The sequence below is a fragment of the Cyprinus carpio genome, chromosome A12 (assembly GCF_018340385.1).
Source record: "Cyprinus carpio isolate SPL01 chromosome A12, ASM1834038v1, whole genome shotgun sequence".
Classification (NCBI taxonomy): Eukaryota; Metazoa; Chordata; class Actinopteri; order Cypriniformes; family Cyprinidae; genus Cyprinus; species Cyprinus carpio.
The window spans coordinates 14,402,749-14,463,696 of record NC_056583.1 but is presented as its reverse complement, the minus strand read 5'-3'; the positions used below and the strand labels follow the sequence as shown (position 1 = coordinate 14,463,696).

Below are 60,948 nucleotides of genomic sequence, written 5' to 3'. Positions count from 1 at the left end.
GCATTAGTCTTTTGGTGCGTATATCAGATTACACCTCTAAAATAAATAATCTGGTATGTGGATCGTTGAAGCCAATAACATTTTTTATTATATAAAAAAAGAACTAAACTCTTCATATCTGAATATTTTTAAGCTTACGTCCTATAGCACAAAACATTTCAATTAAAAATATTTCAGAATGAATTTTAAACTAATTCTTAAATAAGACTGAAATGCTACAAAACTATTCATGAGTGTTCAGAGATGAGATGAAATGACAAATGATTTCTGCAACCAGTTTGCTTTTGCGTGCGATTAAAAATAAATAAAATCACGCACACCTAATATTTTCATTTGATTTTTATTATTTGTTTTTACATTTTTGATAGATTACAACTAACTTTGTAATAATTTTTACAAAAACTAGTCGATGGAGGGTGTGATGTTAAAACCAAACCACCTTTGACCCTTACCCATAATTCTGTATGCCCTCTTAATGTGTTAGTATATTTATGATGATATAAATTCAACATGACTGTCAAAATTTATGCTCTTGCTCTGTACTTATGGGATATTTACCGTCATCTTCTACTGCAATATGTGACCATTTCCATTCATTTAGAGAAAATCCATTAATTTAGAGAAAAATACTATATTTTAGTTTTTAATTAAAAAATAAATACATTGTTTTAATACTATACAAACGTTTTTACCAAATCCCCCTACCTTTGATAATGTTTTTGGGAAACATGTAGTGGAGATTAAGTACAATTTGCCTGCTGATAAACCTCCACTTTAGCTAAATGTCCTTTTTCTTCATTTTCGTATTCATTAACAAAAAGCTATCAAATCAGCACAGAATTAAACCTAAAGGAATAGTTTACTCAAAAGTGTCAGGATTAGATTAGTTCTCCCTTGAAGTGTTAGGATTTGCATGCTAGAAATAATCAACAAAATACTATAAAATGTTCTATTGAAATGTTTATTTATATTGGCTTGCTTTGACATGAATTCATAAAAAAATATCTTACAATGGCTGTGCTCAATAAAAGCGCATTCACATTAATTAATATCAAAATCATTCACTTATGGCTTCTTTTAAACTAAAGGGTTACAACAGGCGTCTGCCCACTGCATTGCCAAAAGTAATTTCCTGACTAAATGTAACCAAGTTGACAATACGGAGAAATGGCTTTCTATTAAGAGTGAATTTTCACATTTTCAGTACGGAAGACAGTTGAATGCAGAGCTTCTCACCTTCTATTCCTGATTTATTTCTGACATCTGAACACCTTCCTTAGTTTGTATTCTCCACACTTATGTTATTGAATTACTTGTTTATGTTGAGCTTGAACACATCCTGGGTCAGTGGCTGTGCTCCTGCGGGGGGACTCTGCGAGGGGCCTTTCGAAGGCCATGGGAGAGGTGTGGCCTGGGAACAAGAGGAGCAGGGGTAGAAATGACGTAGAGAGATTTGGGGTCACGGAACATCGTGGCACCATGTGTTCGCTCTAGAATGCCGCTCTGCATTTAAAGCTGCCATCTCTTCCACCCCACAGTGTTTCAGACCTCCCGGTTGCAGCAGCTGGGAATGTATACACTGCAGGCAGGGCTTAGCTTTTGTAGAGACCTTCTGCTGCATCATAGTGCAGAAGTTCTTCTGCCTCCAAGAAATCTTTGCAATGGAGTCCAACTGGATAGAGAAAGTTTAGAATATTGTCCAGTAAGAAAGGAGAACTTGCTTACTTTTTTCCCCTGCAGAACACAAAATAAAATGTTTGAAAGAAAGTTTTAGCTGTTTTTATATAGAGAGTGAAACTCAATGGGGTCCAAGACAACACCGGACCAGTGTTGTTACTTTTAACTAAATCTAAAACCATTAAAAAATATATTTGATGATTGAAACAAAGCTGAAATAATAAGTATATTTATGAAAAACTTAAATGAAAATTAAACATTTTAATTAAAATGATGTTTAAGTAGTAAAATGGCCAATGAACTAAAACAAAACATAAAGCTGAATAGAAATATCTAAAAAAAAAAAATATATATATATATATATATATATATATATATATATATATATATATATATATATATATATATATATATATATATATATATATATATATATATATATATACAAAATATTAATAAATTATATAGTAGTACATAAATGCTAATAAAAATAACAAAGATGATTAGATATTAAAAAATAAAACATAATATAAAAAAAATAAAAACAAAAACAAAAAATAAAAAAATAATGTATATAAATAATAATAAAATAACACTGAACTGGACTCCATTGATGTTCATTTGATATAAAAAAAAAAAAATCCAAATATCTTCTGTTTAAAAAAAAAAAAGATACACTGAAGTGAAGTTCACTGACTCTCTCTGCCTCCTCTTCCTCTATTAGATCAAGAGCAACGGGTGTCTCTCCCCTCAAGGTGGTCTGCTCCAGCAAAGTTGGTAGCTAAAGAAACAGATCACACCACATGGAATTCATCAGTTATTCATGAGTTCAAATATAGACACCAGGGTCCCTCTAGTGGTAGGTCAAAGGAACTGAATGTTTAGTCAACCAAGGAAACTTGAAATACACAAGTTACATACCTACAGATTCACATATTTTGAATTAAATATTTTTTTTTTCTGCTGTTGTTTGAAATTAGCTTGATGTATTTCTGCAAAACCACCAAGCAGTATGTGCACACCTGGCACACTCCTCCCTGGCTTTGGAGGCTGCAGTCTCCTGAAGAGTGAGCTGTTGTGTTGAAAATACTTTTCGTATTTCTCCCGTCCTTCCCGAGGGAAGATCCGATGGAATCCACCCATGTGTTTTGCTTCATATTTCTCCATGTGCTCCACACTAGCAGCCTGTGACTGACGAAGCTCCTCGTTCCTTGTGAGGTCGAAACACATGTGGAAGTTTATGTAAGATGTAGGTTACTGCACACTGCACAGTCATAAAACAAGTATGGAGGCCCACTTCTGCCATGACAAAAAGGGTATTTGTGACTTTTTATCTCACAATATGTATTTTTCACAGTTCTGAGTTTGTACCTCACAATTTTGAGTTAACATCTCCAAATGTAGATGTTTTCTCATAATTGTGTTTATAGATATAATATACATTATATAAGCAATTTGGACAGTGTCTTGGAATTCTGAATTTATATATCACTATTCTGTACCAAAATATTTCTTGAGTAAATTCTGCATTTTGTGATAGAAAGATCCTTTGATACATGAAAGTAGGCACCTTTTTAAAGACATATAAACTATTGTGAGAAGATAACACAATATTCTAAAAATAATTTAAAAAATCAGAAGTATGAGATTTGAATTGATACAATCCATTCTCCAAATCCTCTATAAGGTTGGATTACGAGATGAAAACTGCATGATGAAAAAGTTACAAACTTGCTAGAAATAAATTCAGAATTGTGTTATAAACCAGTAATTCTGAGAATTTTTGTTCTGTGGTGGAAATTGGCTTCCATAAACCTTTCTATAAAAGTGCAGCTGTGTTTTTGTGGTACCTGGAGTCTTGGTTCTGCTGGAGTCTCTTCTTTACTCGGCGCTTCTCCTCCTCTGTGATCTTCCTGTGGTCACAGGCCCCCAGGTTAATCAGCACCAAAGTGTCATACAGCAGTCTGTCCTTCACCTCTCTGTCTAAACGGAAGTCTGTGGTGAAACTGGGTGAATGGTTGACCTAAACACAAAGTTTCAAAGGTTGCATACAGCTCGAATGAAAGCAATTCACGTAGCTTTTGTTGCATCAAAAAGTCACAAAAATGGTCAAAAATACTTTATACGGTGATCTGAGCCTCAACAGAAACCCATACCTCAAGTAGCCAAGGTTTATGTCGACTGTCCAGTAACACATCAAATCCCAAGATCTCAAAGCAGGCACTTCTGGATGCATGACTGGGGAAGCAGGAGTGGTAATTGTGTTTGAGAATGGGGTGGGCTGATATTACTGTCTTAATGATGACATCCTCTATGTCCGTTCACATCTTCTCAGTATCATAACTCATGGCTTCCATGTGCTTCTTGAAGCTGGAAAGATTTCTGCAGTTTTAAAGAAAAACACCAGAAAATCATAATCTGCAAGAACATACAGATTACCGTTTGCTGCCGGTATCTTCATCACGCACAAAGTTTTCACTATGCTTGTTGATGGCATAGTTAGTTAAGTGCATGCAAACATCCTCAAAGTTGCATAAAGAAATGTAAATTAACCACTGGTTTTAAGTCAATATTTCAATACAAGCAATTTTTGTAGATTTATTTTGTGTTTTAAGAAATATTAATTACTACTAAAATGCAACTTTTGAAAGTCTGTATATTTACTGTTTTTATAGCCTCTTACCAAATTGTTGCCAGTGAAACGGACTAGTTTGAACATGAAGATACGGAAGGGGTCACAGCTGGTCACTAATACACAAATGCGCAGGTCAAACTTGAACCCATCAATGATGAACGGCTGCAGAAACAAACAAACAAAAAATATTCTATTTAAAAAAAAAAAAAAAATCAATCTAATTGGATATTAGAATTATGACAGAAAATTGTGTTACCTTGGATATGTACACCTGGCAAATCATGTGTTCTCCCGGCCGAATATCTTTGTTGGACTTGGTAAGACAGATACCACGACCTTGGCAGCCTGAGTCTGGCTTGCAGATATATGTTTTGTGCTTTTTAGCTCTGGTGTAGGCTTGGAAGTCATTATAACTGAAGGACGTTGAGAGAGTGGGGGAAAAGGCAAAACGATTAAAACATTCTTTTTATGCTCATTAAAAGATTCAACTATATGACTGAACATGAATTGAGTCAGTCTGCAGGGAGGCACCATATGCGAGGGAAGATGTTGTACTCTTTTGGGAAGAGTTTCAGCATACGGTTCATATTGCGTGTGAGCAAGTCCTTCCTGCAGATTTCATTTCATTTCAACTTATGTTGTGACGTATTGTGACTTGTTACATAAATATTTTATGAACACTACTGTTCAAAAGTTTTTTTTTTTTTTTTTTAAAGAAATTAATACTTTTATTTACTAAGAATGCATGGAACAAAAGTGACAAATACATTTACAATTAATTATTAAAAGATTTCAGTTTCAAATAAATCAAATGCAGTTTTTAACTTTCTATTCATCAAAAAGTCCTGAAAAAATGTATCACAGTTTTTTTTTTTTTTTATTGTTTTATAATAATATAACATTTTTAAACGTTGATAATAATAAGAAATGCCGAAGCTTTCTCACGACTAATTCGTATGTATTTTACGAGGTGGCTAATTCGTACAAATTCGTATGACCTCACTCGTATGATTTTGTACAATTTGTCTAGACCCCAGTGACGGGTAGGTTTAGGGGCGGGGTTAGGTGTAGGTCATTCGTACAAATTCATACGAAGTGTGCAACTTGTAAAATACGTACGATTTAGCACAAATCGTATGAATTTGTACGAGTGGGATTGTACAAATTCATACGAATTAGCCACCTCGTAAAATATGTACGAATTGCCGTGAGATCAGGCTGGAAATGCTTCTTGAATACCAATCAGCATATTAGAATGATTTCTGAAGGATCATGTAACTGAAGTAATGGTTGCTGAAAATTCAGCTTTGTCCTTACAGGAACAAATTTTGAAATATACTGAAATATAAAACAATTATTTTAAACTTTAATAATATTCCACCCTATTACTGTTTCTTACTGTATTTTTGATCAAATAAATGCAACCTTGGTGAGCATAAGAGACTTATTTCATAAATGATGAGGATCGAGCGAAGCCTGAGAAACTTCTAGATTTAGTGAAACACCTGTTTAAGAAACTAAAAATGCTAATGCTTAGCATCATATTTCTGTCCCCATTTCTCTCCACAGATAAGTAACCCACCTGTCAATAACATGATTGAGGTTGTCACTTAATACTTCAACAAACTCATATTTTAAGCAATATGATCTCTTCAGAAGGAGGGCAGCAGTGCTGGCAGTCAGATCACAATCCTCTAAGATGGAAAATTCTCCTGTCCACACCACTTTATCTGTCCAGTGGAAGTGGATTTCATCCTCCCCACTGCGAGCTGTCGTCTGGGTTCTGACAAAAAGGAACAAATTTGCCTCTTCTGTGATGGGTGACCTAACTTGGATATACTTACAAGCTGACGTGCTGAAACCTCAAGATCAAGTGACCTATTAGAAACACAGGAGACCTAAACCTGATACATGAACATGAAAATGAACGCCAGGAGGTGAGCAAGAGTCAGAGAAAGACAACCGCTACTTGTCAAACGTGATGAGAAAAGTGGTTAATTCGTGGAACAAACAGGCATATATATATATATATATATATATATATATATATATATATATATATATATATATATATATATATATATATATATATATATATATATAAAGAAGTTGTTGGTTAGACTACACACTAAATTCTGATTTACATCATACATTAAGATGAAATAACATAAGTTAATACAATAAGGACATCCATTCAAACTGCATCATTATGAAAGTTTCAAATATCAAATTCGTTTTATATCAAATTAAAAACAAAACAGATAACATTAAAATGTAAATCATCAGATGAATAAGTAATGTTGTAACATTACAAGAAGCAGAAAGCAAATAAACACTTTTTTACCCAGGTCACCCTGAAATATCCTGTGACACTTAAGTAACACTCACACTGTAATTATAGTGTAACTAAGGCACTTTAAAACAATCTATAAGTATTTTGGAACGTTTTATTCTTCGAATAACTAATAATAATAATACATAAATAATCTTGAACTACCTTTTTGCAATGTTGCACACCAGGCTAAACCAAAATAATTGCCAGTCAGTGCATGACTTTCCCTGTACAATTGCCATGGCAACAGAACGCGTTTCAAAAGCAGGTTAGCCAGCAGGCCAATATTCTTAATTAAATAAACCCAGCGAATAAACTCAATGTGTCCAGTAGAACTAATGTACACACCGATTGCTATCCTTGTCAAAAAAGCCGCAGTTTCAGCGGTAGGCAGGATCGCGAATTTTCATTGCTGTTTAGGAGGAAATATCAGCAGACCTTTTTTTTTTATGTTTACAAATGTTGCCAAGTGCTCTGAAAACGAATTTGGATTTGCATTTTTTTTGGATCCAAAATCCTGTGCGAGTTTTGTTGACACAGGATGAACTGTTACCAGATAGATAGACAGACAGACAGACAGACAGACAGATAGATAGACACATGTTGATCAAGATATTCGTCCTTCAAGTAATTTACAATCTGAATAAGTACGATGACATAAAAAAAACAGAAGAGTGTATTTTTGGTTTTTATTCAACTTACATTTTTGTTTCAATCTTTCAAGTAAAACAATGTGGAATTACAAGGGAACATAAGGAATGTAACAAATTAGAATAGAGACAAATCAAAATGAAATAAGACCATCACCACAATCTACTAAATACCCCCCCCCCCCCTACAACTCACTTGACTGCCGATGTTCAGCAAAAAATGAGATATTTAGATATTTCTCTCAAGAAGTTCTTTCAGGTGTTTCCTACCCATCCAGCATCGGTCCATTCATAAAAAGGACCAATACTCCAGAAATAAAAATAGCTGACAGTAGCAAATTTCACTGGAGAACTGATTTCAGTTTTGGTTGCACATAAACAGAAATTGTGTTGTTACAAATAAGGGTGGAAGAGTTTATTACACTTGAAGCACTACAGATGACCATACTTCTATACGTTAACATGGATCCTTGTATGGATCAACAGGCACTCTCATTTTATCAAACTCATGTAGATTCTGTGTTTGAGAATACAATTTAATGTGTAAAGATGATCATAATGACTAACACTTTGGGAAAGAGATAAGAAAAATAGCAAGATGTTGTCTCCCATTTCTGTACTGTTATAAAGCAAAATGACAAGCAAATTTCAAGATTCATCACAAGCTCAAGAGATACACTTACTTTAGAGCTTACATAATGCAGTGAGGTTCCAGTAAAGATGTACTGACAAGTTGATGTTCTGAAGAAAAAAATCCTTAACAACAATGCAATCTTCCAATGTCTGGGACATTTAAGATGTGCAAATGGGAAAAAGCAGGCAGCAGCAGAATTTAAAAGTAATGGACTGAAACATTATACAGGACAGGTGATCTAAGCAAATAGTAACTCCAGCGTAGTGCAGAGAAAATACAAAAAAGGGGGGAAAAATAATCACTTTTTTATTTTTTAGATCTGCCCTCTTCTTCATACCCTGGAAGATAAAGAAGATATTTTCGTAATTTATCAACTGACTTGAAACAAACAAATGGTCAAAACAGCTGACAAATATTATCCAGAAAGCAACAGTCTAAAAACTTTACAATTGTACAATCCCCACTAAATAATTTCAATATAGCATTAATGAACAACTTTATCATCAATACTGTTTGCAGCACTCATAAACTCTGTAAAAAGTGTACAATCTATGCGAGCAATCTTTTAACACGTAGTACTTCCAGTCTTTATGATTACAGTAAAGTCTCCAAAGTCTTTGTGGCAGGGTAAAATATCATCCAGGTTTTAACTCAAATTATTAGGACATATTTTTAAATAGGTGACCAAATCTTCATCACTGTCCTGCATCTATAGACCCTTTCCACATTATAAATGGCTTGACTTAAGATAGCTGAGAGGGCAAAGGCGAGGTCAGATCTAATCACAATGTGCAACATATCTTTTTTCCCGTCTAGTCTCATACAGCTAAACCATGGCCTTTAAATGAAATTGATCCACTGTCCTCCAAAACTAAACTCTGCACTCGTGCCTCGCTGAAGTTCTTGTCTAACTCTTTGTTTAAACCTAAAGCTAATTCTCTGCACCCATCACGTCTTGGAGTGCCGGTTTTGGGTGGATGAAGAACGTGTGTTGCTCGCTGGAGTACGTGCCTGAGCAGCTGCCAATGCAGCTACACTCCTGAGAACCCTGTCCGGGGTCCCTTCGCTGGATCCAGCACTCAGTTCAGGTTTGTCCTGTTTCTGGGACCTCCTCTCTTTCCTGCTCTCCCTGCCTCTGCCACCATCTCTCTTATGCCAAATACTTTTGCCTCTCTCTGTATCACTACCAGAGGATGCTGCCCTGGAACGAGAGCGGGTGGGCTCTGTACTCTGCGAGCTCAAACTGTGGGTGCGCTGGCTGCTGTTGCTGCTACTCCGACTTCTAATACTGCCTGCTCCTCTTTCACTGCTTATACTACTGCAGGCACTATGGCCTTCTGAAGACCTAGTCTCTCTATTTTCATCTTCACCTTCTTCCTTCTCAGATGTCTTTTTCTTTTCTTCTTTTTTAACCCTTTCTGTTTCCAAGGGGGGAACAAGGCTTCCCGGTCGCTGCCGAGTGGATCTAGCAGAAGAAGAGGACCGTGGTGATTCACTTGACTGATTTGGGGTTTGCCGGCCACTCGCTGCTTTACTGTTAGACATCTTGGGAGAGTCCTGTCCTGTTTTCCCCTTGGGTTTACTGCTTTTTTCAGAGGACGGTGGTTTGCTTTGTTGTGCAGCAGTCTTACTTCTGGGGCTGGGTGTGTCTGGCCCTCTTCCCCTCATTGCCAAGAGCTTGGCGGCAGCATTAAGTGCTGAGCAGCGTTTGCCCAGTACCTCAGGTTCAGGGGAGGCTAAAGTATTGGGCTGTGGGCCTGCAGATTTCCGGGTCACTCTTGAACACGTTTCACCACTAGACTCCCCTTCTGTGGTATTTGTGGTTTTACCCTTCTTGTCTGACCTCCCCTGTTGTCTTTTACTGCTCTCTTCGTTTTCAGCAATCATGCCATCTTTCTCCAACTTCTTTTGAACTGATCTTGTCAAACATTTTTTTATGCTATTAAAGCCCTCAGAGTCTGAAGATGAGGAGGAAGAGTTGGACTGGTGCTTTTTGTCAGACTCTTCTTCGTTTTTTTCTTTTTCAGACTTTATATCTTCCCGTTTCCTTTTAGCAGGCCTCCTACTCTCTCCCGCCTTTTTGGACTGTGATGATCTTGTTCCACAGGAGGATACAGAAGATGGGGAAGAGGAACGGACTGACTCCTGGCTGCTTTGCCTACTGATGCTTCGTTTTTTGGCAGAAGCTCTGGTCTCTTTATCCTCTCTTGACTCCTCTACTGATGGCTTATCAGGTCCATCAATCTTAAGGTCATCATGGGACTCGATATCTGAATTTGATGAGGCAACTCCTGCAGCACCGGGTGTCTGTTCCTTTGGCAAACTAACCAATTTCCTTCTTTTTGGCTGAGATAAGATGCCGTCTTTTTCTCCTGCATCGTCTTCAGCAACACTGTCTATTTCCACTTTCTCGGTCTCCTTAGTCACAACCTCTTCCTCATTTACAACCTCCTCCTTAGGTGAATGTTGGCCTTCATGATTATCAGCCATGGTCTCCACTGGCATGTTTTTGGACTGAGAAGAATCTGCATCTGTATAATTGGATGTGGACAAAGAATCAGTTTTTATCTGATTAGTGGTGGATGGAAATTGTGAAGACGTTGAAGACATTTTGTGAGATTCGACTGTTGAATCTGTTCCTTCTTCGATGTCTGTAGTTTGAGGTTGTGAGGGAGGAAAATAAGTTTGATCAGATTTAGGTGTGGATTGTTGGACTGTTGACACAGTCAGTGTAACAGTAGGTTCTGGTGCCTCCGATTTAAAAGAAGATGATTCTAGCTTATCCCCAGAAGTCAAAGAAGGTGAAGGAGAAGGCTGGGAGGATGACGACTGATGAGTGGGAGTAAGAGATGCAGCTGTATTGCACAAGTGTTCTACAGAGGTTTGTGGAGAGTCTTCAATTGTACTGGTTCTGTGTAAGGGCTGTGAAGGGACTTGATTCAATGTATTTGGGGACTGCAAATGATCTTTTTGCTGATTAACTGAATCTTCCTTGGTTTCTACAGCAGTTGAGACATTTGAAGGTTCTGAAGATGCTGTGATTTCACTGGTCTCAGTAAGTACAGGTGTATGGGCAAGTTCCTCTTCATGAATGGAGACAGTACAAGTGGGAGGCTCTCTGAGAGGACTTGGAGGATGTAGTGTAGGTGAAGAAGCTGTACATGTCTGAGAGATTGTTGCTGTTGAAGTGTTGTGTGGTGAAGTTTCAAATGTACTGGGGTCAGAGTCAATGCATGCAATTATGGGGTTCAGATTGGTGTGAGTTTCACTATGTGAGTCTACACCAAGTTTTGATGTAGATGATGACATATTTTGAGAGTCTCTATGCACAAAAGACAGTAAAACAGATGTAGTTTTTTGACTGGTTTCAGAATCTAGTTTAGGAGATGATACTTCAGCAGCATTTGAGGGTGAAGTGGGGTTGACTGGAGAGCTTATTGGTGAAGTATTACTGATAGCAGGCAAAGTCACAGGCATAACATTGGACCTTGACAAATTAGGCTCTTGGAAGGAAGGAGCACATGTAGAAGGAGAAGATGGGGATGAACTTGTAGTTGTGGTGGAATCTTTACGGGGACGACCCCTTTTCCGTTTTGGTGAGTGAGAGGGACTCTGCTCAGGACTTGTTTTCTGGGTTACCTGTGTCTTCTCTTCTGGCAGCTCTAGTGCCCTTGGGGGTGTTTTAGGTGGCCTGCCCCTCTTGCGCTTCGTTGCCATAGAGTCACTTGGAGCAGCACTATCCTTGTCTGAATTTGTTTCTGGTTTCTTTGGTGATAAAGTAGATCTCCGATCCACCCCTTTACCTCGTCCTACAAATTGCTCTCCTAACTGTGCAGCCATTCGAGACTCTGTCTCAAGCCTCTGGCGTACTGGTAAGTTCCGTAGGACAGGCATATCTGGTGAATGGTGTGTTGGGGAACAAGGGTGGTGCCCTCTTCCTGAAATAATCTGTAATGGAGATGAGACCTTATCCTGCTCTTGTGGTGGTGGTGGTGAAGAAGCTAAGGATGTGGGCACTGATTTGGGAGAAGAGTCTTTAAGAATTTGATTTCCTCCATCAGATGATTGAGAGGCTGGTTCTGGAACTGGCTCAGCCTGTTCAGTTTCCTCTGATGACCCCTCAGTATGTGCTCCTCCACTTCCACTCAAGCCCCTCCGTCTCCGCTTGGGCTCTTTCTCTTCCACCACTGTGACCAGACGACCTGGAAGCTTTCGAAGGACCTTGGCTGATGGAGAATCTTCTGGAAGTCCCTTGAGGATTTCCCTTTCAGCTGACTGCCGCTTTCGTGGTGAGCGAGAGTTAGGTGATGCCAGAGTAGGAGAAAGAGGGAGCTGACCATCCTGTTCAGAGTGATGTTCAGGAGAACAGATGGAGTCTGATGACGCAGAGGTTCTCCTGTCTCTCCTGCTACACTGTACACTTTCAGACAGTGGCTCTCCCCCTTGGTCTTCACTGTCCTCTCTGCATACATTAGAAGAGGAGGACTGATGGCCACTAGAGTTTTTGTCCATTGCAGGAGATGCAGCAGTTGAAGGCACAGAGCTTGATGGGGAGATGGGCTGCTGGTGGGGGGATGGCACATATCTAATTTTTGGGTCTGAACCCCACATAGTAGGGGATAAAGCTGTTGAATCTGAGAGCTGCTGGTTGGTTTGAACGGTCTGGCTTTCTGATGATTTAAGGGACATAGATTCTTTGGTTGTCCCTCCGCCTTTCTGATCACTGCTAAGCTTCTCAGGCACTTCTCTGTGTAGGGGCGGCTTTTGTGTTGACTCAAGGGATTGGCTTATACTGCCTTCAGAGGTCATCCATGCCCCCCGCCTGCCTCTCTCTGGGGATGGCTGGGTTAGGGATATATCGTCAGCAGGTGTCCCTCTGAGTCTGCCACTAACCCTTGTAGAAGGAGCACCTTTATCTTTGTGTTTGCGAGGGCGCCGGGATGGAGTAGGCTCCTCAGTACTAGGAGGTACAGAATCATCTTCATCACTGTCAGATGACTGATGCAGTTTCAAACCTTCCTCCTTTGCCTGATCCAACCCTTTCCTTGCAGCCTCAACCTGCTCCTGTAAAGTCATAAGAAACGTTGTGTGTATAAGTGCTAAAAGTTTATTCTACCAGAGAGTAATCCAAGGTTGGTTACTGGTTTAATGATAATGACCTCTGCCTGCTTCAGCTCCTCTTTGCAAATATCTTCAAGGGAAGCCTCAAGGAAATTCATAGCGTATCGCTCTATGGGAGTGAGCTGTTAAGAACAGGGACAATTGAAATGTAGTGAAAAATGGTACATTATGATTTAAAAAAAAACGTTAAAGTGGTGCATCAACTGAAAAATAACATTCTAATTAAACACTCTATAAAAAAAATGCATAACTATCATGACTACCTGTTCAACTAGGGCTGCGATTTCCTGCTCAGCCTTGGAGAGCTCCTCCTCTTCCTGGTCTCTGCTGTCACCATCATCCAGAGGGATGTTTTCATTAAACTCTGCAAGCTCAGCCACCTGCTCAGCCTTGGCTTGAGATGCAGCCACTATATCCTCTTCATCCTCAGCACGACACAGGGCCTAGTATAAAGAACACATTGAAATCAAATTTTCAGTGGTATGTAACAAATGGAACAAATTTCTTGCAAACAAATGGATATATGCAATACTCCGAATGGATATACACAAAATTACCTGTTCCAAAATAGTGGTTTGTTGTTTATTTATGGACTCATCATCATCTGACTGTGGCACACTCATTTCGGCCTCTTTCCTCTCTCCCTCTGACACATCAAACAACTCCCTGATAGTATGCTGTGGGAACGAGACAATGGGGGAAATCAATCCTTCCAAAATTAAATCCAGGCTAGGATTTCACAAAAAAAATAAATAAATAAATAAAATAAAAAGGCTTAAAATTAAGGTATACCTGCTTGAAAAAGGCAGTGGTAAAGTTTCCACCTTCAATTGCCATATCTCCCAACATCCTCTTTTGATTGGCTTTTTTCAAAATATTTTCTTCAACTGTGCGCTCACTGATTAGCCTAAAGAAATATTTTCAATATCAATGTGCTTCCATTATCTGTACACAATGTTAAGCATTTATAAAAAAAAAAAAAGTGTACTAAACGTAAAATTTTTTTCGTTTTTCCTTTACCTATAGATGTGAACATCTCTTGTCTGTCCAATTCTGTGGCAGCGGTCCTGAGCTTGGGCATCCATGGTTGGATTCCAATCACTGTCATAGAACACCACTGTATCTGCCCCAGTCAGATTAACACCTACACCTCCACTGCGGGTGGACAGGATGAAGCAGAATATGCGGCGGTCTGCATTAAAGCGCTCCATCAGAGCCTGAAAGGTAGACAATCATTTTAATAATGTCACATATTTTTATATGAAAACCACAAACACACTATTAGAGTACTGGGACTAGTATTTTACCTGTCTCTGTTCTACACGTGTACTTCCATCCAACCGCAGGTAAATGTGCCCATGGTAGTTGAGGAACTGCTCAAGTATATCCAGCATACGTGTCATCTGAGTGAAAATGAGGACTCTGTGCCCTCCTGCCTTCAATTTTCTAAGCAGGAGGTGGAGTGTCTGCAGCTTACCTGCACACAGATAAACAGCCAATTAAATGGTCTCTTCTATTTATGATTTTATATTTTTTGGTACTACACAAATGTTTATTATGTATACACATGGTAAATCTAATAAGACTGAAATCCTTAAATGCACAATAGACTGGGATCACTGTACTTACCGCAATCATACTGAATAAGCCTCAAGTCAGGGAAATGTGTCCTCATGTTACACTGGATGCGATGGAACGTTTGTGTAAGTGGGGAGAGATGGGAAGACAGAACAGAGGAGATATGGCCTTGCTGATGTCTGAGGGAGGGAGGTGGGTGGCAAGTGTGCATGGTGATAGGCTTTGCTTCCACTGGAGGAATGACAAAAGTGAACCTGTGGAATGAGGGCACGCATTTAAGTGTGACAATTATTTTCAGCTGCAATTCTTATATTCAATTCTAAATTAAAGTTTAGTGCAAGTTTGTGAGCTTTACCTCTCTATGATCTCAGAGAGAAGTTGAAGCCTCTCCTCTGAGTGGTGGATGGCTTCCTTCAGGACATGGCTCTTTTCCAGGAAGCTACTGGTATGGTGTGATTGAGCAGTGAGGCAGGAGCTATAACCCGAGTAACTCCAGTTGTTTATAACAGGACGTGGCGGAGATGGACAAGGGCCTGGGAGGAAGGTTAGAAAGTCCAGCACCTCATGGCCATACACAGGGTTAGCACTGCAGTGCAGATCGTTGATGCGCATGATTTGAGAGATCCGGTTGTCTCGCTGAGCCTTTCGGCTGTCTGCAAGCCATGACTGTCAAAATCAAAGTAACAAATATGTGAATGGGACAGATATAGACAAACAACTAATAGTTCACAAAATTTACCCTTATTAATACCAAAAATAAGGATTTAAATACTGTGCAGATATGCCTCTGATCTAAATGCACTATGATGTTGTTACTGATGCTTGCATTGAGAGGCATCTATATTTGCAGTGTTACACCCTCTGATGTGGGTTGTCAGAACACTAAACAGAGATTTAAAGTGGAAACAGTGTTATGCACCTTTTTAATTTTAAGAATTAATAATTCAATTTAAGATTTACTCTCCATTTATTACCATGTAGAAGGGGGAACGTGGTGGAGGTGGTGGTTGAACACGGGGACGCTGAGATGTTGACCCACTGCTCTGAGATGAGGATGCAGGCTTAGGAGTGCTCATGCGCAATGTAATCACATCATTACCACTGTCCTCACGTACTGATGATGAATTTGCCTTTGTTACTGAAAAATACAAAGTATTGAATGCATGATTATTCTACTTGTTTTGCTTAATATTTTGCTTGAACTTTTGTCACATAAACTCTCAAAACCACATCTGGGCTCAACTTACCTGGTGGTTCTGGGGCTGGTGGTAGTGGTCCCTGCACTACTCTCAATACAGGACGAGTAGGTGGAGTCTGGGAGGAAGCAAGACGAGGTGGAGCAGCATAAACTGGAGGTCGTTGTGGAGGCTGTGAAGCAGTGGGTGCTCTAAGAACAGGGCTTGCAGTGCCATGTGGGTGGAGGGTGACTGATTGAGGAGGCGCAGGACGAGGAGAAGGAGGCACAGCCAGAGTCGGGATTGACCCTCCTTCTTTACTTGGTGCCTGGCGTACAACAATCTTTACAATTCCGGGTCCACTTACCATAGATGTTGGGACTGGAATTATAAACAAGGAGAGTTTAGAAACTACACAAGTATTTCACCTGGAAAGAAAGTTCAGTTAGACTGGGCACCAGACTATGGATTACAGTAGCAGAGCTATCAATAAAATTTCCGGCATTATTAAATACACTACTGTCCAAATGTTGGGGTCGGTAAGATTTTTCTTATTTGTTATTCTTTTTTAAAACAAGTCTCTCAAAATGCTCAAAAAAGCTGTGTTTATTTAATGAAAAATATTACTAATCTTTAAAATAACTTCTCTATTTTAATATATATTGAAATGTAATTTCAAATGACAATTTTCAGCATTTTCAGCAGCCATTACTCCACTCTTGTCATTTTGCTTCAGAAATCATTCTAAAATACTCAATATGGTGCTCAAGAAAGATTTTTTATTATCAGTGTTTAAAACTGTTGTGCTACTTACATTTCAGCACATTACACTTTCTCAAAAAAACATAAATTCCCCAAAACATAAACAGTAATTAATATAAATCTCAAAAGAACAACATTTATTTGAAATGGAAATATTTGGTAAAATTATAAATGTATTTACAGTCACTTTACCATATTTGTGCATCCTTGCTGAATAATTTTTTTTATTTCTTTCAAAAGAAAAAAACTGACCCCAAACCTTTTAAACGGTAGTGCAATTATTTAGTCTTTTAACTCTGGTGAAATATGGACAATTACAACTTTACAAATGTTTTAACCTGCATACATTAGACTTTTAGGAACAGAATAAAACAGAAAATGAGAAAAGGAAAAATTCTGAAATGTGAACACTGCTTAATCCACTCACTTGTAAAATAAAGAACAAGTAAATAAAATAAAAAAGAAACCAAACCATCTCAAACCTCATATGCCTCCTACAACATATGACTTAAAATGTGCAGTGGTATTTGCATTTATCTATTTCATATACCTTCATTCAACAGAACCTATTAAGTTAGTAGCCAACAGACCATCCGAATAAGCGGTGACATGCAGTTAGAAAAAAAGAACCATTGCCAGAATACCCATGCACATACTCTGCTGAGTAACAGGTAGTGTGGTACCCAGGATACAGGCTGTACCCAAACAAGGATGAACTCAAGGACAGCACCAGTACCTTGAGTAGCGGTGAAAGGTACTGCTAGTCCAGAGCAGGTTGGGATTATGCTGGTTGGGTGGGGATTTGCTGAGCTGCTACCTGACTGACTAACTGTGTGAAGAACTGCAACCTGAGCTGGCTGACTAATAAGGTGGTGCTGCCCACTACTGGAAACCAGATGCATTATATTTCCTAAAAGGCACAACCACAGAAGAAAGTGTTAGGCCATAGACCACACCAAACACTCAAAGAAAGACTGAAAAGGCGTGCAGGAAAAAGCGAAACCTATCAATAGCAGGTAGTGGATTATTTACACATGCAGATTATTCATCTATTTATGTGGAAGGCAGTGGATACCTTGGATGGGTCGTGGCTGAGGAACAGGGACCTGGTGAAGAGGAGTCCCAGAGAGTGTGAGCTTGTTGCCCTGTAGCTGGAAGGTGACTGGTTTACTGCCCTGAGAGGACGACACTGGTCGGCCAGCCAGGGAGGCCAGCTGAGCGATACTCACAACTTCACCGGCTGTACATTGTGACAAATCAAGGAAAATAACTTAACTTGTTTATCGCTATGAAACAATGAAGTGTGATGAAATTAACTTACATGGCAAACGAGCCTGCATATCTGGGCTGAGAAGGACCCTCTGGGTCATAATGTTGCTTGGTGGTTGAGGGGGAGTGGACACAGTTGTGACGCTGGACAGTCCTGGGGAGCGTACAGTCACTGGCTGGGGGGCTGGCGGCCTGACTGCAGGTGCAGAAGGGATGCTGCTAGGGGCCACTGGAGCTTTTGGAGCAGCGACAGGAGTAACTGGACAAACTGGAATGAGATTAAAAAGTTTTTCTCTTTCTGCCATCACATGAGTGACACACTTGCTGATTAGGATATTAGACTCGGCCCCTTGAACTGACCTTGTGGTGCTGGCTGAGAGGGAGCTTGGGAAGGGGTGACCTCTGTAATTAGAGGCTTTGGTGTCTGAACCGTCGTGGTGCTAGAACATGCAGGGCGAGGGCTGTTTGCTGATGAACGTCCATCAGATTTAGGAAGAGGCTGAAGTATCCTGCAGAGAAACAAGCACATGCCAAAACTTTAAGACAAATTCTGAATATCTTCAACGCAAGCATATATATCATACGTCAAAAATGTGTGTTTGACTATTCTGAACAACATACCTGTTGACTTTCATGCGAACAGGCTTCGGTCTGGGAGGAGGATCAGGGGACTCCATGATCTCCTGAATAAGTTGATGTGTCACTTTCCTCTGAGGCAGGAAAACATCTGCCTGATATCTAGACACACGCTGCTCCAGGGCAATCAGGTCAAACAAGGACAAGTCACAGCGCTTTGGAAAAAAAAAAAAAAAAAAACAGGTATTTTTGTATTAACCTTCACTAAAAAAAAAAAAAAAAAAAAAAAAAAAAACGAATTAACAAACATTAGAAACTTCCTGAAAACAGAAATGTGTAAAAATTTGTCAACCAATAGATATTTGAGCATTTATATCACGTTACCATGTATGTCTCTGTAACATTAATGTGCTCAGTGGACAGGACCACTTTATTTACATGTGGGAATGATGAAAAACTAAAAAACTAAAACAAATACAGAGCACAAAGTGTCCAAAATAATGATGAAAAGGTTTATCTGTATAGTGCTTTTCGCCAAACTTACATTTTGGAAATATTGCCCACCCCTATCCCCAGACAGAAAAAAATGATATGTGAGAGTATTAATAAGGGGTGTCCTACTCCTGGATCACCACAACACACAACACAATACCACTGAATGACTGAATGAAAACGAGTAAGCAAATACTGACACTCACAGTGAATGAGTGCTCTCTAGCTGCAAGCTAGTTCATTGGTTATACACTTGTTTTTGGGATGCATTGTGGGATTGAATGAGTGCAATCGATAATGTCCACTATAGCACTATATAAGGGTATGGGGGAAATTTTGGATAGCCACTGTCTTCATGATTACTAGAAACTTTTCATGCAAGTGTGTTGGGGTAGGTTTTATCTAAACACAGTAGGACAGTGGCCCTACAGGACCAGGATTCAACACCCCGATATAGCTAAACAAGCACACAGGACAGTCAAGGTTTAGTAAATGCTGGTAGTCTTCAATCATTTACCTCAAAAGGTGAGGTCTCAAGAGCCCGCTGAACCAGTGAAGCAGTAGAATAGACGATGGCCTTTGTGATGAAGGGGGATTGTATGGGTCTTGGATCAAACAGGTTGGGGTGATTACACACTTTCCGCAGCTGCATCAGGATGTTGATCACAGACATGAAATGACCGCTGGCTAAAGTCTCTCGAGTCCTGGGAGTATATGGTACAGGGCAAAAAAAAGACAATAAGTAAAAATGTAACCTCAAGTATGAATAAATTAGTCAATCAATTATCATCCAAGGCCTGAGTTTGGAAGTTATTATCAACAAAGGAAAAATGCCTTTTCTGCTTTCTCAACCCCACCCATGTGTGTTTGCCCTGGTTACTTACGAGGCCTGGGCCATGAAGTCATCATAGAGAAAACGCTGTCTTTTGGAGAGTCGACAGCGCACAACATGCTCATACTTTTTTGGCATTTGTTTCTCCACATCTGCTTTGATTCTTCGAAGCAAAAATGGTCTTAGCACCTAGAGAGAGAGATGCAGGAATCTTATGTAAAGCCAAATGCCTAAATGTTTCCTCATAATATTACATATAAAGACAGGCAAAAAATCATAAGAGAAAAATGGGAACTATGTTTGTGTGCTTCCATAAATACAAAAAATTGCATAAAAAGACCTACATGATTCATAAACTGGTACTACCTTGTGAAGCCGTTTGACCAAGCCCTCGTTGTACTCCTGGCTCCCTTCAATCATCCCAGTGAGAGGGTTTGAGAACCACTCCTTGAACTCACGATGGGACTGAAAAACGTGCGGCATGAGAAAGTGCATAAGAGACCACAGCTCCATTAGACTGTTTTGGAGAGGGGTACCAGTGAGCAACAGTCGCCTCTGGCTGCATGGAAGACAGAGAATTGAATGAAATAATAAAATAAATTCATTACATCCTAATCATTAAATGGGTTTTTCCACATTAATCAAAGAAACAAGTCAGAAAGGGACCCATAAATGACCAAGACCTTCACAGAAATGAAAGTATTCAAGTACCTGTTGAAATTGAGCAGGCTCTGCCAGCGCTGGGACTTAAAGTTCTTGATGTTCTGGGCTTCATCCAAAATGAGGTACCTCCAAGACTTGCGTCTAAAAGCCTGATGATCTTGCAGTACTAGCTTATACGAGGTGATGCAGACATGGAAAGCATTGGGTTTGGTCCAGCCTTACAAAAAAAAAAAGGAGAGAAAAACAATTATAAAATCACGAGGATTCAAAGGCTAAAATACCCAATAATTGTTTAAAATGTTTTTTAAATGTGTATTTAAAATATCTTAATTTGTAATTAGAACTATTTTTGCATTCATTACTTGTCTCTTGAGTTTGCGCTCCTTCTGGCTACCATAGTAGGTGAGGATTTTGAATCCTGGGCACCAACGTTTCAACTCCATCTCCCAGTTGAGCATTACACTGGTGGGCACAATGATCAGATGTGGACCCCAGTTACCTATAAAAGGAAAAAACGAGAAAATGTTTGTTGATCTGCACTATATCCACTATATTTTCAACACACATCATAGGGAAAGGAATACTTATGTGGACTTATTACCCTTTACACATGCTAGATGAGCTAACAAAGCAATGGTCTGGATGGTTTTGCCAAGCCCCATTTCATCTGCAAGTATGCCATTGAGTTTCTTCTCATTCATGGTGACCAACCAGTCCAGTCCAATGTGCTGGTACTCACGCAATGTACCATGAAGCAGGAATGGAATTGGTGTTTTGACTTGTGTTAAAAAGAAACCACAATTAAGTGCAATTAAGAATAAACAGAAACTAAGTGTTCTTCAGACAGTTTTTCTGAAGGTTTGTGTAGCTACCTTTGTTGTTGCCAGTGTATATCCCTTAGGTTGAAGGCTCTCAGCAGTAGCAGCAATGTGGCTGATTTCTTTCTTAGGTCTGGGAGATGTTGGTACAGTAGGACTATGGTCTCCCTCTCTCAGCAGAACTTCCATTCCCTCTCCTCTATCATTGTCATCCTCCTCATTACTCTCCTGTACATCCTCATCCTCCTCTTTTTCGTCACTGTCTACAGCCACTTGAGAATCTAAATATCGAGTAACTCACAGTAAGAAAGGTTGATAATGTGTGGTATTTGGTCACTTCATACAACAACTCATATGTTCAGTGGCTCTATCATCATAAACTTCAGCTCACCTGAGGAGGAGCCACTATCATCAGCACTGTCCTCTCCCTCCGTCTCTTCCTCCGCCTCCTCCTCAGTTCCCTCTGATTCTTCTGAGGAGTCCGGTGAGGAGGAGGCTGATGGCTCCTCAAAATCAGAGGCATATGCTCCTCTGTACTTTTCTAAGAGTTCTTCCATGCTCATTTCCCCTGTGAAACAAAGAAACCTCAATTGACAATATGACCATAAGAAATGACTGCTTAAATTAAACACTCTTCATTATACAGTTCAAACGTTTGGGGTCTTGTTTTTTTTAAGAAATTAACAATTATATTCAATTGATAAAATGACAGTAAAGACATTTATAATGATTCAAAAGATTCTAAAATTTTTATTCATCAATAATAAATCTTATAGACCCCAAACATCTGAACAGTAATGGTTTATATATTTTTTAAAAACATTACTACGCCTGAAAATAATTTCAATATATCATTTACCCTCTCTAGCAAGGTCATCAAGTTCCTCTGCATGGTCTCCACCTCCTTCAATAACTTCCTGGGCCGCAATTGTGTCTTCTTCATCTTCCGCTGAAGAGAATAATGAAGTAACATACTGTAAGTTGTATATTTCCATTCAAGTCAATAGGATATCCAAGTTATGTGTCTATCTAAATAAAACTCTACTAACCATCTTCTTCATTGGCACTAAATTCTTTGTCTTCCTCTTCAACCGTAGAAGATGTAGTATCTGAGGCTTCTTCTTCTGATTCTACATTCTGTGCAATAAAAATTAAGTCATATTTAAATATGTTAGACTGCCAGACTGTAACAAGCTGATGTGAACAGTGATGGACCACATTAATGGGAGAGTCCAGACAGTAACATAATGGCTATGTAAAACCAGCTGTTTTGGAGTTGATCCTGTGGGAGACTGCTGTACCTGGGGGAGAGTTAAAGTACTGAGAAGCTGGTCCAGAGGCAGAATACCCTCCTCCCTTAGTAACTCTATCTCTCGTCTCTGTGTCTCTGCATCATTCCCCTCTTGTTGCTCCTCTACTTCTATGGTCTCTTCATCATCCTCCTCCTCACAAGGTGGCTCAAAGTCTCTATCTGCAGCAGAAAAGGGACAATTTAGATGTCTAAACTAAGTGAATACAAGGTGAAAACAGTAACTTCCTGAATCATGGGGTCAAAAATATATCAAAACCTATTACCACAGAAACACTCACGAGAGTAGATTTTCAATACACCAATTTTATTACAGCACAATCTACATGTATACAAAACGGCCCCATGGTATTTGGACACTTAAGTCATGCTTTAAAAAAAAAAAAACAACTATGAATACCATTTATTTAGATAACAACATAAAACCAAAAATAACACAAGTGTAATATAATAAGAAATAACATGTTTGCTAGGTTTTTTTAAAATTAGGAATGCATTTGGATTCCATCTGGTCCTTGTGGTGAACTAAATTCATATGCTAAACAAATTTAATCTAGCATAATTAATTAGCAGAACCTACTTGGTTTGATATTTTGTTACAATTATATACTTCCAAGATTCTTGATTTGAAATAGGGTTGCACGATTACTGCGATTTTTCTGGTTAAAATTGCAATTTGTTTTTTAAACGAATTAACAATAAAATAACAATATAATTAGATAAAATTAATGATAAGATAATATTATTAATGTTATTTTACTTCAAATTTCTTAAGAGAGAAGTATTATTTTTCCTATATATGGCCAAAATAGGACTGAGTGTGCATTACTGAGTGCTAAACTCATGTTATGTTTGTTTCATTCATACTGGACGGAGGAAACTCCAAATATGAATCACAGTAATAAAGTAATAGAACTCATGATGCTCCAGGAAATCCCTAATGTGGACAAATAAACCTACGACAATATATGGTTTATCGGTGTTCTTCACGTCATCTCGGGTATTTTCAGAATAATAAAGTTAATTTATAATGCAATGCTAATCGACATAGCCTTTTTTTGCAGTATAGAATACATTTTGTGCCTCATTTTATAAGAAGAACCCACATCAGATCAGAAAATGAAGTTATTTCAAAACACTCGACTGATGTTGTGGAGTAAAATCATGTCATAATGTTCTCAACAACAGGTTTATAAACACTCTTCATTAAGTTTAAGAGGATGTTTGGAGTGTGTTGCTTAATCAGATGCACATTATAAGCAACTCAAACTCAGCGCTTGCAGAGATGAGCAGCATTTACTTTTGACACTGTGCATATATTTATTTAATCAAAAATCACAGCCTTCAAAAAACAAATCAAGCCAAATCGCGATTTCAGTTAGATTTCGATTAATCGTTCAGCCCTAATTTGAAACAATAAAAAGTAAAGTCAGTCCTCACCATCTTCATCAACAACATTTAGCTGTGATTGTTTGGAGACAGCTGCAGTGTCTGAACTGTGTACAGGAGCAGCTTGCAGGGACTGACTTAACATGTCCGAGTAACGCTCTGTCTGACCCACGATGAAATCCAGCTGGAGATCTAGAGCCTTCTTCCGCTTCTCTTCCAGTCTGGACTGTTGTTTATACTGGACCACCTAAGTACAGCAATGGGCGGGAAAGAGTTTAAAATACAAATCACTGACAGTTTTTAGTACAATAAAGATTTCATTCAAAAAATAAATATATAAATAAAATTCACCTTCTCCACGCTGTTCCAGAAGGCACGGACCTCCTTGGCAATAGAAGAAGCAACTCTTCTCAGTTTGGCCTGCTCCTCTCGTTTGGCTCTCTCTTCCTTCTGTCTCAGCTCCTCATGGTGGCGCATCACCATCCGTACTACCTAAAAAATTAGTTCAGATTGGTGAGATGCTCTATTAACACAACATTAAAAAAAAAAGCAAATAGCATGTTTCAAAAAGGACAGACGGAACGTAACACTTCTTACCTTTCGGGCCACTCCCCTTTTCCATCGCCTCTCTTGTGCAAAATCTGCAGAGAGCCACTGCATTTCCTCACAGAGGTAATCCCAATGCACTTTAGGCCGTACTGGTTCGGTTATACGAGTCAGACGTTTTAGGGACCAGAAACCTTCACGTTTTAGTGCAAGGGTACGATGTTCTATTTCTGCTTCCTGTTAAAAGTAAAAAATAAATGAATTTAAAAAAACAAAATAAATAACATATAATAATAAATATCTACTTATAACCACAAAAACACTGCATTTCTGAAAGTATGTGTCCTTCTCTTACATGTTTTGCCAGTTCTGCCATATCTGTATGCTTTGGCGTGGATTTCGGGGTGGTTGTTTGCTCTGACTGAGAACAGCCACCATAACCCTGGGAGGAAGTGGAGGGCATGTTTCTGCCATGAAAGTTGCGTACTGGTGAGGCCCTGCCTGTGTGAGAACGCATCCAGTCACCAGATGAGGGAGATGGAGATGGACATAGAACTGGGGAGGTGGAAGGGGTAGAGACTGCTGTAACCTTGCCTGCAATCCACTGGCAAACTGGGAAAGACAAATAAAACAGTGAATCTGACTGCGTAACTGCACAATATTATTCGGCATGGAGTACAAAAAGAGATAGAGTGCCCAAGAAGAGATAAAAGAGCTTCATAAAAACAGCTTGGTGAGCAAACATCTTCTAACCTCTCTCCTAATTTCTAAATAATACATGCTACTCTGAATGATTAAAAAGTTTCATACACTCAGCTCTGTTTTCCTCTAAGTTCATACTTGTAAAGAAACACAGGAAAAACAGGAATTTTTCAAGCTAGTTGAAGCAGTGATAGACCGATATATATTCCAGGTCAATAAAATGGTAATTTTGAGATTTTTGGCATATACCAAAAACCATGCCAACATGACTTACTGAGCACAAGTTTAACTTTCCCCTTTTTGTGAATTTAAATATTGGGTAAAATAAGTGTTCACGTCAATGTCCACATATTTGTTACAAATGCATTTTCTTAGCCTACATAACAGGGCCCGTACTTATCAAGCCTCTGAGAATTACTCTCAAGAACACTCCTAAGAATTGATTTAAGTGTAAAAAGATTCTTGGCTCAAAGCTGTGCTTAAAATTTAGTTATCAAGCATCTCAGTCATAATTTAAGTGTAGGACTAAACCTTAAGTGTCAGTCTTAGAGCTGATTCACGACACTTTGCTGTGCCACAAATGGGATTTTGGATGACGAAACATGCATGGACCAAACACTGAAGATATTTCATTATTTAAGAATATTCTCAGATAAATTCACATTGAATGGTTAATTTCCTAAAAGGAAAAACACATTTAACAAAGAATTTTCAAGAGAATACATTTCAGTAAGAAAATGAATCATATAATTTAGGGTTGTGCCGGTAGACGATAGTATCGTGTATCGACGATGGTCAGAGATATCACCGGTAGCTGACTTCTTTGACGACAGCAAGATGATGATTATTATTATTATTTTATTATTATTATTATTATTATTATCATCTGTCAAAAATATAGGCTTCAGAGACTTGCCACGGCGCAGATGGTGAGTAGCCATGATTAGTGGTCAACCGATATTGTTTTTTTTTGACAGCCGATGCCGATACCTTGGAAAGCATGGGGGCCGATACAAAGCCGATATAATTTTTATATATTTTTTATTCATATTTAAGAAATTTGAAATCATTTGACAATGGATTTAAAAATAAATGTGTAAAATAAACAATTATACTTTACATGACAAAGTATTTTTCACAAATAAATAAATATTTAATAAAAATACAATTAAAAAGGAAGTAAACACTGTAACCAACAAGGCACTTAGTATTCTGTGAAGTTTGTGCGCATTGGGAATCATATTTTTCAAATAAAGCCAGGGTAACACTCATTTTACATATAGAACAGACAGAAAATTACATGAATATGACAGCTGGCAAATGCATAAAGCACAGCATAATTTGAAATCACGAGTTTAAAATTTAAAGCATTCAATTCACACGGACCGAACGTCACACAAAGAACACGCGATCATGTTGGATAAAAATGCACACTTCACAAGATCTCACAGCTGGATTCGACTAAGTTATCAAAGGCGCGAGTGCAGTACAGTCGTAGGAAACATGTATTCGGCAGTTAAAGACATGACGCGGCGCACGTGTCTGTGGAGTGTGCGTCATTAGAAAAAATGTGCTCAGTAATTAAAGAGGCAGGGTGACGTTTCTGTTATTTGGTTTGTGATATCCTTCACGGGAAATGCCGAATCGTCAGAACACCAGCGCAAGGCTGCTCACAGCGCTTGGTCACGTGTTGCACCAGAACCGTTTTTGGAACCGAAACTTAGAAATTGCTCACGGTTCCGGTTCTTTTCAAAAAACAGAACCGGTTCTGAATAAGAACCGGTTCTCGGTTCCCAACCCTACTGATACGGTGTAGGTAGCTTCACTGATTATAACAGGAGTGTTTTTAAAGAGCATATAACACTCGCGCTAGACTGAAGTCAGTTATGATGTTCTTTAATAATGTAAATATTTAAGCGTTTTCTGTTTGAATTACTGAGGAAATGTAACTGTTTGATTAACTGCTCGTTGTCAAACATTTCAAGAACTTTCTTCCTCTACTGAAAGATTTGCGCACGTCTCTGTCACAGTGCCATCACAAGCCCCTACTGGCAACTCCTAACCACTTGAGAGACCTCTCGAGCCGTTTTAAATAACTGGGAGAGTAAGAGTGATTCTTAGCTTTAAGAAATTGGATAACTTGCTTTTACACTCAAGTTTCAAAGTAGGAGTAAATGTAATGAATTATCAGCGCTTAAGATTAAAATGGCACTTTGAGAAGCTTGATAAACACGGGCCCAGAATTTTTATTAGGTATCCCACTTCCTAGATAACAATATTTTCCATTACAAAAACCCATATCGGTCAACCACTAGTTGGAAGAAGCAGAATCACTGCATCAGCTTGCAATGATCAGATCTGAAGGATGCCTGACACCTCTTACCTTCAATAACAAGCCTTGTCTGTCTGTCCTGCTCTGCCCACGCTGGAAAACACACATGGCTCAATATACAGCCAAGAAGTGCACTGGCATCAGATCGTGGCTTTAAAACGGTTATGGATAGAGTACACAGGCTCAAAAACATCTGAATTATAAATACACTTTTGCTGACTACCTCTGATGCTTTCATCGTGACTAAACGTACATCAAATACAACAAATTAAATCACTGCTTCATCATGGTTAAAGTCATAATAGGTCAGTTAATAGTTTAGTTGCTTTTACCTTGTTCACTGCTGGACTGGGCGTAGCATTGCTATCCTCATTCTGGACCTCCATAGAGCTGTCAACCTCTCCATCGCTGCTCTCTTCTATAGAAGCGTCAAGTGGCTCCAGGATGGTGTTCTGAGCATCTTGCGTTGTTGACAAAAGTTCATCCGGTAACTGTTGCTGCTCCAACTCCAGTTCCCCCCCCAAAGACATTGAATCCTGGCATGGTGTACCAGCCAAAGACCGAAGTTTACACCGATTCCCCTCTGAGACAACACTGGATACAGTACCCCACACATCTCTAGCAGGAGGAGGATGGTGGCTTTCTGAGTTATGGAGTTGTACTGAAGTTGATAAAGAAGTGTTAGCAGAGGATTCGTTTTGAAGCAACTTGCCAGAACTATTTAATTTATTTAAGTTTTCTTTCTCTGAGCTGTTCTCTGAAAGTACATTAGAAGTGGAAACAGTCCGAGAGGACTGAGAGAGAGTGTTTGAGACAGGGCGATCAGCAGGCAAGATAGCATCCTCCTTTATGGTGGATGATGCAGCTGTATCAGTTTTAGCAAGGCACTCTGCAGCTTTACTTAATCCATCACTGGGTGATCCAACCGGGACAGGTGAGTCCTGCGTGGCTGAGATCCTAGCAGACAGGGAAGAAGGTTGTTTAAGGGCAGGGCTGTCAGCCTTCTTTAAGATCAGTAGCTTTGGATCAATCGTGCCACAAGACAATGAAATTAATGACACACCTGGTGTGTTTTTCACCACAACAGATTCTTGCTGTTCTCGCACAGAGTCAAGTGTGACGTCCATCACCGTGCATGTTAACCCTGTCAACGTGTTTGCAAGATCTGTCCGACTGGAATCATCATTTTGCTTGACAATTATAGATTCTTCTTTTTGTGTAGAGGCCATGGTAAGTAACTCTTCTGTGGGTTTGAGTGCATCAGGACGAGATGAGGTCTGATTCCCTAGATTACTCTGGGCTTGTGAGTCTTGCGTCAATGTTTCCATTGGTTTCTCCTCTTCTTTGTCAGTTAACAGCAGCTTAACATCACTGTGAAGGGCAGCTGATGTAAAGCAGGGCACAGTGCATTCATATACAGCAACAGTTGACTGGGATTCAGGGCACTGCACCAGAGATGCCTCGCTGACCTCCATCTCTGCATGCTCAGACTGCCCATCTATCTCGCTTACAACCAGCCAGGTATCCTCCATATGTGGCTGCATTAGAATACCTACATTGATCAAATCTTTCACCTCAACAGCATTGAGAGGCTCTGCACTCACTTCCTGCCTCTCTTCCACATTCACGATATCTGCAGTATCATTCAGGCATATCTGAATCTGTGAGGGTTTATGATCAGCTGGAATGGACTCTTGTACATGCTGGACCATACAGTCAGGCAGATCTGATTCTAGCCCCTCTAAAGCCACACAGTTCTCTGTGTGTGTGAGCAGCACGCTCCCATCCTGTTGGTGATTTGAGGACATGGATATTTCTATTCGACTGGCACTGTCATTCTGCTTCAGAATCACATCAGAAGAGGCGCAAACCATGACTTGTGACCTTTCTTTCACAATGGGGACCTGTACATTGTCAGTGCATGTCCCATGCCCAGACAGCTTTGGTTCATCAACAGAAATGTTGCAAAATACTTTTTTAGCAGCCACATTTAAACACAGATCTCCATCTACAGGGACTTTCTCATTTCCTCGCCCCTCCCTTGCACTAGTCTCTTTACCCAAGTGAAACACTTTGGGAGTTCCACTTAAACTTACATACTGAGAGCTTAGCTCTTGCACACACTGTGTATTCTCAGGTGTGGTGGGCATGTCAGGTGTTTTTGTCCTTTGTGAAGCCTTTTGTGATTTACTACAGACCTCCGGTGAATAACAGCTGCCCTTATCCGGATCATTTGGCATGCTATTTCCACTATTGGGGGTTATGTGCTCCCCTCCTTGTTTTGATGATGAATGTCCTGAGCAAAGGGAATTTCTACTATTACCTTGTTTTGTTCCCAAGATTGGTTTAATTGGACTAACTGCTCCTTCTTTGTCTGTTTTAGCCAGATCTCGTGTGACAACTTCCATAGCTGCCTTAGAGTCAAGTTTACAATCCTGTTTCGCTGAATTTGTCGTACTTTGCTTCTGTGGGATGCCAAACGCAGATGATGCAGAAGTCTGATTTGTCTGAAAAATGGTAGTTGTTTGGGACTGCTCCATGTCTCTGTCTGCTGTATTAACTGCACTTGAGACCGCTGGGAGGACTTCTGTTGTTGGGACACAGGGGCTTTCTTTAGGTGTGTGCTTTCCAGACATGTTCTTGTAGTCCAATTTGATTGTCTCTGGAGGCAAGGGTCCCTTTTCTGTCTCAACAGGGGCAGAGACAACCCCTGCATCTCCAGGGTGTTGGCTCCAATCTTGGCAGTGGCCTGTGCCAGATCCTTCCGCCATATCAGTCTCCCTGTACGCAAGACTTGTTTGCTCTCTTTTACACCCGTAAAGCAAATCCTGTTTCTGTGTAATGCTATCTGTCCCGCTCTCAAAAAGTCTGTCTGAGGGAGTGTGACCCTCCAATGTGTCTGTAAGATTTTGTGTGTCTTCAGCAGTAGCTGACACCAGTCCTCTTTGGGCAACTGATATCTCCGCTGATTCCTCGGTGCCGCGGTTTCTTTGAACGTAAGTGATGGTCTGTTCTTTACATGCAGCCTTTGAGTCTCCTTTCTGCTGCGATCCAGTGGCGACATCAACCGATGATGGTGGTAGAGTGGCAGCTGTGACTGGCTGCAGGGCATGCTGGGGTGGCCCAGCCACATTCTGTGAAGCCACGAAGGTGCCACCCAGCACAGCCACTGCCGGACAGGTGCGCTGCTGCACCGCCTCGTCCCCAGACTGTCCTGCTTTAGAACCAGCACTGCTACTCTCTAAACCTGAAAGAACAGAAGCGAGATGTGGCATGACTAACCCTTCACAGAATGCACAAATACATGACGCACAGGTTTACATGAACGTATAAGCAATACAATTTTTCAGGAAAGTATTTAAACATCAAAGCGGATACAACAGCACTCTCACTAGCACTAGTAATGTAACAGACATTACTATTCCACAGAAATTGTTGAACTGTAAACCAGCCATGGATTAAAATCGGGTCAACATATAACTTAAATGGAATGAATTAAATAAATACCTGTATGAGATGAAGCACCAGTCTCTTCCGTGATTTCCACTTCCAGGATGCTGAGATCAAGGGTACCGCTGCATCTGAGGGTCTAAAGATAAACAATTGGAGTAAATTTCATGCATCTATTTGTAAAATCAAACCTAAAATCCTAAAGAAACAGCAAGAGCATGATCCGACATATGAGGGGGAAAAAGTACTTTCTTAGAATGCAAGGTACAGACGAATAAGCTTGATTTCCTCAAAACTCATCCGCTCTACGTAGTCGGTGGTTAAAATGCAAGAGCAGCCAAAATTCAGAGCAAACACAAGTAAAAAGAGCATTTTTCATTAACTTAATCTACAAAGTTACGGAAAAAACTTTCGTTTAGCAATATAGTAAATTCATTAGAATGTAGAGCTACTATTAAATCTTCCAAACAGCCGGTTTTTATACTAAAGAAAATATCGTCGTGTTTTACTGTAATATTAACTGCACACAACTTTTAAAACACACACATTGTTACTTAAATGTTAAAAATAAAAATTCTGTGCAGCAGGACAAACAGTCTCACTCTCATTCAGTAATTTATAGTTCCAATAGTGCGGGTGCTTCACGTTCGGCTAGCCTTTAGCTATGAGCTACCGCTGATTCGGACATTATTCTCCTACGACTGCTTAGAAACGTAAAAAGATAGGATGGCGGTTAACGTTTAATACCGAATACGGATAACAAATGGAGCCGGTAGTTCTGTCTGCATGAGGCGGGCGAACACACATGGGCCTTTAGCAGGCTAGGCAAAGCTACTAGCTCACAGACGTTACAATGGAGCCGACACGATAACGTTTCGTTTTTGTTGTTGGCGTTTAAATGACAGGGAGCTACAGCCCTAAACAGTTTTGTTTAATAGTACGTGATAGAGAGACTGCTATTATATCATTTTCTGACTCGGACAAACACACTGAGATATACATAAATAACGTTACACACACCGTCTCAAGCTCTCGGGCGCGCGCTGAACACACCGCTCGGGTGAAGAGTGCGCGTGCACACCTCGGCTTCCATAAGAAGTTGTGCAGTGATCAAGAACAAACTACTATTCATGATAATCCACATCGAGGGGTTTTAAAGACTTGTCACTAAACATGAACGTATTACTGGTCATTTTCTTTTACACCCTTTACAGAAGCGACCTCTTGACGTCACCGCGCGGGGTCAACTAGCGATGCCGATTCAGATTCTGCTGAGTCGGATCTTTTCACATTGAAAGTCTACGAAACAAGTCTATTAAATTAAAATAAATAAACGTATTAATGTAAGGTAATAAAAAGGGTAACAAACAGCAATATGTGCTTACATACAACTTTATTAGATAAGTGTTTCAGCATGTAATATGCCACGCCGACATGGGACCACTGGATGACAAAGAATCACTGAATCGGTTCCAAAACCGGCTTTTTGGTCCGAAAGAACCGATATACAAAAATGAGTTGGACTTTCCATCACTAGAGTCAACAATTCTACAGGCTGTTGTGCTGCACTATATTCTAGATTCGCGAATCTTCGTGATTTTAGTAATACATTTGTCAATTTTGAATGTTATTTGAAAACCACTCACATTAAACACACCGGAGGCTAAAGTAACGAACACAAAAAATATAACTTGGTTGTTTGTTTCACTTGCAGTGCCAGACGACAGTTTCGTTTTCAGCTCGCTCCCTCAAAAGTGTGCAGTCCCGAGTAATCAGAACCCCTCAGATTTGCTAAGGTTTCGGATACAGTGTTGCACTAAAAGTAGATAACAAGCATGTAATGCGCTGTTGAAGGCCGTACTGTACATGACCTTACAAAACCGATAAATACTTTCAGCACCCGATCGCTTGAAAGTCATCTTGTCCCACCATGTCACCATCCCTCCCCCCGTGACCCCCGTGACCCCCGTGACCTCCTCCCCCTCCCATCACTTCCTCCCCAGCACCCCCCTCCTCTCACCACCGCCATCTTAAGTTCCCACCTACCTGATATTTCCGGGCGCCTTTCTTTTACTAAATTCTCGCTGAAGGAGTCGCCATCCGCTTCAAATCGTACTCAATCCGTGTTGAGACTATTCCAAACTGTCTCTCGGTACCCAGTGAGGTACTGGCAGGTTCGCAGGCTGAAGTTAAAGAACGATCCGAGAGAGACTGGGTCCGGGATCGCTGAATCTAGCGGTTGCGGGGAGGAGACTTTCGACGCAGCGAAATGGAGGAACGAACGACTGCTGACCAAGTTGCGGAGCGAACAGACATCTCGCGAGATGTGCTTCAGCGCGCGCGCTGGCTTCTGCTGGTCTCACCCGTTGCTGAAAATTTCGCCTTGTGTTTAGATTTCTTTATTAAGTGTAAACATCAAACAAAACCATTTTTTGTTTGCACGTAACTTATATGCATTTTCAAACGAGATTTTAAAAGTATCTCACAGTGTAGCTGTCAGCGGTTTGACGACAAGCTACAAATGACTGATATGACAATTCATAATTTTAGTATATATATATATATATATATATATATATATATATATATATATATATATAATTTTATTATTTTTTTAACATAATTTCAGATTAAGAATTTGTAAATAAATAAATGCCTCGATAGATGTTTATGACACGATATAGATAAGAAATATTTATTGTTCACACATGTGGAAATTTATCTTCTGCACCACAAAAACATATAGGACTACCACAAATATACTTGACTTCACAGTCCAATACAACAGATACACAAAACATACAGTACAAGAACGTCTTGCCTCAAGGGATTACTGACACATGAGACATAAAAACAATATATATAGAAATTAGGCTAATACTACTTAAACCATAAATAGATAATAAATTAATAACTAAATAGTATTAATAAGTAGATAACAGCAGTTACTTACATAATATACATAGACCTGATTATAAATCATTTATTTAATAAAGTAATGGCAGATGGTATAAAAGATTTCTTGAAAATACTTCTTGTTGCTATGGGTACCCTGTATCTCCTGCATGAAGGAAGTTTTTCAAATTCATGTTGGAGAGGGTGGGTGGAGTCCTGAACTATTTGTGAGTCTTTTCTATGGTGGCCAAGGAGTGCAGAACAATTCACAATTCTGAAAATAAAATAACAAGTTACAAACGCAAATGCAAATCTAAAAAACAAAATAACAATTCAGAAAACTCAACAACAATTCAGAAAACATTATAACAAGTCAGAAAACAATATGACAAATTCGAACAAAATAATAAGTCAGAAAACACAACGACAAATCAGACAAACTGGAAGAGGTAGGTATAGTTTGAGACAGCGCCATTGGTTTGGCATCTGTCAATCAAGGTATAGGAAGAACCAGCCGAAGAACAGCAGAGTCGTGGTAGAAAGTTCGGAGATGGTATTAAAGTAGCTCAGTTTAAATGTATGAATTGCCCTTACTATGAAATAAAAAATACGTAGTGTCTATTTACACTTAGTGCAAATAGCCTATATACAGTAATTCCGCCCTGCAACTTGTGATTGGTCTAGTCAACACTTTAAAAGCAGCTGTAAATAATCAGCACCAGTGGCACATATGGTTAAGTTTGTGTCGTTGGCTATTCGATGTGATTGACTGGGGTTTGATACTGCCTAGCTTTGTTTTTCTCCCTTTTCAAATCTCTTATTAGCAATGGATACACTAAGTGAAAATAGCAGTATTTTTAGCAATATGCTATTTACACTAAGTGCAAATACTTATTTACACTATGTTAAAATAGCAGGATTTTCTGCTATGTATACTGCCTGTTGCAAATAGTGGCAATCATCTGCACACCAGTACTGTAGTACATTATAAAACAATATGCAATAATAATGTATTGAGTGTAAATTATAATTTTAATTCAGATTATTTAATGGATTCCACCTTATTGGTACAATAAAGCCCTCCCAACACCTACCCCTACCCGATACTTTATTTTCAACTTTTTGATTATTTCCTTAATTTTTATTTAAAATTAATGTCTTTACGATGTGATACGAGATTTGAAAAGGAAGAAAAAAAAAGTTTGGCAAAAGGCGGGATCCAACACGGGTCGATCGCGTCAAAAAACCAATGACTGTACCACTGGAGCTGATTATTCACAGCTGCTTTTAAAATGTTTAGTAACCCAATGCCACATTGGAGAGCAGAATTACTGCCAACAAGGCAGGTTATTTGCACTAATTTTTATTCCATAGTAAGCGCAATTCATACATTTAAACTGAGCTACTTTAATACCATCTCCGAACTTTCTACCACGACTCTGCTGTTTTTCGGCTGGTTCTTCCTATACCTTGATTGACAGATGTCTCGTCCAGTCAGTGGTGAGTAATCCCAAACCAATGGCGCTGTCTCAAACTATACCTACCTCTTCAGGTTTGTCTGATTTGTCGTTGTGTTTTCTGAATTGTTGTTGTGTTTCCTAAACTGTTATTTTGTATTTGCATTTGTAATTTGTTGTTTTCAGAATTGTGATTTGTTTTGCACTTTTTGGCCACTGTACTTTTCTCCTGGTCTGGTTTGTATACAGTTCCACCAGCTGCCTCTGGGGGTCCAATATGATCTTACTGGCTATATTAATAATCTTTGTGATCTTACTTTTGCTTCTAGCCCCCTGATTCCCATACCAGCAGGTGATGTTATAGGAAATAATTATTTCCAGCAAACTGGTGTAACCATTCTCAGGATTCCCTTACTCACATTAAAACTATTTAGTTTACTCAAAAGAAACAATCTTTGGCTTGCTTTCTTATAGTAGATATAGTCTTGTGTTCAATTAAATTTAAACTACAATCTAGGATAATCCCTAGATATTTAAAACTATTTATAATCTCAACATGTTAGCCCTCAATTATTATTGGCTGACATGTAGGTTGCCCTTCCCTAGTACTGACAGCAAGTTCCTCGGTTTTAAAAGCATTTAGTGACAGAGCAATCTCCTCGCACCATGCCACAAGGCAGTATATATGCTCAAAATAAGTCCTCTCTAAATCCCCCTTTCCTCTGGCCATAAGACCAAACATAGCCATATCATCGGCATACTTAAACTAAAATTACTGTCACAAATCTGCATTTCACTTACATACATAGAAAACAATGCAGGTGATAACACCCAGCCTTGGGGGACTCCAGTGTTCAGAATAAACTCATGAGACATGGTACCCTGTACAGAGACTCTTTAAGGACGGTCAGCTAAGAAGTCCTTGATCCATAACACAAGGTGCCCATTGGTATCCAGTTTTAATAGCCGATCTAATAAAATTTCAATCCCAACAATATTAAAAGCGGAACTAAAATCAATAAATAAAATTCTAGCAAAAGTGCCAGGATGTTGAATGTGCTTGCTAATCACATGCAGTCGAGTTAACGTAGCATCCTCAGTGCCGAATAAGCAAACTGCAGTTGGTCAGACAAATAAACGAATAAGATTTTTGATCTCATGGCTTATAGTAACAATTAAGTATAAGATGTTTTGTGCACCTATATTAAGTAAAATAAAATATGCAAAGCCTAGATAGTTCACAGTTTGGCTCTGAAATGGAGAAATGACAGTAACACACCATTTAAATCTACGCAATGAATCAATACACTACCACACATGTAAATAACCAACCATTTTTAATAATTAATTAATCTTTGTGGTTCTCTTTTCAAGGGGAGAGGGACATATTTAAAATGTATAAAATTGTTTTGCTCAAATATTTAATCCAGAATGTCCTGTATCTCCAGAGTCTTTCTAATCCTATAGTTTATCTGCAAGTACATGATGTGCACTCCTTTTGTTCAGTCCACAAATGCCTCATTTCACTCTTTGTGTTTGGATGATGGTTGTTGGAGACTTCCAATGGCTTCAACTGTGGAAAACATAGAAATAACACACACACACTCCTCTACCAAAGTATGACGATATACAGTTCTCTGAACCGTAGAGGCTGGCTTTGATACATCCTCAGTACACAGGTTTTAACATAAACAGTATATTGGAGCAATATCACTGTAGTGCTTGCTGGACAATAATCATCACTGACTCGTTTCAACAAGTGACTGTATTTGGTGAGACCTGAAACATGACGACATAACATAAACAGTGAATATATTTATTATGGAAGGTAATGTTAACAATAATTATTACAAAAGCAATATCACTATTCTACTATATTCTGGCCCAGCTCTTGTAATGAGTCAGACTAATGGATGGGAGACAGTTCTTTCCCTTTGAATTTTAAAATATTATCCAACAAGATGTACAGTTTATAATAACTTTTTTTAAAGAATAAAATAAATCTTAAGAAGATCATTCTGATGTTCATGGAAGTTTTCTGATGGATGACTTGAATATTTAAAGCAGAATGTGGACCATGTGTTCCCAACAGTGCTGATTCAGACAATGAGAAGTACTTGACTACGTAAGTAGACGTTCGATTTCTCCTCCTTCAAATGCAAAGCTGAGGGCTCTACAGTAGGTTTTCCTTAAATTCATCAAGACAAACAAGTTCACAATTTTTGATCCATCACTCTTCAACACAATCGGTCTTCATAATGGTAGTAATGAATAGTCTTTTAACATCCACAGGCCTCTTTGTAAAGAAAACCCTACATAAAAACCAGGGCACAGCAAAAGAGTACCTTAATTGCACCAACTTAACCACAGTGGATAAGTATATCAAACAGCCCTGGGAAGTATCTCTGTTCTCTCCCCAGGTTGTTCCAACACTTGTGTATGGTCACTGAAGCTTAGCTCTTTTTGAGTTTCCTGCAAATTCTTGCTGTTTAAGGAGCAGTTTCTTCAGCACAGCAGTTCTGGAAGCTCCTCGAGCTTTACTTAGTACTATCTGGACTCGCCGTCTTTATGTGTGGTAAAAAGGGCCAAGTCTCCTGCCCCGCCAAGTCTGTGGCCACGGGGTGGAGTAGAAGATCTGTTCACAGATGAAATGAGAGGTGGTGGAGCCCCAACAGACAACGGCCCAACTAGACCTGGTGTCTTTGTTAGAATGCCATTAGGTACGTGAGAGTGATGCAGAGGTCCCAGTCTAGAGTAAAGGCCAGGGTGATGTGATGCTTGTGCTGACGCTCCAGCTGCTTGGAGATGAGAGTGGGATAGCAGCCCTGCGTGAAGCTGTTCTAGGTGGGCAGCATGAGATGGGTTAGGAAGGTGAGGTGCGGACAGGTGCGGATGTGGATGCATTCCAAAGTACCGCGCTCTTTCAAAGTCTTCCCGCATTATCTGAACACGTTGTTCCTCATCAAACGGGTGGGACATCAAACCAAACTCTGGCCTGCCTGCCGAGGATGAAGCAGAGGACGTAGAGGTAGGTGCTGGTGGATGGTGCTGGCTGGTTGCCACAGCTGCCTCCAAATAACGCTGTACCTGCTGATGCTGGAGGATTCTAGACAAGTGTGGATCTGAGCGAAGTGCAAGGTGGGGATCTGACCTCAGAGTCAATACTTCCCTGCATTGCTGATGTTGAGCGGCCAGATCCCTCCAAGGGTCCCAGGGAAAGCTGTGAGTGGCTTGGGAATGACCTTGTGGAGGACCATGTGGATGAGGTGGGAAACGATCAACTGCAGTACCTAATACCAGTCCGGCTGTGCCTCCAGCACCACCAAGATAGGGATCAATACCCCGTGTACGATCTAAGAGTGACAAATGATGGTGGGGAGGGTGCGGAGTTGGTGGAGGAAGAGGCATGCCAGGTGTAGGTGTCAATGAGTGGGTTGAGGAAGGGGTTGATGGATGGGGTGGGTGCCGACTATTAGGCCGTTCAAAGTTGTGTGAGATGGGCACTGGCTCAGGCTCCTCTTTACGCTCTTCCTTGACCTTGACTTGGGGGAGGAGCAACCCAGAGGTTAGACCATGTGTAGGTTTCGATACCGGAGTTGTGGTTCGATCAGATTTCTTGACTGGAAGTGAACTAGAAGAGGCTGGACCACTATTCTCTCTTTGCGAAGAATGGCTGGATTCTGTGCCGAGTGTGTGTGGTGGCTGTCGGTGAAACAGATCCCGAGGAGAGGGGGCTAAGGGGACATTAGAAGGAGAGGTTGTGAGAATAGATGATGTTGAAGATCGAGGTCTGTCTGGTGCTGCGGAGGAAGCTGACACTGTTGCCCTGGATGCAGAATGATGTCTCTTGTCTGACTCCCTTTCTCTTTCTCTTTCACGCTCTCTGCTTTGGCCATCTGACTGAACTCCACCTCCACTCAGTGGGCCCAAGCCATTCATATGTGAACTGGGAGTGCTGTTGCGGTGCTTGAGGGATGGGACACCAGGTGACATTCGCACTGACAGGCGTCCATACAAGAGACTGTCTCTGTGTGAAACAGTATTAAACCAATTAAGTATGTGTCAAGTTGTGAGATGCGATACATAATTAGCTTTTGATCTTAAAAGCCCCTTGAAATCTACATAATGACAACAAACCAGCCTTTAACAAAAAAAGGACCAGACAGAAAAAAAAAGCGTTTTTTTTTTTTTAAATTTCATACCTGTCCTTTTCATCTTTTATATGAGTCGGTTCTCTTCTTTCCACCTCCTTTCCTCTATCATCTCTTTTCTCTGGTCCTTTTGCCCAAGATGATCCAGGTGGGAAAGAGGCAGGTGTAACATGCAGACGATTCCATGGATCATGGTGGTTACCCAATCCTCCAACTGCACTTGCAGAGGGCTCGGTCTTATGTCCAAAAACATTGGCAACTAAAGAAAATGTATAACATTTCTTAGTCTTTGGCTGAGAGTAGAATTTGACTGATAAAACACCACTTAAGTTAACCTTTTACTTAAAATGTTTAGGAAATGTTAGAAAACCAACACTTTTTCAATAGAGCACTGATACTCAACCAGTGGGTCTCTGCAAACTTGGGGCCTGGAGATGACTTAAATGATTTAATACAAGGCAAAACAACTAAAAATCAAGATATATCAAGGTTTTGAAAAACAACTTTTTTTCTTTGAGAACCAGGAATCCCACTGGATAAGCCATGTAAATTTATGGAATCTTATAACTCCTTGGGCACTTCTATAATGAATATACTTTTTTTTTTTTCAAGTTATGCCAACTTGTAAACCACAAAATACTGCCTTGAAGTCAAAAAGGTTGAGAACCACTGTGTTAGAGTCATCCAACTGATTAATCCATATTCTTAATGAACAAAATAGCTTGACAGACCTATCGTGCTGCTGCCTAGGCCTCCAAAGGCACCAGAATTCAGGGCTCCCAAAGAGAAGGTGGATGGACGAACATATGGGTCTGTAACATGAATCCCAGCCATTAGTGATAACATCAGATGTGATTGTCTTACTAAACGCAGAAGAATTATGCTCTATAATGCTAGCAAATGAAGCAAGCCTGAAGAACAGAACTGCACAGAGCAACAAGAGCAGCCATGGGTCACATTGGTTTTTGATGCCCCTACTTTCTCAGAGACAGACTCTTACCCAGATGTGCTGCTGAGGTGAGGAAAGAGGAATGGGTCGTTGATGGAGGCATGAATGGTGTGGAGGACGGATTGACTCCACCTGAGAAGACATGGGTCAACTCAGACAAAAACTTAAACACCCATAAATGGACTACCATTGAGTGTTGACATTTAGCCATGTTTGTGCTTTATATCCTCAAGCCTTTCTAATTTAAAGCCCTCGTATGGCAGCACAGTAGTGCTGTAAAAATCCATCAGTAGTGCTGTCAAAGTGTTTTGTACCTGGAAACTGTTATCTAGGTAGAAACAACCCACTTCAATATCTTAAAAACAATCGTAGCTTAAGAACAATCACAGACTTGTGTCACCTGCAGAATTCACTAAATTGGTTGCAGAAATAAGTGTAAAAAGTATAACCCACCAGCGGCTGCAAACAGGCTTCCTGGTCTTGTAAGATCAGGAGTTGGGGCAAGTGGACCACCAAGTGGTCCTAGACCTCCTAGTCCACCAATACCAGGGCCAGGGAGTCGAGGCAACAGGTCATTACGGAAGTCCAGCTTTTGTGGATCAGCATGCATAAGCTGAGGAAGACAGCAACAGAAAGGTGGTCAACAGGACTGACACCAATTTTTATTTAAAAACATATCTAAAATCTTATTGTTTCATGGTCACTTTTATTGTTTATCAACTGACTGATTGATTTATATACATGGGGATAAGCATTAGAACTAAAAATAAACAGATGAACGAAAAAACCTTGACTTTCTCTTGATGCCTTAGAATCATCCAAGCAACACGAACATGCATAGCGCACCATTTTCCAGGCTTCTGTAAAGAGACCATCCAATTAGAGTTAGAAAAGAATTGTCCACTAGTCATTTAATGGTCAACAACAAAAATAGATCAAGTACAAAAAAATATTAAACTTACATTACTGACTTTTGGTGGTGGTGCAAATGGGTCTGTTAGCTGTGGACACAAACACAATACATTATTCATACTTAAGTCTCTATGAAGTTACAATTAAGATGTATGATGTAAATATACATGATAGAGCATCTTTACCCTTGGAGCTTTGGGTGGAAGGTGGGACGGTACAACTCCTAAACCAGCAGCCATCTCTGAAGGACCTCCCTGAAGGGCAACAAGCTGTCAATAACAACACACTATTCAAACCCATTTCATGGGCTCAAAATAAAAACGGGACAAAATGTGATAGGATTGGAGCCAAACATTGGCCATAACCCAATTAAAATGGTCATCCTGACAAATCAGATTATCCTTGAACTTTTAAAATGAATTATTCTATACTCTAATTTTCAAACCTTTAGAATATCTTGCCCAAAATATGAGCCATAAATTCTTCACGTTTGTGCTATCACAACAAAAACACAAACATGTGACCACTGAATATTTTCACATTTAGCCTGTAGGATACATATTACTGCTAAAAACCAACTGAAAATACTATTCTCTCTTATTACCAACAGGAATAAACTTTAAGACAAGACAACAAACCTACAAGTAAGCTTTACTAACTTCACAGGTTGGTCATTCATAACAGAGGATTCATTCATAGTCCTTTCAAAGATACAGCTGAAAAATTGCTCATTTAAGAGAAAGTGGAAAATGGTAATTTAAAACTGAATAGAGTGTTTATGAACCACAACCACATTATTTAATCCCTTATTTTAAGATTTTTATGTCTTAAGTTCCAACCAATTAATTTGTGTGATAGAAATATTATATCTAAGTATAAAATCATTTATAATGTCTCTCCCCACATCAGCATAGAGCCATTTTGGAGAATCTGAGCAGTACGCAGGCGGCGTACGCTCTTCTGTGTCAGCCTCGCTTTGTGATGTGGGGAGAGACAGAGGAAAGGAATTGTTGAATAAAGTCGTTATTTTTGTTTTCTTTGTGTACAAAAAGTATTGTCGCCGCTTCATAACGTTACGCCTAAACCACTGATGTCAGATGGACTATTCTGACGATGCTTTTCATCCTTTTCTGGACCTTGACAGTGTATTTTACTTGGCGGTCTATGGAACAGTCACAAGCCTCCAGGTTTTCATCCAAAATATCCTAAATTGTGTTCCGAAGACGAACAAAGCTTTTACGGGTTTGGAACGACATGGGGATAAGTGATTAATGACAAAATTTTCATTTTGGGGTGGAGTATCCCTTTAATATGTATACACAGAGCTTTCAGATTTTCATATTCAAAACATGGACCAAATGACAACTCTTACCTTACGCTGAAAAGCTCCATGCATTGAACTGAAAGGTCCTGTGGGCGGAAGAACGGGCACTGAGGGCGGGTACTGAGGAAAAAACTTTGTAGGAGAGAACAAAAATTAATAATCACAAACTAGAATCACTTGTGTTTCACAGAGACCTGCTATATTGACAGCATGTTTGAAGACTGCCCAGCAGATTTAAATGGTTAAATTTGATACAAGACTTACTGGGTGTCGAAAGAGACCATCAATTTTGCCTGGATACTTATCAAACTGAAATACAACAAGCACAAAAGAAATGTCAAAGCGTGAAATTTCATAATCAGCTACTTTCTGAAACAAGCCATCCATGGTCTATAGTTGACTCCTCACCAGTGGTGGTGGTCCAGTTGTGGGATGTAAGAAGTGTTGGTGAGTGTGAGTGTGCTGGTGCTGGTGATTGTGATGATGGAACTGGTAGGCCATTGCAGGGATGGACGTTTGGGCCTGCGAGGATCTGCTAGACGTCCCAGAGCTTGAGCTTGAAGCAGATGGTCCTCCAGGTGCAGAGCCAGCATTTGAGTCTGTCACGTCTTTGCAGATCAGATCCTGATCTATTCATCAAAGAGAAAGGAAAGAACTTCATCTTTCTGAACAAGAACATACATATTTCAGTTCTATGCGTCACTAAAGAATGTTGTTAATGCAATAACAGTTGTTAGCATTTAATATTTTTTAGCAGCATGACGGTTGGTAAAGTTTACCTGTTGAAGGGTGGGGTGACGCCTGGAGGAGAGGAGGTGGTGGGGGAAGGTTGGGGGACGGTGTGAAGACAGCACCAGGACTTGGTCGAGAGGAGGGTATTATTGTCCCCACACCAACTGGGCCTCGACCTAGGGACACACTTGTAGCAGGAGTAGGTGGTCTGATTGATGAAGACGAGGCTGATGAAGATGGAGGCTTGCCAGAGGTACTGCTCCTGCTGGAAAGCCAATGCCACATCACATGTTTAGGGAATACAATCTGTCTTTGACATTAACAGACACATGCTTTTGAATAATGGCATAAAATGTGATACAGATTGCAGCTTCTTCTGAGCAAGAACTGCACACTATAATAGGAAGAAAAAATCTGCTTGTGTTTGTGTCAGAGAGTGTTTGTCAGAAATCGATTATACCACTATAAAAGATTGATTTCAAAATCACTAATTATAAAAGTTATTATAATTATAAATAAGATTTAAATATTCACATGCATAATTGTAATTACAAAAATTATAATTGTGCTTGTGAGGGAAAACTAATAAAAAAATTAATAGAAGGTAACTGTGATCAGAAATTATCCGTGACAAATGCAAAGTACAAATTTCTTAAAATGTACACCACACCTCAAATGTTTAGGGTTGGTAACATTTTTAATGTTTTAGAAATAAGTCTCTTATGCTCACCAAGGCAGCATTTATTTGGTCAAAAATACTTGAGAAATATTACATATATATATATATATACACATTTAAAAATTATTACTGTGATGGCAAAGCAGCCATTCCAGTCTTCAGTAGCTGGGTTTCCATCCAAAGTTGCGAATTTAACTTGTGCATAAAATTGCAATATTGCACAAAACATTTGCGAACAAGCACCGTTTCCATCCAACGAGTCAGAGAACAAAATTGTCACTTCCTGATAAACTGGCACTATACATCACTTAGAAAAGTAGGAGAAGCTACTGAATATAATAATTTTCCTAATAAATTACTTGCACCTCAGAACGAGCGGACGAAACACAATGAATGTGGTTATCGCTTTCGTAGGTGGATGCTGCTGTTTGGAAACACTGTTGTTTTAACAGTTCTGGGAGGCAATACAGAAATACTTTGATGACAGACTTTGCTCTGGCATTTCCGAATGACCAAATAACAACATTTCAGATGCTGTGGAACAAGATTGGTCCGCTGGTTAGTCAGGATTTGCTGTCCCACAGCACAAAGTCACGTGACATTTTTGATGCACTTGGAGGAAATTACTCGCAAAATGCAAATAAAAGCAGGGTGATGGAAACCCAGCAAGTGTCACATGCTCCTTCATAAACATTATAAATGTATTTACTGTAACTTTTGATCAATTCATAACATCTTTGCTGGACAAAAGTATTTTTTTTTTTTTTTAAGAAAAATTCTTATTGACCCCAAAAAGTTGAACTGTGTTTAACTAAGTGCAGTATATGGTATACAAAAACAGTGGGTACAACCCAGCCCCTTGTAAACATGAATTTGTTTCCAAAAAAACCCTGTAACCCTTACGAATGGAAGCTGTGTAAAGCCAACCAAACAGACTGAAATAAGCTATTTGAGCAAGCTCTGTTTTTGGGTACAATATGCATTTGAGACAATTTATGAACAGACTACAGGTGTGAAAGATTATTCTGTTAACTTCAACAGTATGATTGGTTTTAGAAGGCTGAGGGCATTATTGAAGTTAGAATATACAGAAATGCTGTTTCACTACACTGACCTGTTGTTGCTGCCCATTGAGTAGATGGATTGTAACTTTCCATGGAAATGGAGGAAAGGCTTGTGTTTGTGCTGTGTTGGGCTAGCATTATGGCGGTGATGGGGACCACCAATTCCATTACGCTGCTCAGGAAGTGAGTTGGAGACAGAGGCAGTGGAATGGGCTGCAAGGCTAGGCAGAGAGGATGAGGTAGAGATGGGCTCAGGGTAAGGCTGCTCCATACTCCTCTCCTGACTCCTCTCCAGGCCAGAGACCCGAGGTGTGACTGACAGAAGGGGTAATGAGCTATTTGAGGGCAAGAGAGGGCAACCGTTGCCCGCAGCAGCGCTTGCAGAGTTAGAATTAACAGCTGTGGAAAAAGAGAGTGCTACAATGTAATGCATGTAATACTCTTTTCCATGCTTTTTGACAACAAAACTAATCTAACAATTCCATGTAGGAATACACAAAAGCATGAAAAATGTGTGGCATATAAATAACACCACTATCCAATCCAAATCCATAAAACATATATTAAAATATTATTACTCCCAGGTAATGCACCATCTACAGTGCACAGTATATACATCTGCCAATGGCAGCAGACATTTACCTTCCCGTGTGCAGACGATGAATGCTGGCTCCATATTGTCAGAAGCCTAAATAGTAGGAGAAATGTCATTTTTGAAATAGAAAAACATCAATATATAGAGCAAATTCAACAATAATAAACAAAGATTTTTACCTTATCCCCTGATTCACTCTCTGTATCACACTGTGGGTTAAAAATAAAGAGTTAACATAATAGCCTACATCTGTATGAAAAAAATCTGATAATACTTTCCCGTTTATGATACATCATTTATGACAAACAAAACCATACTCTACCATTCAAAAGTTTGGGTCAATTCAATTTTTCCATCACAAGAATAAACTACATTTTCAAATATAGTTATATAGTTGCTTTAAATTGCATCAATATTTTACAATAAAAATATAGTAAATTTTACAGTAATAATCAAATAAAAGCAGCCTTGGTAAACATGATAGACTTTTCAAAAACATTAAACAATCCTATTGAACACAAACTGTTGAATAGTAATGTAAATGTGTTATATGTAGAGTATATGTGTGTGTTTTGAAAATATGAAAACATTTTAAAGTCACATTTTTGAACAGCAAGTGAAATACAAAACACACTGGAAAAACAACTCACAATGTATCCTGTCTCCATGTGATTCCCAGAAGCCTGAAACAGACATTTGGAAAAGTCAAACCATGGTGAAAAGAATATAGAGCAGCAAATATGTAATTACACGAACGAAATAAAAATACAAATATATCTATGTTTATTTTTATCTTACATTATAAAGGTCAGATAAAAGTAATTAGTTACAGGCAGATATAAAGCCAAAGATAACTAATAACTGATATTTGGCCATTCTGAGATACTGCATTAGGAGCTAACCACATACACTTTAATTAACATAAAGGGCAGTTCCTCTTGGCACAATTTCTTAAATGTATTAATTGCTGATTTTTGCTGCCTTTAAATTGTATAACCACAGACATGCTCACACATTAGCCAAAAAGTGCCCTGCTCTCTAAACATCTGTACTGTAAACAAAGACAAAAAAAGAACTCTTTTGACTACTGCTAGGACAGCAAGACGCATATTCACATGTGATGCAAATTTTGTTTAGACCAGTCACTGCATCTAATTTCCCCATCAATACGCCTTCTGACACGTCATGACTGTGCAGTATTGAAAACTTACTTCAAAATAAACAACTGATTAATGTCAGACTCTCATCCACGCAAGACTATTCAAGAAATGATTGCTTGTTGCACCCAAACATTGCAGTGACATGTTTTTCATGGGCGTTTGCCCATACAGGATTTTTGATATTGTTTATAGACCATAAAGGGTTATGAAACTGCGGCACTAACCTTAGCATCTCCCTTTCTCTTCAGTTTTGATTTAATTTTCCTGCACTGCTCCCAACTGTTGGTGTACGTAGCAGGAGGTCCTTCCTCCGGCTCTGACAGAGGCCCTCCGTTTTCATCCAGGCCTCTCTTCCTTTTGATTCCTCTACACATGAACAAGCCAGAACGTTGTGGAGGCTTTAGGGAACAGTCCATCTATCAAAGTAACACAGTAAAACATGTTAAAGCAGCAAATATATGAGCACTATGCTGACACTCTGCTGTTAATTCATTTTGCACTAACTGTGTTTTATAGATATTCAGCATGCTTTGTACTAATAAAACATAACTTCTAATCTCCATACTCTACTGCAACACTCAATACAGACTAGTTAAAGATGGATAAACACACAAACCTCCAAGGCCTCCAAGCTTATGAAGCTGGCTATGGCGAATCCGTCTATGATGTCCTCCTCGCAAGACACCGATTCTCGCTTTCTCCGACGCGGAGGCCGATGTCTGGCACCGGGGAAGCCGGCTCTGCATTCCCCTCCGCTGGCTCGGAGCAGCGAGTCCCCTCTGCAGATGTCTGGGTCCGAGGCCGAGGATGGCGACGAGTGCTCACCGAGGTCCGCTCTCCTCCGCCGCCGCTCTCGGTCACGCTGCGAGCGGGAGCGACGGCTCTGCCTCAAGCCCCCGCTTCGACTGGGACCGTCCATCTCAATGTCCGTACAAAGGCACTTAATAAAAACACACCCTGGTCCGGCCTGGGAGACTTTACAACTGATACTGAATAAAAACCACCGTCTCCAGGACCAGTGCTGTGGATCTTAGATGAAAGTGTGGTTTAAGGTCTTATAATCTAATCGAGTCCAGTGGAGGCTGTATGGTGTGAGCACACTGCAGTCTGAGTACAGTCATGTCTGGGCATCACCAGGCTTGTTTTATCCAATAACACAGCGATTATGAAAGCTTCTAGATATTCCACTTTATTGTCTTTCTGTCAAGACATTGTCACTTTCCTCTGCGGAAGAAAAAAGCAGAAACTACTGATCAGTGGCGCAGTCGGGTTTTTAAAGATTCAACATGGCTGGTTAACTAAGAAAATATGCTGATTTTATGTTGAAAGATCTGATTTTCTACATATAGAATATTAACAAGACTAAATAAAATATGACTAAAGTGGGAAAGTATAACTATCACGATTAAATGCCATAAAGGAGAATAGTTTCTAAAATATGCTACCTCCTAAGTTAGGGCTGAGTTGTCCTTAGTAAACTTTATTAAAAGGAAGATGGTCGGCACGAACAAACTCCAACTGTGGCACAAAATCAATCCATATATACCAAAAATAGTGTAGTCAAGTCTTATTTCTGAATCTGAAGCAGATAATTCGGTTAATAAAGCGATAAGTTAAATCACTCGCTCAGCTGACGATGTTAGCTTGCTAGTTAGCTAACCTGGTTAGGATCGCGGATTAAAGAACACTCGCTTTTTAACGACCAAATTCGTAACATTTTAGTATATTATACTATAAATGGCATTATTAAAATAACTCGATTGTGATATTGCCAACTATTTAACGACTATTATATATCCAGTGTAAACAACCAGGCGAGCAAACATTAATCAACGTTTCGTGAACCACTTACCATATATCAAACGTCCATTTAAAAGATCAATCATTCGTTTTACAGTTGTCTAGATCGTTATTTCTCTTCTAAAACATCTGTCGATGGGCCCAGAGCTATTTTATAGGAGTCCAATAAAACAAGCTAACCATGTACGTTAGCCTGTGGTTCGTTGACACCCCATCTTGCACTTCACATTTAAGAAGCAAAGAAATTAAACGAATTACTCAGTTCAGTAACGTTACACGAATACAAGCGATGAACGTAACACGACCCGTAACCACTTGTCTATTTACGGATTTAAAAACAAAACCCTTCAGATGAATCGATATACTAGCCCATTAGCTCTCTATGACGAGCAGAGGAGATAAGGGCACAGTGCGATGCGTTTAAATCTCAAGTACAAAACACTTTACATTATTATTATTATTTTGCTTAAAACGAACCAAATCTGATTTGCTTTATTCACGATCCTCAAAGACACGGGCACGAACAAAATGACAATATTTCCAATCACACCCACCAATCGCCGTGTACAGAGGGCCATTTTCCTCTGGCTTCTGCTTTCGTCGAGCCTCCATTTAAAACGATAATAATATATAACAGGCCGCAGGGCCTCGGGCTGGAGTTGCACCGTCACGGATGTTGAGCGCAGCCCTGTCAGCGCAGGCCGGGCTCCTCCTTCCGCGGCCCGCTGTGTGATCCACTGTGTGCGGTCAAGCTGGAGATTTCGCCGGTGTCCGCGATAGAAGCTGCTTTTCTCTCAAGCGTACGGTGAAAATGGACTTCTGAAAGCTTGCTTTTAGTCCCGATCGTCAAAACGAGATAAATGGATATCTTCGTTTTATCTGGGAAGCTGAGACATACATGAAGCCTGGGTGGATAACCCGTAGCAGTCAAACTGCATTGTGTGCTTCTGTCGGGGTTTCTTCCTCTGTAGATTCACTGAACGGCAGCCGATACTGAATGCGACGACAGTACTGCCATCTACTGCCACTGATGGGCCTTGTACCGTACTAACTTCTGTTCAGCTGCCCTAATGATCATAATGCACATTTGATCTCAGCATCACAAAAGTGTTTTTAGTGTTAATACCATTTGTAATCTTATTTTATATATAGCCTATGCATAATTACCTAATGTAGCTGCCTAATGTATTTGGTTTTTTTTTAAATTAGTTTTATTTCATAAGTAACATGCAAACAAGAACAGTACAGAATATATGAACACTGCATTGTACTATACATTCATACAAAAATATAGAGATGGCATAGAGGTTATTGGGGATTTGAAAACATACATTATTATTATTATTATTATTATTATTATTATTATTATTATTAAATTTAAAAGTTCATTATTATTATTTAAATCTGGACCTTGTAGGTTATTTATGCAATTTCTTTTTTGCTTACAACTATAACATTTTGCTAACAAAACAAAGATTTTAACAATAATTTTAAGACATTTGCCAATAAGACAAAATAATATATTTGTGTATAATAACAACACCAACCAATACAGTGCCGAATACCAATTTTGATTAAATACAACAACAATACAGTATTCTAATAAAAAAGTAAATTAGTCATAAATGTCCCCTTTTTTTATAGAAGAAATGATTGAACATTACAATCAGTTTTAACAATTAATTCCACATACACAAGAAAGGAGAACATTCTTAATCTGTAAACAGCATTTAAGAGAAGAGAAAAGAATAATAAAATAAAGTAATAATAATAATAATAATAAACATACATATAAACAACTACACAGTAGTTCAAATTATCTTCCTTCTTACTTAGGACAAAATCGGGGATTATGGGGGAACTATACAAGAAAAAAAATCCTTCAGGAAATTTAACAGTATGTCATTCTTTTTGTTATTAATTTGCATTAGAGACTCTTTCAAAGATTCCATTTCTAATAAAAATAAATTACATTTTGGTATGCATTTCGCATTTTTTTAAATAAATGTAATATTTACCTTGCAAAATGTTAAAGTTAACAACACACTTAATCATTTTGCTTTTTTGTGAATAAGTGCAAATAACATCTTTAAAAGAGAGCATGTAATTAACATTTATTTGAACAAATAAAAAGGCACTAACAGCGGACCAAAATCTAAAAGAAAAATCACAATTATAAAATAAATGAGAAAAGTCTTCCTCATAAAAAAAAATGCAATTATTGAAAATACAATTATTGTCAATGTCCACGTTCTTTAACTTTTTATTCTATTTTAATATACTTTCAAAATACTTTTAAAATTTACCCATGTAAAGAGCTACTTTACATGGGTAAATTTTAAAAGTATATTAAAATAGAATACAAAGTTAACGTATGTACCTCTTTAACTTTGTTCAAAATACAAAATTTGTAAGGATTTGACCAGGTCGCTTTCCAAATTAATATCAGAAATTTTTGCCTTCCTGAAATAAATGTCTCTGTTGTTTGTGGAAAGTATTGTATGACGCATTTCCTGTGACGTAGACCTATACAAAGGAAGTATTGACATTCATATGCGGAAGAAGTTTTAGAGTGGAGAAAACAATCGGGTGGATCGACGAACTGTAACTTTCAATAAGGTGTAGAAAAAGAAACAAACGACGGTGTGATATTCGGCCTGTTCAGCTAACGTTACTGGCATCTCTGGTGGACGGTTTCCACATTAAGAACAGTCAAGGTAAACATGAGAGCGATATTACAGGCCTCCGGGTTTTCTTTATTTTCCTAAGCTAATTTTAGCAACAGATCTTATTGTTATTATTTGACAAGGGTCTTGGTCATTTTTACAGACGAAAAATCTTTTAACATGTTATTTTTCAAAGTTTCAGTCTGAATTATCGTCGTCCTTTTGAGTGTTTCGAGCAAGTTTCGGTGTTTATTGTGCTGAATGGCCCAGTTCATTATCATTGAGAACATATAACACATATATAAGCTCATTTCTCAATTTTAAATTAAGAAGGAAGAGAACAATATGACAGCTATTACAGCATGTCACTTGATTCATAGCGTGTAAAATATTTCAATTTGCCAGTAAAGTTAGCTGTAGAAACCACTTGTTAACAGTCCCATATGACATACCTGCAAACAGTGATGTCATGGCATCACGTGACTGAGAGTCACCGTCATCAAATCGCATGTGGAAATCTGAATTCCTTTTCTGTGACTTAATCATCTTTCTTAGTCCCATTTGGACTTTTAGCAGATTCTGGAAACCCTTCCAATTTTCCTTCAAACTGCTAACAGTCTGGTCTTTTTTTCTTTTCTCTTTATTGAATTTGTTCATGTCAGATGGAGTTCCTGTTTGGAAAAAGAAAGACTCCGGAGGAGATGCTCAGACAGAATCAGAGAGCGCTAAATAGAGCAATGAGAGATCTAGACAAAGAACGCCAGAGACTGGAGCAACAGGAAAAGAAGATAATTGCTGACATTAAGAAAATGGCCAAACAAGGACAGATGGTAAGGAGAGTTTTAAATTGACATCCAGATGTCACTACCAGATCTGTGAAGTCTCGCTTGAGTGCAAGTAACATTCTTTGTCCGACAGGATGCTGTGAAGATCATGGCCAAGGACTTGGTGCGTACAAGACGATACGTCAAGAAATTCATCATGATGAGAGCCAATATTCAAGCTGTCAGCCTTAAAATCCAAACCCTCAAATCAAACAACAGCATGGCGCAGGCCATGAAAGGAGTCACCAAAGCTATGGCCACCATGAACAGACAGGTATATGTGCTATAGCATTTTCAGTTTCTGTTTCTCTTGCTGACAGTCAGCTTGTTGATATGCATTTGTTGATGTGATTTGCTTTTCCTCTCAATGCAGTTGAAGTTGCCACAGATTCAGAAGATCATGATGGAGTTTGAGCGCCAAAGTGAAATCATGGACATGAAGGAGGAGATGATGAACGATGCAATTGATGATGCAATGGGGGATGAAGACGATGAAGAGGAGAGGTGAGAAAAAAAATATATATATGTGTGTGTATCTATATATCAATTTATTCCACTTTTATTCAGCAAGAATGCATTGATCAAAAGAGACAGTAAAGACATTTTTAATTAAAATTTTAGTTTTCTGTTTGCTTTAAACGTTGTTCTTTTGAACTTTTTGTTCATCAAAGAATTCTGGAAAAAAGAAAAAAAAAACAGGGTTCCACAGAAATATAAAGTATAACTGTTATGCATTGATAATAATAATAATTTATATGCTGACGTGCACACTTTTGGCTTTGATTGTAGTGATGCTGTGGTTTCTCAAGTTCTGGATGAGCTGGGTTTGAATCTTTCTGACGAACTTTCAAGTAAGCATAAAAGACACCACGGTTACCATGCCATAAAATTACACCCTGTGCCGTTCGTATATTACCCCTATTATTTGATTCAAACAGCCCTGCCTTCTACTGGAGGAAATCTCTCGGTTGCAACTGGGAAGAAGGCTGAACCACAGGCTACGCTGGCAGATGCTGACGCTGACTTGGAGGCAAGGCTGAACAACCTCAGGAGAGACTGAGAATGAAAGCTCTTTAAGTAAGGGGTTGGATTCGGAACTGTTTGCTCAAAGCTTGCTTCACTAAAATGTAGACTGATTCAAAGAAAAGAGGGAGGATGTGAATGCAGTTTTTTTCTTGACATTAGACGCTTTAATGCGTTATTTTTGTTTTTTCTGTCTCCTTTTATGATGTGCTGTAGAAATATTACCAAACACATAACCCAAATGAAGATGCAATGCATCATACTGATCTCAAGCCTTCTGTTTAGACACATCCTTTTTGAAGGAGATAAAATCAACAAAAGAATCTGTTACTCTGAGATTCCAACTTGATCTTTTGAGGATACCTTAACACTAAATATTTCATTACTATAAAAACTGGTTTATCACACATCATCTTTTAATTATGATATATATATAGATGCTGATACTAATCTTTTATATAAATAGTGTAAAATGGAGTCACTCCAGTTTTCAATCTGTTCATACAAGAGAATTACCTTTCAAATACCTGTGGTATTATACTATCACAATCTTCTAATAATACATTCATCTTGATCTTTTAGTAGTAAATACCTACATATAATAAATGTGGTGGTTTATATAGGTTTTTTTTTTTTTTTCTCAAAGTGATCGAATCTCTGTTTATCCAGGCCTGTTCAGTAAACTACAAACTTTCATAAACTTCTCACAACATCTCACAATAACTTTGGTCATTTAATTAAAAAAGAAAAAATTATTTGAGGCAGTTTTCCAAAGCTCGTTTTGTCGAGAAAATAATCTAAAGACTTATTGAAATTTAAAAAAAGAAATATTAGTGTATTTATCTCATGGTGACTCAAGAGGTGGTATATTTTGAAAAATTATTTCTTATTTTTTTTGTGGTTCAATAAAAATTTTTCATACTATGAAGTGAATGAGTGTGTTCTGTGATATCTGGTGTTGAAAATGTTTTACAGTTGCTGTCACATATACTGTTGCGCGCATGGATAATTAGCACAAATTAGTTTGTGCATTTCACCAAATTAAGAAAAAAACATCACAATTAATTTCCCCCCAAATTGACTTTTGTATACAAACACAAGAATAAATGGTATAATTTTTATAATATTTGAAAAACACAAAATAGTTAAATATTTAGTCTTGGAATAAATATGATCTGTTTTCACAATCTTGACCAAATTATATCTTTGTAATGCTAAGATGCCAAATCAAGTGATTTGAAACAAATAATAATAATAAAATAAATATTACAGTAAGGACAAATATGGAGACGTAAGACATTAAAAACTGAGTGTCAATTAGGAAATCACAAAGTGAGTTTTTTTTTTTTTTTTGAAAAACAAAAATTCTTATTTTGTAAATAATGCTATCAATATAATATCTATGCTGAACAAACAACACTTTTCTGAAATTAAATAAAAAAATAACAGCAATGTTTTCCTTATTTACAGCCAATGTGTCTCAGTAAAGATATTTACAGAGGTCCAGTTGTAGACATTCAGGGGAAAAAAAAAAGTGTTTTACACACAAAACCAGATTATCACTTTTAAGAATATGTTTAGGAAATGGCCTGAAATAAATCCCATGAGACACTGAATTTATGCAAAATGAATAAAGACTAGCAACACTTCTGGACATGGATAAGGTTTTAAGATAAAATATATGTATTTTCAATAAGAAGGTTGAGGTACAACGAAAACAACATCATCAGACCAACTAACTGATCCAAAAATAACATAAAGGGCATTGTCTTTAGACCTGCATGGGATGCTGAACAGCTTCAGAGACACTTGAATGGCCATACACACAATTCTTACTTACTCTTTTACATCGGGGCATTCATCTACACATTTTAGCATCCTTACTACAGTCCTGACAATTTCTTTCCCTCTAAACAACTACACTATGTTTACAAAAATATGTACATTTTTAGGCATAAGATTTATCATGCACAATTACATTTGCAAAAACAAAAGCTCTTTTAAAAAGTCACTCTCAACACAAACATTGAGGCATTACATGCAAATGTGCAGCAGTACTCCATAACCACAGTTTAGTGCACATTAAAAAACAGTATTTGCAGTGGAGCCTGCAATAATCAATATCACTTAGCCTCAGTGAAAGTACACAGAACAGGACTACAAGAAAAGGATTTAATCAAGGCCACACACTGACTGTGAGGGAACTAAAATAGCAGTTAGCTGGGCAGTTAGTGCTTTATTATCAGGGCACAATAAAATGAATACACAGCTGCAATGCTGCCATTTCTTTCCCGCCTAAACAGTCTCTGTGCGAGCAGAAGGCAGGTGGACACAAAACCGTAATGATGAGCTAATATTCTGTCACTTGATTGAACAAACCCCGCTTTGCCTGCTTCAACCCCATGTTCTGCCACAAGACATGAAGTAGCTTTCCTCTGTGTGGTACTCAACTCGGACACATAGCAAGAACATGTGCAACTCATTTGCGACAGGTCCTGTGAGGTGTTTGTTTCTTTTGGTTTTCAATGCGACATCGACTTCTTTCATCAAGCCAGGGCAGCTCAAAATTTCTGGCAGACAGCAAATGATTGTTATATGACACTTAAACAGTATTTAAAAGCAGTTATATGTTAATCAAGAGATATTTCTTACTGTTGAGGCAAACTGGGCAAAGGCCGACCAAATGCCACTACTGGCAGAAAGGGTGTTACCATGATGGCCTCCACTGTACAAGAGGAAAGTAATATGGAATAAATAAAGAAAATACGGTATATGATAACAGCTTTTTCGTTTATAAAGACAATACAAAAATACTATTTTATAAAATGAATCTAAAAGACATACCATTGTCCACATCAGGATAAAACGAGAACAACTCTGGCTCGCTCTCCTGAACATTTGTCTTTTTCTTCTCCATGCGCTGCTGCAGTCTTTGAAGCATACGCTGTTCACGTATTCTCTGAATGTCCCATCTAAGAGAAGAAAAGAGCAAGAAAATTAAAAGTGTTGTTTCAAACAGTTAATAACTGTACATAAACAGTGAACTTTTAATGACAGTTATTCATTTGAAGTATATCACTATATTTGTTGTGAAGAAAACTTGTCTGTTAAGGGAACTCCGTTAACCACAAGCTGCAACTGTCATCTTTATTATTATATATGCATATATTTAAGTAGGTATGCTGAGTTTTAGTCTCAATTAAATATCACAATATAACTCATAATTCACGTCATGCAAGGACCATGTGACACTGAACGCTAAAGTAATAATGGCTGCTGAAAATTCAGCTTTGCCATCACAGAAATGTGCATTTTAAACTTTATTAAAACAGACAACAGTTTATTTTAAATTGTAATAATATGTATTTATGAACAAATATATGAAGATGAAGCACAAGAGATTTCAAAACCTTCAAAAAACATTTGAATGTGCATGAAAAAACGAAAACAAAAGGGTCAAAAATGGGTTGATGCCACGAACACAGATCAGTAAACAATTGTCTAAAAATAAATCTCACCTTTTTCGTCTCTTCTCATCCAGTTCTAACTTTGCGTGCCGCTTCAGAAAAACATTGTCATCAAGATTCTAAATAAAAAAAGATGGACAAATGACAATAGGCCTTGTAATTAAAGGAATAGTTCAAACAAAAATGAAAATTTTGTCATTATTTACTCACTCTCAAGTTTATTTTTTACTTTTGAGCACACAATATATTTTGAAGAATGTTGGTAACCAAACAACCATTGAACCAAATACTAAGGTCATCAATAGCTACTATCAACTGTATGTTTACCAACATTCTTCAAAATATCTCCTTCTGTATTCAACAGATAAAAAAAGAAATTTATACAGGTTTGGAACAACATGAGTGAAGTGAGTAAATGATTTATGTATAATACATATATGACGCAAATGATGACTCGTACTTCAGGGATGTCAACAGCCTCTTCCTCCTGAAGGGGTTCCATTGTGTTTTCCCTCCATGATGGGACTGAGGAAAAAATGTTTGTATTACAATTTGTAAATCAATGTTTACAGCTGCCATTTTGCATTTGAGCCAAGCACATACTTGCAACATCCTCTTCCTTCTTTGGAGACTCATCCCTTAATGGAGAGGCTGGAGGTTGCTGCCAGCAGCAGAGGTACATCTCAGTTGTTGTCATGTACGGAAGATCTTCCGTTTCTTTGCTGTCTTCCTCTCCCTCTGGCTGCGGGTCCATTTGCCCAGAGGATTTCACAACATTTGTCTTCTCTGGGGTCTCCTTGTTTCGTAGGTCCCGCTGACATGGTGATGTCCCTTCTGTCTCTAATTTTTGTGGGGTCATTTTTGAGGTCTTACCCCTTGACCTCTGATTCTTTGCATCTAACAAGCTGAACTTCCTAGGCAGAGTATTTACAAGTCACGACAGTCAAGCAGAAGCCACAAGAAGCCAGAAGAGGAAAATAACAGGAAAGAGTGATTAACAGGTGAATTTCCCAGTCTTACCTCTTTTGCACTTTGCCACTTGACTTAGACGCCTGAGATTGAGGGCTGTCACCCAAATGTGATTCCCAAAAGTCATCGCTGTCAGGAACCCATCTCTCTAGTGGCTGGAAGAGCCTCTTGTCACGTGGTTCCTTACTTAACAACTGCAAACGGCGCTCCATCCGCTCAATTCGGGCAAGCAACTGTTTCAAGGCAGGACAAATACATTAGAAAAAAATCATAAGTCTTCCGAATGAGAAAATGGTTGCAAGTATAAACAATAAACCAAGGGTGCATTTATCAAAAACACAGTAAATACAGTATTATTGTGAAATAAGCGCAATTTAAAATATCGCTATTTTAATGTATTCTTAAATGTAATTTATTCTAGCTGAATTTTCAGCAGCCATTACTCCAGTGTCACATACTCCTTTAGAAATCATTCGAATATTCTGATTTGGTACTCAAGAAACATTTCTTATTTATTATCAGTTTCGAAAACAGTTGTGCTGCTTAATATTTTTGTGGAAACTGTGATGCATCTTTTTTCCAGGATTTCTTTGATGAATGGAAAGTTCAAAAGAACATTTCATTTGTGCTCATTTTAAAAATCTCACTGACCCCAACGCTTGCATACATACCGTGTCTCTGTCTGATTTGAGTTCATCTATTTCCTTGTCCTTAGACTGCAGCTGTTGCTGTTGTTGCTCTATCAAGTCCAGCTGAAGCAGAAGCAGTTGTTTCAGGCAAGTGGCTTGTGCGTGAGGATGACTGCTGATTTTCCTCATATTCGTCCTTTTGCCCTCTGAGTTTTCATTAGACACCCCCATAGTCTCTAACCCTTTGGCACTTTTCTCACCCACAGGGTCTCTAGAATTACTATGTGAATTCATGGATACAAACTCTGGCTTGTTATCAATGGTGTTGGTCTGTCCAAAAGGAGTTTTACTTTTTACAGGGGTGCCTTCACCCCCCATTTGTTTAGCTTGAGATGACAGTGTTTCTGTGCCCACAGAGCCAGCCTCTGAAGCGACAGCCAACTCTCTGCCAGGCTTTAAAGGCAATGAAGTCCGTTCAGCTTTCCCACCCAGAGTCTTGTCCAAGATCGGATGTTGTCTGGTCCTGTCAGGAGTGTCACCGAAAGGATCTCCAATCTCTCTTCGGACACTAACTGGGTGTCTTGTTTGAGATGGGCTTAAGTCACAGTTGTTTGAGTACAATCCCACTTTAGAAAAGCATTCGGGTCGCATATTCATGACGAACAAAAGCCTCTACCTCATGAACCATGGCTCCTATAGAGTTGATATCAACAATGGTGTGTCTGCAGACCTGTACAAGAAAAAAAAAAAAAAAAAAACAATTAGAATCAATATAATAACAAAGTGACGGATATTTTAATTCCAACTCATTGTTTTGAGGATCTCCTTGAATTCTGTAGACTGTAAGTATATCCTTCCTTTCTATACATGGAACCTAACCTTCTGTATAAAGTTAAAATAAATCTACTGAGTAAGCGTAGACTAAATAAAACACCAAAACCATTCACATACTATCTGTTACGATATTAAGTTGTCTACAGGCTAGAAATCAGATGTTTGGTCATAAACAACAGATCACTGCAGCTCACTACCGGTTGCGCTCGGGTGAAGACATGCACACATCTATTACAATAATACTAAAGCTACATGTGGATCTGCTTATTAAACGCTGTGACGCATATCGTTCAAGAGGTATGAACCATTTTAACTCGAGCTAATAATAAATAGCCCGCCTCCATTTTGATCTTCATTGCTAGCTAGCCGCTGTTAGCAAACGAGGTAATAAAATAAAGTCGTTTTTGCTGCACTACGAGTTTGAATCCATGCCGCATTTCTTACATAGTTGCTGGTTCGCCCACGATAAAATCCCAATGATCTGGAGAAACGCGTTTTAATTAAGCCTTCTACTTTACTTTTATTGCTGTTTGTCCCCCATTTTCAAGCTTGAATCTGCACAATGTTCCAACATACGAGTGCGTTTGACTCAGTGCGCATGCGCCGTCTCAGGACGTGTTTACATTCAGAGTGAAGGGGCTTTCCAGCGATATTAAAAGGCAGTGTGCGTATAAAAGTTTCTATGCACTTAAACTGAGTATAGTTACTTTAACATAGGTAAACTACTCAGGATAGTTCTGGTATTGGAACGCTAATTGTCCGTCTGAGAAAAAAATATGGGGATCATGATCATGCTGTGCACACTTGAGGAAGCGACCTTCCCCAGCGTCATTTCCTCTGACGTTTTGCACTCCGTTCGGTTTATTATTATTATTATTATTATTATTATTATTATTAATTTTAAAGACATTATTTAAGTACACTATATGATTCTTATTCTACTAAAACAATGCTTGCTTTGTTATAAATGTATCTTTGCAAATTTTATATCCACAAATGTAAGTTCACTAACAACAACCGATTTTTCCCGATCTTTCTGAAAGAATTTAAAACGTATCTCAACATCATTTCATCTTCAGTTAAAAAGCAAGCAGAACGACGTCCATTTGCAATGACTTTTAATTTGTATACTCTCGTACCATGTTTTTCTGTCTTCTACTTTAAAAAATATATATATTTTTTTCAGTCTTTAGCAAATGATTGAAAACTCTTTTTCTCTGTATTCAGTTGACATTGAGCGTATGTCCAGGTGTATTTTTTGCATTGATACAACTTTAATGACAGTATTTCACCCATCACTTTGAAGAAAAAATTACCCACTTATTGTAAAATAGTGTTTGTTGCCAAAAAATTGTTGTGTTTTTTTTTTCGGATACATTATGTTTTTGTGTGTTTGAAATTAGTAAAAAGTCTACATTTGTAAAAAGCGTTCATATGTATTAGCTGATAAGGAAAAATTATAAATTTGAAAAGATAATGATTTCAAAAATCTAATTCAAATGGAGTTTATTTCACCTGCTGGTTTCAGCAGCATGAGATTACATGCGTTTACATGTGTTTAACTTGTGTCACCAGCAGGGGGAGATATAATACAATTGATAATCATTTTCTAATTCTAACTCAGAATCAGAAAGAGCTTTATTGCCAACTATGCTTGCGCATACAAGGAATTTGTTTTAGTGACATAAGCTTCCAGTACAGAGACAAAAACAACACACACAGACAAAAAAAAAAAACACCCAAAAAATACAAATATTGCAAAATAAATAAATTGTATGAACAGTTGTTCTATAGATGATAATGGAATAGAATAGAGGGAGATGCAGGGATGTACTAGGATGAAGGGGTAACAAATAAATATAAGGATATTGCACAT

At 38.7% G+C, this 60,948-nt stretch overlaps 4 protein-coding genes and 1 pseudogene across 14 annotated transcripts; 1 reads left to right on the top strand and 4 right to left on the bottom strand.

Annotated features, from left to right (window-relative positions):
• Nucleotides 1-704: 704 nt before the first annotated feature.
• On the bottom strand, nt 705-4,935 carry LOC109110197 (annotated as a pseudogene).
• Nucleotides 4,936-7,319: 2,384 nt separating this feature from the next.
• Nucleotides 7,320-32,679, bottom strand: LOC109052214 (helicase SRCAP-like). 7 transcript variants are annotated; one of them, XM_042767750.1, is made up of 36 exons: nt 31,690-31,935; nt 31,000-31,081; nt 27,825-30,739; nt 27,544-27,585; nt 24,814-25,071; nt 24,510-24,695; nt 24,264-24,404; nt 23,964-24,159; nt 22,516-22,685; nt 22,264-22,351; nt 22,074-22,163; nt 21,606-21,782; nt 21,269-21,495; nt 20,998-21,175; nt 20,759-20,895; nt 20,445-20,614; nt 20,100-20,292; nt 19,786-19,922; nt 19,419-19,605; nt 18,455-18,624; nt 18,194-18,342; nt 17,886-18,101; nt 17,640-17,804; nt 17,301-17,474; nt 15,875-16,183; nt 15,602-15,765; nt 14,983-15,293; nt 14,679-14,881; nt 14,357-14,526; nt 14,070-14,266; nt 13,842-13,956; nt 13,607-13,726; nt 13,313-13,492; nt 13,088-13,171; nt 9,299-12,992; nt 7,320-8,266 (listed from the first exon to the last, which is right to left on the bottom strand). In XM_042767750.1, exons 1-36 carry the CDS (start codon nt 31,747-31,749, stop codon nt 8,235-8,237), a joined length of 12,087 nt encoding a protein of 4,028 aa, XP_042623684.1. In that variant the 5' UTR covers nt 31,750-31,935; the 3' UTR covers nt 7,320-8,234. The 7 variants fall into 7 exon arrangements, with proteins under 7 accessions (XP_042623684.1, XP_042623685.1, XP_042623686.1 ...); XM_042767751.1 differs by lacking the exon at nt 31,690-31,935 and adding an exon at nt 32,589-32,679 and having other exon boundaries at nt 7,320-12,992; XM_042767752.1 differs by lacking the exon at nt 31,690-31,935 and adding an exon at nt 31,963-32,032 and having other exon boundaries at nt 7,320-12,992.
• Nucleotides 32,680-36,614: 3,935 nt separating this feature from the next.
• On the bottom strand, nt 36,615-49,703 carry LOC109058428 (autism susceptibility gene 2 protein-like). 5 transcript variants are annotated; one of them, XM_042767740.1, is made up of 19 exons: nt 49,215-49,703; nt 47,477-48,084; nt 47,085-47,276; nt 46,351-46,383; nt 45,880-45,909; nt 45,748-45,793; nt 45,156-45,504; nt 43,410-43,627; nt 43,039-43,259; nt 42,895-42,939; nt 42,679-42,762; nt 41,492-41,575; nt 41,357-41,395; nt 41,183-41,254; nt 40,848-41,007; nt 40,446-40,526; nt 40,177-40,257; nt 39,497-39,704; nt 36,615-39,321 (listed from the first exon to the last, which is right to left on the bottom strand). In XM_042767740.1, exons 2-19 carry the CDS (start codon nt 47,777-47,779, stop codon nt 37,842-37,844), a joined length of 3,726 nt encoding a protein of 1,241 aa, XP_042623674.1. In that variant the 5' UTR covers nt 47,780-48,084; nt 49,215-49,703; the 3' UTR covers nt 36,615-37,841. The 5 variants fall into 5 exon arrangements, with proteins under 5 accessions (XP_042623674.1, XP_042623676.1, XP_042623675.1 ...); XM_042767742.1 differs by having other exon boundaries at nt 41,492-41,560; nt 49,215-49,702; XM_042767741.1 differs by lacking the exon at nt 49,215-49,703 and adding an exon at nt 49,138-49,158.
• Nucleotides 49,704-51,193: 1,490 nt separating this feature from the next.
• Nucleotides 51,194-54,097, top strand: LOC109058427 (charged multivesicular body protein 2a-like). Its single transcript, XM_019075613.2, has 6 exons — nt 51,194-51,377; nt 51,989-52,156; nt 52,245-52,424; nt 52,524-52,654; nt 52,940-53,001; nt 53,089-54,097. Exons 2-6 carry the CDS (start codon nt 51,989-51,991, stop codon nt 53,208-53,210), a joined length of 663 nt encoding a protein of 220 aa, XP_018931158.2. The 5' UTR covers nt 51,194-51,377; the 3' UTR covers nt 53,211-54,097.
• A 736-nt stretch (nt 54,098-54,833) lies between these two features.
• Nucleotides 54,834-59,766, bottom strand: LOC109058387 (male-specific lethal 1 homolog). Its single transcript, XM_042767739.1, has 9 exons — nt 59,517-59,766; nt 58,281-58,968; nt 57,661-57,842; nt 57,244-57,554; nt 57,101-57,165; nt 56,692-56,759; nt 56,018-56,145; nt 55,826-55,898; nt 54,834-55,743 (listed from the first exon to the last, which is right to left on the bottom strand). The coding sequence occupies exons 2-9, from the start codon at nt 58,893-58,895 to the stop codon at nt 55,653-55,655; spliced, it is 1,533 nt and encodes a 510-aa protein (XP_042623673.1). The 5' UTR covers nt 58,896-58,968; nt 59,517-59,766; the 3' UTR covers nt 54,834-55,652.
• Between the last annotated feature and the right edge of the window lie 1,182 nt (nt 59,767-60,948).

What these genes read in the sequence shown, in the direction of transcription:
- LOC109052214 (XM_042767745.1), bottom strand. Translation starts at nt 31,749, where the DNA reads ATGTGTGTTCGCCCGCCTCATGCAGACAGAACTACCGGCTCCATTTGT. An exon ending in TGATGACCTTGCTAGAGAGG is followed by an intron (nt 21,783 to 22,073) that starts GTAAATGATATA and finishes TTTGTTTCACAG; the next exon opens with GGGAAATGAGCATGGAAGAA. An exon ending in CACGTTCCCCCTTCTACATG is followed by an intron (nt 15,294 to 15,601) that starts GTAATAAATGGA and finishes TGATTTTGACAG; the next exon opens with TCATGGCTTGCAGACAGCCG.
- LOC109058428 (XM_042767740.1), bottom strand. Translation starts at nt 47,779, where the DNA reads ATGGACGGTCCCAGTCGAAGCGGGGGCTTGAGGCAGAGCCGTCGCTCC. An exon ending in ATGGAGCTTTTCAGCGTAAG is followed by an intron (nt 41,576 to 42,678) that starts GTAAGAGTTGTC and finishes TGTTATTGACAG; the next exon opens with CTTGTTGCCCTTCAGGGAGG. An exon ending in CCTAGGCAGCAGCACGATAG is followed by an intron (nt 39,705 to 40,176) that starts GTCTGTCAAGCT and finishes CATTTTCTTTAG; the next exon opens with TTGCCAATGTTTTTGGACAT.
- LOC109058427 (XM_019075613.2), top strand. Translation starts at nt 51,989, where the DNA reads ATGGAGTTCCTGTTTGGAAAAAGAAAGACTCCGGAGGAGATGCTCAGA. An exon ending in TGGCCAAACAAGGACAGATG is followed by an intron (nt 52,157 to 52,244) that starts GTAAGGAGAGTT and finishes TTTGTCCGACAG; the next exon opens with GATGCTGTGAAGATCATGGC. An exon ending in GAAGACGATGAAGAGGAGAG is followed by an intron (nt 52,655 to 52,939) that starts GTGAGAAAAAAA and finishes CTTTGATTGTAG; the next exon opens with TGATGCTGTGGTTTCTCAAG.
- LOC109058387 (XM_042767739.1), bottom strand. Translation starts at nt 58,895, where the DNA reads ATGAATATGCGACCCGAATGCTTTTCTAAAGTGGGATTGTACTCAAAC. An exon ending in AGTGGCAAAGTGCAAAAGAG is followed by an intron (nt 57,555 to 57,660) that starts GTAAGACTGGGA and finishes TACTCTGCCTAG; the next exon opens with GAAGTTCAGCTTGTTAGATG. An exon ending in TTGCCCAGTTTGCCTCAACA is followed by an intron (nt 55,744 to 55,825) that starts GTAAGAAATATC and finishes GCTGTCTGCCAG; the next exon opens with AAATTTTGAGCTGCCCTGGC.